The sequence below is a fragment of the Zingiber officinale genome, chromosome 1B (genome assembly GCF_018446385.1).
Source record: "Zingiber officinale cultivar Zhangliang chromosome 1B, Zo_v1.1, whole genome shotgun sequence".
In the NCBI taxonomy this organism is placed as follows: Eukaryota; Viridiplantae; Streptophyta; class Magnoliopsida; order Zingiberales; family Zingiberaceae; genus Zingiber; species Zingiber officinale.
Genome location: NC_055986.1, coordinates 16,407,371 through 16,479,459, shown reverse-complemented (window position 1 = coordinate 16,479,459; position 72,089 = coordinate 16,407,371). Strand labels below are relative to the sequence as shown.

Genomic DNA, 72,089 nt, shown 5'->3' with positions numbered 1-72,089 from the left:
AGAATATGATCGAATTAACTCTATTAACCTGGAGCATGAACGAGTCAATGGAAAACAACCGACAGGAAGAGAAATGGCGGAAGCAAGCAGCGGCCTAAATGCGAGGCTTGAGAACTAATTATATAAACGGCGTGGGTTGTCAACAAAGCGTCGAATCTAGCTCGTCCTCTCTGTTCCACCTCCACGCCGTCCCAAGTTTCCTGCAGGTGATGAGAGGAGGTGGCAGCGGCGTCGGCAGCGGCGGAGGCAGTCCTCTGCTCCCCTCCTCCGGTGTCGGCGGCCGGAGAGCGCCACTCAAGTTCCGTCAGACAAAGTTCCGGGCGTTCCCTTCATGGACCCTCTCCTTCTTCCTCTTCGTCCTCCTGTTGCTCTTTGTCGTCGCTGGCCAGAGGCGCCGACTCCCCCGCTACGAAACGTCGCCGCCGCCTTCCGGGTGCGTTCTAATCTCCGAAACTTCAATCGCTATTAAATTTATTTATTTTTCAAGTTGAAGCTGTTAAACTTAAATTTGATACTTCTAATCGTTTCTGATTCTTATTTAATCTTTAAATACAAATATTATCATTATTTTTCAATGTATTCGATCTATGGGTGATCACAAATGCTTTTCCTTCCTTCTCACATGATTCGTTGAACAAAAGAAAGCAAAGCGTTAATTAATTCTATACGTAAAAAAAAACAGAGCTTTTTTTTCAAACCATGTGCTCTTGTTCAATAAGTATATTTAAAACCTTCCAAGACACATCCAAAGTTGTGGAATAATCCAAAGATCGTACCATTTGAAATTAAAGCGCATACCTAATTCTCAATATTTTCTAAATTTTTTTTGTCCAACATGCTTGATTATATCTGTTACTACCTAGACGTTGGTCGGATCATTTATTGAATGTAAATGAACAAAGATTATTTGACAAAAAATTTAATCTTTGTTCATGTCGCTCGCAGTTTCTCTTCCTAATCAAGGCTAAAAAACCAGAGACGGAAGAATTTCTCAAAATTTTAAACTACATACTCTGTTTTATAAATGCAAAATTACATACGGTGTTCCAGAGCAGGGCAAGAAAATTTTTTCCCAAAAAAAAACTTAAAAGAGAGATAGAACTCATCCCTATTAAATTGCTAAAAAAAAAACCATTTCTTTTTACAGGAGTGGCTACACTGTTTTGATCAACACCTGGAAAAGAAATGACCTCCTCAAGCAATCTGTGAGTCACTATTCCTCCTGCGACGGCGTGGAATCCATCCACATCGTGTGGAGCGAGCCCGATCGGCCTTCGGATTCTCTGCGCGAGTCGCTGCGCCAAGCGGCGCAGCAGAATTCCAAGAACTGCGATGGGACCGTCGATCTCAAGTTCGATCTGAACGAGGCAGATAGCTTGAACAACAGGTTCAGGGACATCAAGGACTTGAAGACTGACGCTGTCTTTTCCATCGACGACGACGTCCTCTTTCCTTGCGCTTCCATGGACTTGGCTTTCAGCGTCTGGCAGAGCGCCCCCACCGCCATGGTTGGCTTCGTTCCCCGGATGCATTGGCTGGACAATGAGATGGTACCACTTCTTTAACTCACCCATGCCTATTCGTTTTCTGATCCACCAGACTCATCTGTTTATCGGCGCAGAGGAACCGCGACAGAGAGTATTACAAGTACGGAGGGTGGTGGTCAGTGTGGTGGACCGGCACTTACAGCATGGTGCTCTCCAAGGCTGCATTCTTCCACAAGAAGTACCTTGATCTTTACACAAACCACATGCCTGAATCCATCAGACAGTATGTCACCAAATACAGGTCAGAAACATAAAATTGCTACTTGTTCTTATGGTACCCAAGGTCTGTGTTAAATATTTTGACTGGTAAAATTGCAGAAACTGTGAAGACATTGCAATGTCATTTCTATCTGCAAACGCAACAGGTGCTCCGCCAATATGGGTGAAAGGTGAGGAGCAAGGTTGACGATGAAGTTATTTCTTTATATAATTTACAGTATTTGATGGATAAGTCTATGCTTTTGCAGGGAGAATATTTGAGATTGGATCGAGTGGCATTAGCAGTTTGGGAGGACATAGCCAGAGAAGAAGTCATTGTCTCAATTTGTTTGCTAAAATTTACGGGGAGATGCCTTTGGTGGCTACAAATATGAAGGTTGTAGATAGTAGGCATAGTTGGTTTTGGTGATGAGGTAGGCATACTTGGCTTTGCTGATGTATATCGTTTAGGACTTTATTTATTTATTTTTCCTTCTTATTCCATGATATTTGTATAGAAAAAAATGGGATATTTTGAGTAAAGTTTAGGTAAGAGTATTGAGGGAAATTTCTTCCATTATTTTTGTTTGATAAGTTAAACCTATTTAAACTTGTGTAACTTGTATAATATACTAAAACAAATTTAAGTGATTGTGTTTGGTAGTGTGAAATAAAATGGCATGGAGATTATTTAATTTCATTTTTTTTAATGAAAATGACTCATTTCTCGAAATAAGTAGTTTTAAGAAATGGCATTTTGTTTAGTCGCGATAGATTTCATATTACTTCTATCAAATATAATATTACGGTTAGAAATGTGAATAGAAATGTAGAAAGGGAGAACGGGACTTTATTGTATATAATTTATCAAAACGCGTACTCAGATTTATAAATTGATCAAAAGATGTACTACATTTTGATATTTATCGAATGATGCACTTATTTTTCCATTCTTTCCATTCTACCCCTTAATCATTTGTCTCTTCTCTTTCCTCTTTCTCATGCATACAATTTCTTTTCTCTTTCCTCTCTACCATGCACGCATCCTTTCTTTTCTTTCCTCTCTCTCTTTACGAACATGCATGCAAGCATAATATGAGCCTGATATGATTCCATATCAGGCCCATGGGGTTAGAGTTTAACGTATGTCTTTCGATAACATTTTAGAATTTTCGGAGAAATTGAAATATGCAATGGACGACATGATTGAACTCTATGCAGTCTCAAAAATCCATAGAATCTGAAATGGTACAATCTGAGGTCTCTAGGTCTATCAATGAATTTTGACTAAAATCTATTGATGGACCTAAAGACCTCAGATTGAACTCATTTCAGAGTCCATTGCATATTTTAGCTACTTCAGAAGTGTTAAAATATTATTAAAAGAATCATCTAAAATAGCCCAATGTGGGTCTGATATGAATCATAGGCCTGATATGGTTCATATATGGTTCATATTAGACCCACGTTGGGCATGATTTATCTCATGGTGGAGGTTATCTTTTAGATAATTCTTGTTTTCTTTTGAGTTTAGTTAAGATTGTTGTATCATATTTTGTCAACTTTAGTAGATATGATGTAACAGAGGTTTAACGGGGAACAATAAAACAAGCAAGAGAGTCGAAAGGACAAGAAACAAGATCAGAGCAGGCTCATTATGCCCTTCTACAAATTGTTCTCCTTCATAGACTCCACAAATTACGTCTTGATGTTGTTGGGTTCGCTTGGTGTAGCAGGGAATGGAGTTTCTCTATCACTTATGATGGTGCTCTTCAGAAATTTGATCCAGTCCTTTGGAGGAGTTTCAAATGGACATGATGTGCTTCATCAAGTCTCCAAGGTATGTACATTATGATCACCTTTTTAGCATTTTATTCCACGATTGGTTCCTCAAAAATATTTAATAGTTAAAGAATGAAGTTTGTTGGAAAAAGAATATTGATAGCCATGGATCTGATTGCATACAGGTAGCACTGGAATCTTTCTACCTAACAATTAGAGCAGACATTAGATCTTTTCTTGGTATGAATATTTACTTGACTCCCCATTAAACCTCTGTTACATCATATCCACTAAAGTTGATAAAATATGGTATAACATCCTCAACCAAACTCAAAAGAAAACAAGAATTATCTAAAAGACAACTTCCACAATGAGATAAATTAAGCCCAACGTGGGACTGATATGTACCATATCAGGCTCATGATTCATATTAGGCTTACGTTGGGCTATTTTAGCTAATTCTTTCAACAATATTATAGCACATTTAGAGAAATCAAAAAATACAATGGATGATACTGTTAGACTCCTTGAAGCCTCATAAATCCACAAGACCTGAAATGAGTTCAATCTTAGGTCTCTAGGTCCATCAGTGGATTTTGACCAAAATGTACTGATAGACCTAGAGACCTCAGATTAGACTCATTTAAGGTCCTGAGACGATAAGAAGTTCAACGGTGCTATCCATTGTATTTTTTGATTTATCTAAAGATGCTAAAATGTTATCAAAGAAATAAGTTAAACACTGACCTCGTGGGGCTGATTTGATTCCATATCAGAACCATATTATGCTCGCATGCATGCATGCATGTATCCTAAGGAGAGAGGAAAGAGAAGAGAGGGGAGGAAAGAAAAAAGAGGATGTGTGAATTGTAGAGAAGAAAGAGAAGAAAAATTACATGCATGAGAAAGAGGAAAGAAAAGAGACAAATAATTGAGGGGTAGAATGGGAAAAGTAGAAAATTAAGTGCGCCATTTGATAAATATCAAAGTAAAGTGCGCCTTTTGGTCAATTCACAAATCTAAATGCGTCTTTTGGTAGATTGTCGTAGACTTTTAGTTTCATATTAGGAGTCTTATAACCTTATGCTTGGTCTATATTGTTGCACATGCATTTATAATGTGAACAAATATATGGAAAGATGCTATCTCTCATAAAAAAAATTATAGAACCACCATATCAACGACCCCTAGAGCCGGTCTCATGAATATGGAGGAAGGTAAATTTAGGTACGTAGGTGGAAAGCACATAAGAGGCTCTCTCTCTCATGAGTGGGTGCATAAGAGGTGCAAATCTATAGCCTGAATTGTATTGAACCAAGTTGATTTGTGTGCGAACATGACCTGTGTGTGCCCAATGTCGAATTGATCGGGACAAAATTTACGTAAGTGGAACAACCAACATTTTTCTACATGAATTCGTTTTTCTTGCTGCTTAAGGGGGTAACAAAAATATTAACTATTGTTAATGGCGATTTCATAATCTCTCATATAGTAATGGTCAACCATTGATGATCGCAACTATTATTAAGCCTTGTGCATTGAATGACCTTTACTTGACGTTCAATGCAGATGAGGGAAAGTGCTCCTATATAAAGAGACAATGGTCTTGAGCAGAACATAAACACAAAAGTAAAAGCTATAGCAAATAAGAGAATCTTCATCCACCTTTGTTCCCCAAGTCTTCTCTCCACCGTGCATTTTCGCTTGGTGGTTTGCCTGTGATAGTAATTGAGTGTTGGTCCCTTGCGGTCGACAAGAGAGGGGTAAATTGCCCTATCGAAGAAATAACAACAACCGTTCTCGACTTTTCAAATTAAATTAAGATACACTTGTTAATAGTAAACTAATTAAAAATAGAGTAGAAGTAGATCTTTTACTTGGTTTGTAATCAAAAGATTACTAGTTCAAGACTTTGAAAGCTCACTATCAAATCTCCTTCTGACGGAGAAGCCTCTTACAATAGTTAAGCACTAGATCACAAATTAGAACCGAATGGAAGATTGTTTACAAGTGTTGTTCTGGCTACTAAGATTAGGGTTGTATTTATAGCGCTGATCTGGGTGCCTGGAAGGGTTCATAGCACTTGGGTGTGGATAAAATTTTATCCATGACGCAACGGATCGTAACAGCTGGCGTTTTGATAAGTTTTTTGGTCCAGACCCCTGGACTAGGTCCAGGTGCCCGGACCAGGCTGAACTAGCCCTCGACTAGGGCGTAAGCCCAGGGCACCCTGGCTACCTTAGGGGTTCGGGCGCTTGGACCAAGTCCAAGTGATCAGAGTCTGGGCGCTTAGAATAGCTTCGGGCTCCCAAACCAGAGTCAACTTCGTGTTGACTTTCAGTTCGGGTCTTCCGCTTATGCGCTACTCTGTTGGGTGATTTCTGCCATCCAAAATAGAGCTCACCTGAACCCATTTTCTGACCTTCTCCTCAAGCAAGATTCTACTCCGACTTCTTGTTCTTCGGAAATACTGTCCGCCTCCTTCTCGTCCGTCAGCGTACTCTTCCACAGTGTCTCATTCCTCGGATGCACCGAGCTAATCGACTCTCTCCCATGCTATCCTTCTTGCTAGTTGCATCTTTCGCTCGATTTTCTATGCTCCTAAGTTCTTGCATACTTAGACACAAGACATCAAAAGACAATAGGACCTAACTCTGACTTGGTTGATCACATCAAAACTACCACGGGTACTTACAATCTCTCCCTTTTTGATATGAGCAACCCAAGTTAAGTTAGGGTAACACAAAAACAAATAAGGTAAGAAGTATAAATTTTGTAATAAAAAATGTGTAAAAATCAAAATGTACCCTCTCCTTAGATTTAACTGTTAATTCTCCCCCTTTGATTACATTAAAATAGGGGATAATATAAAAATAACTTGAAGTAAATTCAAAACATAATCTAAGGGATAAAAATACAATAACTATCATCCAGAAAAAGAAACCATTAAATTTCAAAAATCCAAATTTTCATAATTTAAAAACCATTTTTTTAAAAAATAATTTGAAATATATTTTTAATCATGAAAAAAATATTGAAATTTTTTATAATTATTAAATAGACATATTCAAAGTTGAAATAAAATTTTCACTAAAAATTAAAATTACTCTAAGCAATAATATTTTTTTCTTCTACATAAACATATATTTTTATAAAAAAATTCTTAAAAATAATTTTTAAGCTCGAAAAATCTTGAAAATTTTTTTGAGTATGTATTATAACATGTAGCTTTACAATTTTTTTTTTTAAATTTTCAAGAAATTTTAATACGATTTTGTAGCACCTACGGATCAACACGGAGCCAAGAAAGAAGAATACACATGGACGAAGAAGGAACAAGCCGACTTTGTGGCTAATGGAAAGGTAGAGTTCCATCTACTCAGCATTCTTCCGCCCCAGGAGGTCAGCCGGATCGAAAGCTACAACTTTGTCAAAGATCTCTGGAAGAAATTCCTAGAGCTTCACAAAGGTATTGCAAAATCCAAATTGGCTAAGCAGGACATCCTTCTAAGTCAACTGACGAACCCCTAGATGAACAAGGGAGAGAAGGTAGCCCAACTCCACGCAAGAATCAAAGACCTGATCACCCAGCTTAACAATCTCAAAGAAAAGGTAACAAATCGTGACTCCTTAAGCTACACACTTAACTCCTTTCCGAAAATTCAAGAATGGTCAGCCTTGGAAGATACTTACTATATCTCTAAGGACCTTAAGATATGTACTCTTGAAAGTTTATTCTCAACTTTTTAAACTTCATGAGTCTCGCTATATAGATTCTCAGGAAATAGAGAAATCAAATAACATTGCTTTAAAAGCCAAGAAGGATGAATTAGATGTCGACAACTCCTTCGACAATGATGAAACGACATACATGGTAAGGAAATTCAAGAATTTTTTTAAAACAAATAAGTTTAATCAAGTGTAGGCAAAGAAGAGAAGAGAAACGAAGGTAAGATGCTATAAATGCAATGAAGAGGGGCACATTAAGGATGACTGCCCAAAGATGAAGAAGGAAAACAAGAAGGGACCAACCACAATAAAGCACAAAACCCTAAAAGCAACGTGGGACGAGTCATCATTAGAGTCAGATCTAGAGGAGTACGCTGGACTTGCACTGATGGAAAGCCACCAGTAGGAGAGCATAAATGAAGGGGGAGGCTCCTCATAGGAAAATAGTAGAGAGGAGGAAGAAACAAACTTCAGAACAGATCTGCTAAGTGAGGTATGCTTACTACCCCCTAACCAGTTATATTTAGATATTATGTTAGGGACCGATGGTGGCCGACTATCGGAGGGTTTACTAACACTGCACAAATTAAAACAAAATACCCTTCTCGATCTTCTAAAAGAACACTTGCATATAATTAAATAAAGAAAGAAACTAAAAGAAGAGGCTCACGGATTTGACTTAGTTAAAACCGGGGAGGTTGTTAATCCAAGGAATGAATCACACACTAAAGATCTCCTTCAGGCAGAGAAGCCTCTTATAGCAATGACGTAAAAAAAATGAGAAACTAAACTAGACAAGAGAAGCGCACAAGTGTAGAATATGAAATTGCTTGTTCTTTATAATTTCTGGACTAAGGCTGTATTTATAGCCTTGGTGGGGGCGCTTAGAAGCATTCCAGGCGCTTAGAAGGGGATAAGACTTTATCTCTTTCGCATAGAATGCGTTTGACCGCGCTCTGGATAAAATCCAAGTGCAGGCGCTCAGAAGGGTTCCGAGCGCCCTGGACTGGTCCGGGCGCCCGGAAGGGTTCCAGGCGCACCGGACTGGTCCGGGCCCTCTATTCCTGCTAAGCTCGCCTCGGTCCGGGTCTTTCACTCTGACTCAACTTGCTTGGATGATTTCGGCCAACCGAAATAAGGATCACCCGAATCCAATATCGGCCTTCTCAAGCAACCTTCCACTCTGAATTCTTGTCCCTCGGAAACGCCGCACACTTCCTTCTTGTTCACCCGCGTACTCTTCCGCAGCACCTCGTCCCTAGGATGCATCGAGCCCGTCGGCTCTCTCCTATGCCATCCTTCTCGCTAGCTGCGTCTTTTGCTCGACTTCCTATACTCCTAAGCTCCTAAGGTCCTGCACACTTAGACACAAGGTTAAAACACCACAGGGCTTAACCTAACTTGTTTGATCACATCAAAATAACCTTGGGATTCCAACAATCTCTCCCTTTTTATGTGAGCAACCCAAGTTAAGTTAGGGTAAAAAGACATAAAATTATAACAATAAATTCGGCAATAAAGTGTAAAAAATAAAAAAAATTGAATCTACCTCCCCCTAGACTTAATCTTTTCCTTCTTCTCCTTTGATCACGTAAAAATGAGATACCAAGAAAAATCTAAGGGTAGAAAATTTTGAAATACCTTTATCAGATTTTGATAATACTGAAAAAATTTCTAAGTAAAAAATTTCAAGCAAAAAAATATTTTTGACTAACTATTTTAAAAAAAAATTGAGAAATTTTGTTAAGTTTTTGCAAGTAAAATATTTTTAAGAAAAAAAAAAATCTAAGTTAGACATTTCCAAGTAGAAAATATTTGAAATTTTTTTTTAAAGCATTAACTGATCCTAATTTAATGCTTTATTAGTTAGTTAATTAAACATTTTATTTCAATATTTTGGCTTCCAGGCTATGGCGAGACACTAGGTTATCTTGGTTATTGGATCATCAACCACTTCTAGACAAAATCTCATAAAGAAATTAAACATTTAAAGAACTCTCTGAAAGCCCTAAATTTAAATTAAGGTTTAAGTTAAACACGACTTTGGAACCCAATATAGGTTCCATCTAACTAGGTTAATTAGGTATTTCTTAGGGACATATTACTTTGAAATATTTCTAATTTGTCCCTTGTGATATCTAAAATACAAATTTAAATTATTGAATTTTCTAAAACTTCTATTCGATAAGCATGCAAGATTTTTTAAATTATTTATTTCTTTTTTCAAATTATCATTTTCCAATTTTACTTTGTCAAACTCTTCTAACGGGCAAGATTTAGCTAAATTTAATTTCAAATTTTTAATCTCTTTTTCTAATTTGTAGCAATCTTTAGTTAATATTTTAACAAACTTAAATAATTTATCGAGAGGAAGAGATCGTACCTGACTTACCTTGTCGATCTCGTTATCCATGGCTCCCCCTAAACTGCTGCTTTCTTCTGACGTAGCTCCCTTTTCATCAATGCTCTCGATGCTCATTTCGGAGAAGCTTGAATCGTATTCCTTGTCTTGATGACTTGCCATTAATGCAAGTCTGGAGAAGGCCTCGATTTCTAATTCGGACGACGTATTGTCCCATGTCGCTTTTAGTGTCTTGAACCTTTTTGTTTGGACATGCTTCTTTACTTTGTCCTTGTCCTTGTTCCTTAGCTTGGGGCAGTTATCTTTGACGTGCTCTTCTTCGTTGCAGTGGTAGTATCTGATCGTCCTTTTCTTTCTACCCTACGGGTGATTAGTTTTACTTGAATTAAACAACTTTTTAAAGCGCCTTACCATCATTATCATTTCCTCGTCGCCGAGAGAAGATTCTGACTCATGTTCATCTCTCGCTACCTTGAGGGAGATGTTGTGTTTCGGCTCCTTCGTACCTGCACATCTCAATTCATGCACTTCAAATGTAGAAAATAATTCTTCTAAGGTAATATTTTCTAAGTCCTTAGAGATATAAAAAGCATCTACTAGTGAAGTTCATTTCGTATTCCTAGGGAATGCATTTAACACGTACCTTAGCAAATCTTGATTACTTACCTTTTCTACGAGATTCGATAGTCCGGTGATGAGCTCCTTAATCCTTGAGTGGAGATGCGCAATTGTTTCATCTTCTTCAAGTCGTAGGTTGGTCAGCTGGTTGCGAAGTAAGTCCCGTCTCGCGAGCTTGGCTTCGGACGCCCCTTTGTGTAGCTCAAGGAACTTCTCCCAAAGCTCCTTTGTTGAATCGTAGTTGCCAATTCAGTTGACTTCTTGTGGCAGAAGGACACTCAGCAGATGGAACTCTGCTTTGCCGTTTGCCACGTAGTCAGCCTGTTCCTTTTTCGTCCACTGGTATTTTTCCTTACATTCTGGTGCTATAAAACCGAATTCCATTATTAGAAGTAAATCAAAATTAGTTTTAAAAAATACCTACATTCGCTTTTTCTAGCTAGCGAACTCCCCCTCGAACTTCGGCGGGTATATGCTTGGTCCGACCATCATCTTTGTTTTGATTGGCAGTTAGTCCTCTTGAAGCGTCCTGGCTTTGATACCACTTGTTGGGGACCGATGGTGGTCGACTATTGGAGGGTTTACTAGCACTACACAAATTAAAACAAAATGTCTTTCTCAAACTTTTAAAAGAACACTTGTATATGATTAAATAAAGAAAAAAACTAAAAGAAGAGGCTCACGGATTTGACTTGGTTACAGCCGGGGAGGTTGTTAATCCAAGGAATGAATCATACACTAAAGATCTCCTTCAGGCGGAGAAGCCTCTTATAGCAATGATGCACAAAAAATGAGAAGTTAAACTAGACAAGAGAAGCGCACAAGTGTAGAATATGCAATTGCTTGGTCTTTATAGCTTCTGGGCCAAGGCTGTATTTATAGCCTTGGTTGGGGCGCCTGAAAGTGTTCCAGGTGCCTAGAAGGGGATAAAACTTTATCCCATTCGCATAGAACGCGTTTGACCGCGTTTTGGATAAAATCCAGGCTCGGGTACCCGGACCAAAAAAGTCAACAATGTTGACTTTTTTTTGTCTGGGCCCTCTGCTGTCGCCTCAGTCTAGGTCTTCCGCTCCGGCTCCGCTCGCTTGGGTGATTTCGGCCAACCGAAATAAGGTTTACTTGAACCCAATATTGGCCTTCTCGAGCAACCTTCCGCTTTGGCTTCTCGTCCCTCGGAAACGTCGCACGCTTCCTTCTCATCCGCCCACGTACTCTTCTGTAGCACCTCGTCCCTCGGATGCACCGAGCCCATCGGCTCTCTCTTGTGTCATCATTTTCGCTAGCTACATCTTTTGCTTGACTTCCTATGCTCCTAAGCTCTTGCACACTTAGACACAAGGTTAAAACACCACATGACCTAACCTAACTTGGTTTATCACATCAAAACAACCTTGGTTCCAACATATTAAATCCATGACCAAATCCCTATGTAAACTAAAAATAAAAAATATTAATTTGAAAAAGGAAGTTTTGGAATTAAGAACAATCCTAGCAAAGACATGCTCCCTAGAAATGTATGATAAATTAAAAGATGAAAATGAAAAATTGAAGGACCAAATTAAAAAATCAAGAAACTTTGCAAAAGATAATCAAAATACCTGAAAAAATTACAGAAACCTAAATTGATATCTTAAATATCATAAGGGTCAAATTAGAAAAATATCATAGAAGTATGTTCTTAGAAAGTTTTTGATAAATCTGGTTAGAAGGAATCTGTTTTGGGTTCCAAAATTATACTTAAATTAAAATTATCTTTTGATGCATGACCTATTAGACCTAGGGCTTGCAAAAATAAAATTAAATATTTAAATTCTTTAAGAGGCTTTACTTAGAAGTGGTTGATGCTCCAATAATCAAAAAGGCCTAGTGCCTTGCCATAGCCTGAAAGTCAATTACTGAATTAAATGTTGAATTGACTTACTGTGAAGCATGTAACCAATGCATTAAATTTCTTATCAAAATTTCTCTTAGAAAATTTTCTATGAATTATCTATCAAAATGCAAGTTTGTTTTGTGTGAAATTTTTTCCCAAAATTCAAATTTTTACCCTTGTTAAATCTTTTTAACATTTAAAGTTTTTTAAAAAACTTGTTAATAAAACTAGAGTTTTTGAAGCTTAACCATTAATTTTTTTTCCTTAGACTCTATGTTTACCCTTTTCCAAAGTCATTTTTAAAAGTACCCCATTTTTAATGTGATCAAAAGGGGGAGTAATGAAGATTAAAGTCTAGGGGGAGGATAGTTAGTACATATTGTCAATTTTTTTTTTACTTACATTGCAAAATTTTTTCTTTCAAAAATTATAACTGTTATTTTTAAGGTTTACCCTAACTTAACTTATATTTGCTCACATAAAAAAGGAGAAGATTGTTAGTACCTCAAGATAGTTTTGATGTGATCAACCAAGTCAGGTTAGGTCCTATTGGTATTTAACCCCTGTGTCTAAGTGTGCAGGGACATAGGAGCACAAGAATTGAGTGAAATATGAAGCTAGCGATAAGGACGACACGGAAGAGAGCCGACGGACTCAGTGTGTCTGAGGGATGAGGTCTGCAGAAGAGTACGCAGGTGAACGAGAAGGAGGTGCGCGAAGTTTTCGAGGGATGAGAAGTTAGAGCGGAAGATTGCTCGAAGGCCAGAAGTTGAGTTCGGGTGAGCCCTATTCCGGATGGCCGAGATTACCCAAGTGAGCAAAGTTAAAGCGGAAGACTCGAACCCAAGTGAGCAGAATTAGACCAGAAGACCCAGACCAAAAAGTCAACAGAGGCTGACTTTTTTGTTTGGGGGTACCCGGACCTGGTCCAGGCGCTCGGAGTTGAAAACTTAGCCAAACTCTATGTGGTGCAAGACATCATGATGGGGATAAAATCTTATCCCCTCCAAGCACCTGGAACCCTTCCAGGCACCCTGAACAGGGTTATAAATATAACTCTGATCCTAGTAGTCTAAAATAACTTGTATACGAGTTTCTTTAAGTGTTCTACGACTGTGTGCGCTTCTAACGCTTATAAGAAGCTTCTCCGCCTACGACAAAAGGAGAATTTGAGTAATGCTTTAGAGTCTTGGATTAACAACCTTCTCGGTTGTAACCAAGTAAAAAATCGGTAGTCTCTTTCTTTTTAGTTTATCAATTCTTTTTATACAAGTATCTTATTATTTCAAAAGATCGAGAAAGGTTTTTTTTCGTTATTATTGTGCAGGCAATTAACCCTCTTGTCGGCTGCACCGATCCTAACAAAGATTCTTCTTTTGTACCTCATCCATGATGCTTTTGCCATCATCATCAACCTTGTCATTGGAGGTAGAATTAGGGCTCTAGAGTTGGGCGGAGCTCATCTAGTGTGTCTTATCCTTGCAATCTGCTTCAAGCTTCATCCCATTTCCACCCTCCACTTCGTGATCTCTCTGAATGGATATGAATTCCTTGAAGCTATGCCTGAGTCGCTCTCCTAAGTAGCATTCAAGCTCCTTCCGGAGGAGTGGCGGAGGAGGCTAGTGCGGGCGGCGGAGGAGGGTTTTGGTGAAGATGTGTTTTTCATGGACTTTTGGTGGAGATAGCTTTGGAGGCTAGGTTTTCGTGTAATTTCGAGGGAGGGGTATTGTTGTTACATATATTAAAAATATGATCATAGACAACATTTATTTTGAAAAGTGTTGTCTTTAACCTAAAAAAACACCAATAAACAATGGTTAGATAAAAAAGCGTTGTCTTTAATAAGAAATATAAAACATAGACAATGCTTTTAACTAAAAGTGTTATAAAAAATCAAGATAATGCTTTTTAAAAAAATGTTGTCTTTTACGTGTTGTTAAATCCCAATTTTCTTATAGTGTTATATGTTTGATTGTCTTAAACTCATTTACTGAATATCCATAATACAATTTATAGCATGAGAGAAATTGTGATTTGATCACAACTATTGATTATCTCTACATGTGTAATTATGAACGTATTAAAATTTTCCTAGTCGTCAAATTGATGCATTCGGACATCATCAATTCTGTAAGACAAACATGAGTTATACTCCTTGGTTCGCCAAGTAGTTGTTTTCTCACTAGCTGGAAACATTGGGATGTCGAGAGTTAAACGTGAATGATATTTATGGTAACTAGTTCATTGGAGTGACTCGTTGTAAGACTTCATATGATTATCTATATATGTGGATATATATCTGTGAAGCTCTTACTATAGTTCGAGTGTAAGTTTCCTTCAACTTAAGGTATACAAGTCATCTTGGTTATAGAGATTTATACTTTGACATCTTAAGAAAGCACCTCATTGAGGTGTGGACCATGGATGATTGGGTATAAGTCAAAATGTCTGAAGATGTTTAGATAGCCCACATAAGATTCACCGCTCCTTGCGAGAAGATGCATACCTTATGGCCACTCGTTAGGATTATTACTCAAAGTCTTTTGCCAAAACATCACATGTTAAGAGTGTGAGACTCTTAGACATTTGTATGAGTATTTTGAATCCGTAGAATGAGGAAGTATTATTTGGGTTAGGTGTGACGTAGTCAGTCTAATGGGGACAGACACATAGACCATGTCCTGAACCAAATGGGTATAAGATGAGTGAAAGGAACTGTTGGCCCAGTGGGGGCTGGAAAGAGGGGAGTGAATTGCCTTCCAAATTAAAGATACCCTCCTCAAGACTTTCAACTCAAAATAAATAGCAATAATAATAAAGTAATAAGACAAAAAGAATCAGATAAGACCAGAAGTTGACTTGGTTACAACCAAGATGGTTGTTAATCCAAGACGATGATAAGCGCACTAACGATCTCCTTCTCTAAAGGTGGAGAAGCCTTTTACACACTAAAAGCTCAGAATTATTGCTAGAAATGAATACAGAGTTGATAGCTTGATTTGATGAAAAGATCTGGACTAAGGCTTTATTTATAGCCTTGGTCGGGGCGCCCTGAAGGGTTTCGGGCACCATGGGGGGATAAAATTTTATCCCCCAACGTTCAGATCGAATTTTGACTCGATCTGGTCAAAATCCAACTCCGGGCGCCCCGGGCTGCTCCGGGAGCCCAGAGGTACAGGCGCCCGGGATTAATCCGGGCACTCGGACATGAAAGTCAACTTAGGCTTGACTTTTGGTCCGGGCCTTCTGCTCCGTTTTCAGCTTGCCTCGGTCCGGGTCTTTTCCGCTCGAGCTCCGTTTGCTTGGGTGATCTCCGCTATCCGGAATAGGGCTCACCCGAACTCATCTTTCGATTTTTTCCTCGAGCAGGCTTCCATCCCGGCTTCTCGTCCCTCGAACGCCGCACACGTTCTTCTCATCCACTGGAGTACTCTTTCACAGCTCTCTCATCCTTCGGACGCACCGAGCCCGTTGGCTCCCTTCCTGTGTCGTCCTTCTCGCTAGCTACGTCTTTCGCTCGACTTCCTGCGCTCCTAAGTTCCTGCACACTTAGACACAAGGATCAAATAACAAGCAGGACCTAACCTAACTTGGTTGATCACATCAAAACAACCACGGGGTTCAACAATCTCCCACTTTTTGATGTGCATCAACCCAAGTTCAAGTTAGGGTATAAAAACAAAATAGTAATTACTGAAAGAAATTACTAACTAACAGTTTAAGCATAAAAATTAACAAAAAAAAATTTGCAATATAAAAAAAAATTAATTTGTCAATTTTTCTAACTCCCCCTTAACTTGTATACCTACCTCTCCCCCTTTGATCACAACAAAAAGAATGGGGTAACAAAGTATAAGGTAAGGGCTTTTTGAAAAATTTCAAGTAAAGTGTAAAACTTATACAAATCAGTTATTTGAAATTTTTTTCAGAGATGATTTTGAAAATATAGATATGTTTGAGAAAATTTTTTTAAAAAAATCTGAGTACAAAATCAGTTATTTTCAAAAAGATTTCTACGAATTTCCTTAAGATTTCGCAAAAAATCTAAGTTAATCCAAGATTTTAAGTAAAAAAAATTCTAACTTTTAGAGGACTTTTTAACTTAGGCAAAAAATAGTTTTAAATATTTTCTAAAAAATTTTAAGTTAAAAAATTTTCGCAAGAGAATTTCTCTAAGTATAGAAATTTTTTTTTAACTAAAACAAAAATATTTTCTCAAAAAATATTTTTGAAAAAAATGTTTGAAGAACTTTTACAAGCATTAATTTAATTCTAATGTTAATGCTTTTCAAGAAAATTAATTAAACATTTCATTTCTATATTTGGCTTCCAGACAGTGGCGAGGCACTAGACCTTCTTGGTTATTGGGGCAATAACCACTTTCTAGTCAAAGCCTCATAAGGGAATTCACTGTTTAATTTTCTCATTGAAAGCCTTTAACTTTTTAAATTTAATCTAGCAATGGTTTTGAAACCCAGTAAAGGTTCCTTCCTACTGATTAATCAGAAACTTAGGGGGTATATAGTTTCTTGGAACTTTCCTAAGTTGTCACTTATGTTTTCTAATATACCGATTTAATTTTCCAAAAGTTCTTAGTTTTGATTTTGGAAATTTATTTAAGCATGCATGATTATTTTTCAACTTCTCAATTTCAATTTTTAATCTTTCATTTTCTAATTTTAAATTATCATACATTTCTAGTGGGCATGCTTTTGTTAAGTTCAATTTCAATTCAGGATTTTGTTTTTTCTAATTTTGCTAGATCTTTCACAAGCACTTTGATAAATTTAAAGGACTGAGTAGGGGTGAGATCACGTATCTTACTTACCTCTCTTGGTGATGCTCCCCCTTCGTCGTAGCTTTCTTCTTCTTCTGAGGATCCTCCCCCTTCATCTATGCTCATCTCTGAGTCAGAGTTATCTTCAAAGAGATGGTTGGCCATCAGTGCTACTCTAGAGAAGGCTTCGACTTCTGATTCGGATGATGAAGAATCATTCCAAGTGGCCTTCAGACTTTTACGTTTAGTGGATATCGGTCTCTGAGACTTGTCCTTTTTCTTTAATTTGGGGCAGTCATCTTTGATGTGTCATTCCTCGTTGCAATTGTAGCATCGAACTGTCTTTTTATAGCGTTGATGCTTTTTCGACTGCGATCTAAATTTGTTAGTTTTAATAAATTTATTTAATTTTCTTACTAGAAGAGCCGCTTTAGTTTCGTCGATCGATGCTTCAGCATCGGGATCGTCCTTTTCGGCTTGTAGGGCAATATTGAGGTTCGTCTTCTCCGTTTGTTTAGGCTTTGCGATTCGAGACTCGTGAAGTTCAAATGTAGAGAATAAATTTTCTAAACTACTTACCTCAAGGTCCTTAGAGATGTAGTAAGCATCTACTAAGGACGCCCACTCTGGAGTTCTTGGGAAGGCGTTGAGCACATACCGAATAGAGTTTCGGTTCATTACCGGTTCTCCGAGGTTGGTCAGTTGAGTTATCAACTCCTTAATTCTTGCCTAGAGTTGCGCTACCTTCTCGCCGTTGTTCATCCTGAGATTCGTTAACTGGGTCTGATAGATGTCGCGTCTCGCTAGCTTTACTTCTGAGGTGCCTTCGTGGAGCTCCAGGAATTTGTCCTAGAGGTCTTTGGCGGAGTCATAGCTTCCAATCTGACTTACCTCCTGGGGCGGCAGAACACTAAGCAGGTGAAATTTCACTTTTCCATTGGCCACGAAATCGGCCTGCTCCTTCTTCGTCCAGTTGTATTATTCTTTGTCTTTTGGCACTGTATATCCATATTTCATTATTAAAAGGATATCAAATTCGGTCTTAAAAAATACTTCCATTTTTCGCTTCCAAGTAGCGAAGTCTCCGTCGAATTTCAGGGGATGAATGTTCGCGCCGGCCATCGTCCTGATATTTGTGCTTCAGTCGGCGGTTAGTTCTTCTGAGGTTGTCGGGCTCTGATACCACTTGTTGGCATAGCGGGGGCCGGCAAGAGGGGGTGAATTGCCTACCGAATTAAAGATACCCTCCTCAAGACTTTCAACTCAAAATAAATAGCAATAATAATAAAGTAATAAGACAAAAAGAATCAGAGAAGACTAGAAGTTGACTTGGTTACAACCAATATGGTTGTTAATCCAAGACAATGAAAAGCACACTAACGATCTCCTTCTCTGAAGGCGGGGAAGCCTTTTACACAATAAAAGCTTAGAACTATTGCTAGAAATGAATACATAGTTGATTGCTTGATTTGATGAAAAGATCTGGACCAAGGCTTTATTTATAGCCTTGGTCGGGGTGTCCTGAAGGGTTTCGGGTGCCCTGGGGGGATAAAATTTTATCCCCCCAATGTTCAGATTGAGTTTTGACTCGATCTGGTCAAAATCCAACTCCGGGCGCCCCGGGCTGTTCTGGGCGCCTAGAGGTCTGGGCGCCCGGACATGAAAGTCAACTCAAGTTTGACTTTTGGTCTGAGCCTTCTACTCTATTTTCAGCTCGCCTCGGTCCGGGTCTTTTCTGCTCCGGCTCCATTTGCTTGGGTGATCTCCGCTATCTGGAATAGGGCTCACCCGAACCCATCTTCCGGTCTTTTCCTCGAGCAGGCTTCCATCCCGGCTTCTCGTCCCTTGAACGCTGCGCACGTTCTTCTGGTCCACTGGAGTACTCTTCCGCGGCTCTCTCGTCCTTCGGACGCACCGAGCCCGTCGGCTCCCTTCTTGTGCCGTCCTTTTCGCTAGCTGCGTCTTCCGCTCGACTTTCTGCGCTCCTAAGTTCCTGCACACTTAGACACAGAGATCAAATAACAAGCAGGACCTAACCTAACTTGGTTGATCACATCAAAACAACCACAAGGTTCAACAGGAACAAGGCACGACTCATTGTAGCTGTTGAAGGATTTAGAATTAGTTCTAAGATCAACAATGATTTTTCGACTAATTGGGGATCATGATGTACTACTAGGTGCCACTCATAATCGTTTCAATAATTAAGTAGTTAATTATGGACGACCAAGATAAACCGAGAACCTGTTGGGTCACACGCACTAACGAGTCTCTAAACGACGTAAAATAAGTTAAAGAATTGGATTCTTAGATCAAGAGATAAATGCTTGGTTGAACCATACATAAGACAAATATAGAAATATTTATCATTAGGGTAGCACGGATGGGCTACATCTTTTATGGTAGAGTTGAATCATATTTGGTTTAATCATGAATTAGTCATGAACCAACTTGGTTTAATCATGAATTAGTCATGAACCAACTTGGTTTAGTTGTGAACCAAACCAAGGAGTGAATGGACTAATTTTTTGTTAAGGAATAATGAGTTTGATTTGGGCTTTCTAATCCAACTTATTAAAGAGAATTATATATAGATGTAATTAGGAGAGAATTAGACACAAGTTTTATTATTTGGTTGATTGGCTTTTGAAAACCCAATCCTCCTCTCCCTGTCCTCTCTCTCCCGCCGCCAACAAGAGGGAGTAGGTTCTCTCTCTTATTGTCGTGACCACCACAAGGGAGAAAAACTCTTCCTTGTATGCTTCTTTTCTTCTTACTCTTGATCTCTCTTCTTCGCTCGTGGCTAGTAACTTCTAAATGAGAGGCTTGTACTCATGGAGTTGTCTTAAGGAGCTCGGCGTGTATATGAATAGAGGCAAGATCCGACAACGTCGCTAATGTTGATACCCTTCTCGTTACATGTCAGTAAGGTATACCTAACGTAAATTTACTTCCCGTAAAATTTTAATTATGCGATCATGTTTGACATGTTGTATCCTTGTATGCATGTGGTGTGTGAGATGTAATAATTAGGAATTATTATTATTTTATTTTTTGCTACGTATGTTTACAAAATGTGTTCTAGAACGCACCTACATTGGGCATATTCCAACAGTGGTATCAGAGCCCAATCGTGCTATGACATGACCGTAAAATTATTTTACGGTTCATAATTAGTGTTGTAATTAATTTTAGATTTTTTTTAGAATTATTAAGACTTTTCTATTTTTAGAAGTTTCCTAAATTGTTAGAAAATTCTATTTTTGAAAAGTTTCTGATATAATTTTAGAAAATTAAATTTAGAAATATTCTGTTAATTCAAGAAATTAATATTTCTAGAATTTTTTGAAATTTTAAGAAATATTCTATTTTTATAAAATTTCATAATTTGTTAGGTAATATTAAATATAGAAAGATTCTGAAATATCAGATATGAGATATTCTAAATTAAATTATAGAATTAATTTTTTCTGAAAATTTTGGATTTATTAAAATATTTCATTTTTGGAAAGTTTCCTAAATTATTAGGAAATATCAAATTTGGAAAGATTTGAAAAATCATTAAAAATCCATATTTGAGATATTATAAATTAAATTATAGAATTATTTTTTTTTAGAATTTTTAAATTGATTAAAATATTTTATTTTTGAAAAGTTTCCTAAATTGTTAAGAAATACCAAATTTGGAAAGATAAGAAAAATCATAAAAAATCTAGATTTGAATTATTCTGTAATACATTAATAAATAGTAATTATTTATTTCCTAAATTGTTAGAAAATTAATGTAGAAATTTATTTCTAAAATAATTTAAGATTTTTTTATTGATAGAAAGATTCTAGATGAAATATGTTAATCAAATTTGGAAATTGATTTCCTAATTTGATTAGATAAATATTAATTTATTAAAATTAGATTTATAGCATATTTTTATTTCCAAAATAGAATTATAACATATGTAAATTTATGTCATGTTTATATCATATTGTATGTCATATAGATGTATTAATTATGACATGGTTAGATTTTGATATGCGTATAATGTGATTAGATCTTATCATATGTGTGATGTGTCATGTTATGTCATCCGCGCGATGTGTCATATTATCATTTATGTCATGCGTGTGACGTGTCATGTCATCATTTAGGTCATGTGTGTAATGTCATATAGATAGAATATTTGCATGATGTAGACTAAATCTCTTACTCAATATTAAAACCTACACATTTCGTTAATATGATAAAAACCAGAGTTTAAATTCTTGTTTGAGTTGTTGGCCAAAGTCAAGCTCAAACTTAAAATTAAATATGTTCAAACCATAGAAATACAATTTCATAATTAATGGGTCAGTTTTAAACTTGAAGCATTGATTTGTTGTGTCAAAGCCATGATCAATGTGGATAGAGGTGAAGTTGGGTGATATGCATTTGATATATACTTGTTAATGTGCTAACAACTCGATGTTTATGTGAAGATCAATCAGTTACTAGTATAATATGATAATTGCATATAAATGATATGTAATCGGTAAACTTGTTACATACCGCTATAGCTGAGAATGACTTGTTGGCCAAAGTCAAGATTATTCTTATCTGTAGTGGATATCAATCCACTTGGAGAAAACCCACCATCTCCCGAATTCAAAAATAAGGGTATTTAAATTTGATAAATAAGCGGACTTTTATGTAAATTGTTTACATAAATAATATCATATCTCTCATACATTTTTTTAATATATTTCTAAGTTAATCATTTAATTATGACTTCTGTTAATCTGCGTTCGATTTTGGACTTGAATAAACTAACTAGCTGAACTTCTTGGGCTGGTTTCAAAATTTGAGAATTGTTCTCAAAGTTAAGAAACTACATTATATCCTTGATCAACCTCTTCTCACAAGTTTTGATGTCGATGCAACTGTGGACCAATTGTTAGCCCATTAGAAACATAAGGATAATTCTATACTTGCAAGTTATATCATGCTAGTTGCTATGATTCCTGAACTACAGAAACAACATGAGCATTTGGATACTTATGATATTGTCTATCATCTTCGTGAGCTATTTGATGAGCAAGCTAGATCCAAAAGGTTCTAGGTCTCTAAGCTTCTCTTTTGCTCAAAGATGCAGGAGGGTTCGTCCGCAATACAATATGTACTAAAGATGAACGGCTACATAGAGCGTTTAGCATTACTTGATTTTACAATGGATCATGAGTTAAGTATTGACTTAATTCTATATAATTTATCAAAAGGATATTCACAATTTGTAATGAACTATTGGATGAATAATTTAGAATCGACCATTCCTGAGATGATTAATATGCTCAAGACTGTAGAGCCTTTTATTAAAGGTGAACAAAAAACTATGATGTTAGTAGACTCCTCCAAGAAAGGTTCTAAGAGGAAACTAAAACATCAGGTTAAGGGGAAGAGCAAAAAGGACAAGACAATAGAACCGGCATAAAAGGGCTTATGTCATCATTGTGGCAAGATGAGATGCTAACAAAGAAACTACAAGATCTATCTTGAGTCCGTGAAGAAGAATAAGTCATCCGATGTCCCATCCTCTTCAGGTATTTTCGTTACTGATTGTCATGCTATTTTCTCAAACACTTGGATATTAGATACTGGGTGTGACTCACATATATGTAATAACATGCAGGAGCTAAGGAATAGCAGAATACTTGTTAAGGAAGAAACAAGTCTACGAGTTGAGAATCGAGTAAAGGTTGCTGCAGTCACCATCGGAACATACTGTAATGACCCAATTTTCTTCATTTGGAGCCTTAAAAGTGCTTAAAAATATTTAGAAATGCTTTAGAAATATTCTAGAGATTTTTAGAAATTTTTAGAGTATTTTTATGCAATTTTTTGAGTTCGTTTGGTATTTTTACTAAACGAAAGAAGTTTTGACAAAAATAATGTCCAAGTCGAGATTCAAACCGGACACCTCGGATTAAGCAGAACCCTAAGTGAATTCGGCTGACCAGAAGCCCAAGCAGGCGTTGCTAATTAAAAGAAGAATGAAATGTATTTATGTAGTAGAAGTTAATAACAGGAAATAATAGGAAGGAAAAGGGTTGCAGTCGAGATTTGAACCCACGAGCCAAGCCTTAACCCATGCGCGGCTGACCAAGTGTTGGCATCATGACCTAGCTTTTCCCTTCTCCTTCCTCGCGTGCGACGGCGGCGTTTCTGCTCGGGCGGAAACGAAGCCGAGCTAGGGCTTTGTTTTGCGGCGGCCGGCCAAGGTTTTTCGAGGGATTTTCTCCACGCCATCATGATTCCTCATCAAGAAGGAGCTGTTGGCACGAAAAAGGGTCGGAGATTTCAAGTTATCCGAACCCTAAAAGCACTAGAAGGTTTCTCCTTCGGCTGTGAGTCAAGGAAACAAAGGTAAGTTGCTACTCACCTGTGATAAGAGTAGTTTCGAATTTTCTTTGGTGTTTCCTTGTTTTTCGAGTTTTGCCGTGAAGATTCTTGGTTTTGCTTGCTGCCATGAACCCTAAAGAAAGAAGAGAAGGATTAGTTCAGTTTAAGCATGAAGAACATATTCGAATTTAGGTTTTCAAGTGATAATTTTCCTTTGCTGGTTAATTTTCCTTTGCTGTTGCGAGCATGAGCAGTCCCTCTTTGCGTTGCTGTTTGTGAGCATGAGTAGTTCCCCTCTGCTATTAGTTAAGCATGTGTAAATTGTAGCTACGAATTCAAAGGTCTGTTGTAAGGGCAGTGCTCTTGATGTCTGCTATCGAGAATTTCAAAGTAAGGAGATGAGTTGTTTAGGTTAGGCATAGGGTTGTTTCCTTTCTTCAGGCCTTATAATTGGTAATTCCGATTTTGAGTTAGATTTTTCTGTGGTGATCTTAATGAACATGATCAATTCATATGGAGTTTATGGGTTTCGGATTTTCACTGCTAGACAATGAAAATAAGTGTTATATGGGTTTTAGATTCATTGATTTCGCAGTATAGTATTTTAGTTACAGATTTCTTAGTAAATCACATTTAGCAGTAGCAAATTCTTTCCTTATGCTTTGTTATGTTGGAAGTGATTCATATCACGTTTCAACTTGTGATAGCAGTAGCAATTCTGTCCTTTATGATTTGCTTGGTTGGAATAAATTGAGAATAAGTAGATCTCCCAAGTTCTGTTCTAGTAAATCACGTTTAATAGCAACAACTTCTCTTTATGCTTTACTTAGTTGGAAAGAATTTAGAATGTGTAGATCCATTAAGTTCTGGTTCTAGTATATCATGTATCAACTCTTTGATAGCAGTATCATCCTTTTCTTGAGGTGTTTGATTGGTTTGTACAGAACTAGAATAGCTAGGGATTTTAGTCCTTTCCTTGCTTTCGGAACATGCTGTATAGATTAATGGGGTTGCTAGAGGTTTAAGATTAGTTCCTAGATTTGTTTGCTGCTTTTAGTTTTGTTGTAGCATGCTTAAAGAGGATTTGATGGCCCCTTTGTTATTATTTTAGTTTATTTCCATGAAGCCCATATGTAGCAAATATTATACATGTGAAAGAACTGACGTGGTTACAAGATTGAGTATCATGGAAGAACTGTGCTTCTCTGTAGAAATTAAAAAGCAAATTATGTTTTCATCATTAAGGAAGCAAGATAAGGCATCTAAAGTTTAAAATGTCACTGAGAGGGATAGTGAATTTGTGAATGTTGCCGATGACAATAACTGATAAAGGTGAGATGTCTATGAAGTTCATTACGCATTGAAGGATTCATTTAGAGAGATTGCTAGTTTGAGATTTGAGAGGCTGACAAGATTCATGTTCTTAACTTATAGGGTATATTTAAAGCTATACCTGATCTCTAGCTTTTAGTTACTTGATTATTTATACTCAGAACTTAACTTGTTAGGAAATGACTAGTGAAAGTTTGAAGATCCCAGCAGGTTTTTAACTTGAGTTGGAGTTTGCTGTGCAATCCGGTCATTCTTGACCATTAGGCAATGAACATGAGATAGTATAGATTTTTGTTTAAGCATTTCAGTGTTAGAATTTATTTAAAAATTTCAGTTATGTAAGAAGCATTCTTTTATTAGAAGTATAAGAAAGATAAAGAAAAGAAAGAAAAAGGACAAGACCTTAAGTAGATCCCAAAGTCAAGACTTTAGGGATTTTGGCACACAAGGTGCTTATTAAAATGCCAAGGCATTTAAAGAAGAAGTAATTAAGATAATAAGATATTTTACTTTGAAGAGGCTAGTACCCGACTTCCGAGGTTGTCGTTAAACAAATTCAGGTGTCCAATTCCGAGGTCTTGGCCCTGGTAGACCAAGGTCTGCTCTTTTAGGATTGGTGGCTCACTACCCGAACCTATTAGGGAACGCGCATAAGATGGTACTATACTTGGGCCCAAGAGAAGTTGATTATTATTTTGAAGTATTATAAGTATAAGCTTTTGAACAAGTAAAATAAGCTTCACATAAGTATAAAAGTATTAAAGTATAAGTTTTAAACAAGTGGAATAAAAGAATAAGTTTAGAACAAATGAAATAAGTTTCACTTTGTTTTAAAATCAATAAGTTTAGTTTTCTTTTATGCTAGCATGTTATTTAGATTAGCTTACTGTTATTTGCATTTAGAAGAGCATGAGTAGCTTTACATGTTTAGCATTTCAGTTTGTTTGATTCTTTTACTAGTAGATGGGCATGAGTAGTTTTTTTGTTGAGTATTCAGTTTGTAGATTTCAGTATATTCACATGCATATTCGAGTTTTTGTGAGTTAGATAACGCTTACTAAGCAATTTTGTTTATAGTTTGCATTTCCTCTTACTGCAGATAAAGGAAGGCGACAAAGATGTGCGGATGATGTGTGATGTCAGGACTATGGAAGAGGCTTGGGCATTTTTAAGTTTCCGCATTTTATTGATTAATAAGTATTTGAGATTGTATCTTACATTTCTTGTCATTAGAGATTATTTTGTTTTAGATTGTATGCTGAGATGAGTTTGATACTTATTTAACTGCATGGTTGTTTGATATATGTTCCAGCCGCTTGTGGCTGACGTATACTATGTATGTGTCTCAGTTTATGGTCACCGGTACAGGGGAGATGCTGTCAAAATTTTTCGATAGAGACTCCTCATGGTTTTGATCATACCGGTTAAGTAGAGTTAGTAGTTAAGTAACGATCATCCTTAGAGAGTAGTATAGTAAGAAGGGTGGTCGTTACACATACTTATTATAGCTTCCTAGTGGACTTATCTTAGAACTAGATAATTGTTATTTTGTTCCCGCATTAATAAAGAACATTGTTTCTATTTCTTGCTTAAATAGAAAAAATTTTCATTTGACTTTTAGTAACAATTGTTGTTAAATAACGTTGAATGATGTTCTTTATGGCACTGAAACTTTATGCAATGACATCTACGCATTAGATACATCTAGTGACTCATTCAATATCGATATAAGCAATAAATGCACCCGATTAGATAATCAATTAACCTCTTACTCATGGCATTATCTCTTTGGCCATATAAGTAAGAAACACATGTTTGAATTGTAAAAGATTGCAATTCTTGAATCATTTGAATTGGATACATTTGATACATGTGATTCATGTTTAAAAGGCAAGATGATAAGGTTACCTTTATCTCGAAAGGGTGAACGAGTTGATGAGTTGCATGGGCTCGTACATACCAATGTATGTGGACCAATGTCAATTCATGCACTAGGAGGTTATAAATACTTCATTACTTTTATTGATGATCACTCTCGTTATAGGTATGTGTACAAATCTGAAGCCTTTGAAAAGTTTAGAAAATTTAGAAATAAAGTAGAGAAACAACTTGGTAAAAATATCAAGATATTTTGATTCGATCGAGGTAGTGAGTATTTAAGCCAAGAGTTTCAAGATTATCTAAGGGACTATGATATATTGTCTCAATGGACTCCGCCATATACGCCATAACGTAATGGTATATCCAAAAGACATAACCAAACCTTGTTGGACATAGTTAGGTGAATGATGGATCATGCAAATCTTCCCAAAATCTTTTGGGATTATACATTCATGACAGCTATTTACTTGCTAAACAGAGTCCTGACGAAAGTAATCTCAACTACTCCATATGAGGTATAGACTAGTAAGAAATTCTTCACATTTTATTTAAAAATATGAGGAAGTCCTGCTTATGTAAAGAGGACTATATCAGACAAGTTGGATGCTAAGTCTTATAAGTGTTTATTTATTGGATACCCTAAGGAAACTAAGGGTTACCAATTCTATTATCCCTTGTAACAAAAGGTGTTTGTTTCAAGGTATGCTACCTTCCTAGAGAAAGAATTTCTCTTATAGGAAGCAAGTGGGAGTATGGTTGAACTTGATGAAGTTCAAGAGACTCCAATAAACACTAACGAGATGCCTAGTCAAGAACCACAATCAATTATGACACAACCTCCTCGTAGATCAGGTAGGACAAATAATATTTTTTAGAAATATGGATCTCTTGTAAGAGAATCGAATGACGTGTTACTCATTGAGGATGGGGAACCTGCTGATTACAAAGAGACTCTGAATAGTTCAGAAAAGGACAAGTGACTTAAAACCATAAAGTCATAAATGAATTCCATGTACAAAAACCAAGTTTGATATTTGTTGGACTCACTTGAAGGCATTACGCTTATAGAGTGCAAGTGGGTTTTCAAGAAGAAAATCGACATGGATGGTAATGTAATTACCTACAAGATAAGTGTTGGGTGCTACTTGGAATTCCGTTCTGTTTCCCTTGTTAAAAAATTTGTATAAGAACAGAACTTTTCTTAGCAGCCCATGTGCTCTACAGAAGTTAAACTTGGATTACAAACGAAATTTAACATTTTTAATCCAAGTTGTTCTTCAAAAGTTAAACTTGGATTGGAAATGGAACTTAACATTTTTACTCTAAGTTCAACCCATGTGTCTTCAGAAGTTAAACCATATTACAGAAGTTGATTAAATATCTATTTTAAAGATTGGCTTCCAGGTTAAACATGGAGAGACACTCGGCCTTCTTGGATATGAGATCATCCACCACTTTCTAGACAAAGTCTTTCAAAGAAATTAAATATTTAAACTTCTTACAGTAACCTTAGGTTTAACTATAGAGACCACAATAGAAACACAAAATCGAAACACAAAATTGATAGCCTCTTGTGTTGGTATTCAAGATCCACACAAAGAACACAAACTAATTATGCAGCGAAAACAAATAATTAGTTATACCTTTCTTTGCAGCTAAAGATCTCTTGATCTTTTATTATATTCCTCTCCTCCTCTTAGACATCGTGTGGGCGATGATCTACCAAGATGAAATCCACCCGAACCTTCTTCTTTGCCTACAAGTTTCGACCACCCAAGGAATGTCAAATTAGGAAACTTCCTTCTCTTCTTCTTCCCTTCCAAGCAAACTGGCCACAAGAAGATGGAGCTTGATGTGCCTCCGGCCTTAAGAGAAGAAAACAAAGGGAGAAGAGGAAGAGAGAAGGGTCGACCACCAAGGAAAAGAGAAGAGGGAAAGCTTAGGTTTCAGCCCTAAGGGAACAAGAGAAATATGGAGATGTGTTATTCCCATAAGTCACCCTCTACCTCTCTTTTATAATCCTTGGTCATGGCATAAAAGGAAATTTTAATAATAATTAAAATCTCTCTTTTAAATTTACTATTGTGATGGCTACAAAAGGAAAGTTTAAAAAATTAAAATCTCTTTCTTTTAAACATTGTAGATGTCTAAAAAAGGAAAGATTTTAAAATTAAATTTCTCTTCTAAATCATGGTTACAAAAAAAGGAAAGTTTTATCAAAATTAAAATCTCTCTTTTTAAACCATTATAGATGGCAATAAAAAAGGAAAGATTTTAAAATTTAAAACTCTCTTTTAAAATCATGTGGATGGCTTCAAAAAAGGAAAGATTTTAAAATTAAAATATCTCTTTTAATCCTTTGTAGATTGCTATAAAAGGAAAGATTTTAAAAATTAAAATCTCTCTTTTTATTTCTTTAGTGGTCGACCCCTTGCTTGGTCACCAAGCAAGGCTTGGCCGGCCACATCTTGGACACCAAGATGGGCTTGGCCGACCCCTTGCTTGGGCACCAAGCAAGGATGTGGCCGGCCTCTAGCTTGGATAAGAAGCTGGGCTTTGGGTGGATAAAAAGGCTTTTAATAAGAGGCTACAACAGGGACCTAGAGGAGGAATTGGTTTTGGCCTCCTGATGAATTTGAGCTTCTTGTGTTCAACTCGAACACCCAACTTAAGTTCATCAATAATAACTCATACCACTAAAGAGTTATTATTGAACTACCACACCAATCCCATATTACATTATGAGCTCCTTCTTATCATGAGTGCATTGGTCTCCCTGTGTTTAAGATATCGAATGTCTATTAATTAAATGAGTTACTGACAACTCACTTAATTAATACCTAACTCCAAGAGTAGTACCACTCAACTTCATTATCATGTCGGACTAAGTCCACCTGCAGGGTTTACATGATAATCCTTATGAGCTCCTCAAGAGGACACCATCAACCTAGATAACTAGGACACATTTTCCTTCTATAATCAACAACACACCATATAAATAATATTATTTCCCAACTTATCGGCCCTATTGATTTAACGAATAAATCTCACCCATTGATAAATTAAAGAAATAAATACTAAGTATATATGCTTGTTATTATATCGGGATTAAGAGTATGCACATCCATAATAATAGATGTTCTGTTCTTTTATGCAGTCAGTATAAAAAGAAACAACCTCAAATGGTCCTGCTCAATACATACATAGTGTACTAGTGTAATTTTATAGTCAAGACAAACTAATACCAAATTACACTACAATCATTCCAATGGTTTGCCCCAATCCATCTTGGTTGTGAGTTACTATTTATAATTTATAAGGAACTGATAACATAATTTTCTGTGTGACACCACACACCATGTTATGTACAATATAAATTAAATGGACAACTACATTTAACTAAATGCAGACATTTGACCAATGTGATTCTCATTTCAAAATAAATGTTCATACAAAAAGCTAGGTTTTTAGTATACATCCTAACAATAAGGTTGGTGGTGAAAGGCTATTGTCAAAGACAAAACATTGACTATGATGAAACCTTCTCACCTGTAGCCATGCTAAAATCCATTTGAATACTCCTGACCATATAAGCTCATCATAATTATGAGATATAATAAATGGATATGAAACAACTTTCCTTAACAGAAATCTGCTCGAGGACTTGTACATGATACAACCCGAAGGTTTCACATCTGTTAACAAGAATAAAGTATGCAAGCTTTAACGATCCATTTATGGACTAAAGTAAGTATCCAGGAGTTGAAATATCCATTTTGATAAGATGATCAATGAATTTGATTTATCACAAAATCTAAATGAACCTTGTGTATATCAAAATGTTAGTGGGAGTGTGGTCGTATTTCTGATATTATATGTTGATATCATATTGCTTATAGGAAATGATGTGCTAGTTTTATAATCAAAAGTTTGGTTGCCCAAAATATTCTCCATGAAAGATATAGGAGAAGCAACTTACATTCTCTTGATGAAAATCTATAGAGATAAATCAAAAATATTGCTGGGTCTTTCACAGTTGACATATATAGACAGAATACTAAAATGGTTTAGCATTTCTGAATCCAAGAAAGGTTTCATACCTATGAGACATGGAATTCACCTTTCGAAGTCTATGTTCCCACACACATAAGACAAGAGGATTTGCATGGATAGAATATCTTATGTGTCCGTAATAGGATATATTATGTATGCTATGTTATGTACAAGGCTTGATGTATCATATGCTCTGAGTGTTACGAATAGATACCAATCTAATCTAGGAATGGATCACTGGATGACTGTCAAGACAATCCTTAAGTACTTGAGAAGAACTAAGGATATGTTCTTGGTATATAGAGATGATGATATAATCATATGCGAATATACAAATGCAAGTTTAGACGAACAAGGATGACTCCAAGTCCTAATCTGGATTCATATTCATATTAATGGAGGCATAGTTAATTAGAAAAGTTTCAAGCAAGACACTGTTGCAGATTCTACCTGTGAGGAGGAATGCATTGCAACTTTGGAAGCCGCAAAGAAGCAATTTAGATCAAGAAGTTTGTTGCCGAACTTGGAGTAGTTTCATCCACTATTGAGGCATTACCTGTTTACTGCGACAACACCAGAGCTATTGTGCAAGCAAAGGAACCTAGGTCTCATCAGCGATCAAAACACGTGTTTCGCCACTATCATCTGATTAGGGAGATCATTAGTAGGAAAGAAATACGACTCAAGAAAATTTCCACTAAAAGGAACATAGCAGATATTTTGACAAAGACTCTACCACAAGACAAGTTTGAGAGTCATGTTCATGCTTACAGTTTAGGACATCGTGGCGATTAGCATTAGGCCAAGTGGAAGTGTTAGATTTTGAGGGATGTCCTAAGGCAATCGCCTTACGATTTTTACTAAATATAGATTCACTATTTGATTGCATATTATATGTTTGATTATCTTAAACTCATTTACTGAATGCCCGTAATACAATTCATAACATGAGAAAAATTGTGATTGGATCATAACTAGTGATTATCTCTACATGTGTAATTATGAACGTATTAGAATTTTCCTAGTCGTCAAGTTGATGCATTTGGACATCATCAATTCTGTAAGACTAGCACGGGTTATACTCCTTGGTTCGCCAAGCAACAGTTTTCTCACTGGCTGGAGATATTGTGATGCCGAGAGTTAAACGTGAATGCTAGTTATGATAACTAGTTCATTGGAGTGACTCGCTGTAAGACTTCATATGATTATCTATATATATGGATATGTCTGTAAAACTCTTACTGCAACTCGAGTGCAAGTTTCCTTCAACTTGAGGTATACAAATTATCTTGGTCATGGAGACTTATACTTTGACATCTTAAGTAAGCACTTCATTGAGGTGTGGACTCGGGATGATTGGGTATAAGTCGAAATGCCTGAAGATATTTGGATAACCCACAGAGGATTCATCTCTCCTTGGGAGGAGATGTATACCCTATGACCACTCATTAGGATTATTACTCAAAGTCTTTGGCCAAATCATCACATGTTAAAAGTACGAGACTATTAGACATATGTATGAGTAATTTGAATCCGTAGAACAAGGAAGTATTACTTAGGCTAGGTGTGACGTAATCAGTCTAGTGAGGACAGACACATAGACCATGTCCTGAACTAAGTGGGTATAAGACGAGTGAAAGGAACAAGGCACGACTCACTATAGCTGTTGAAGGGTTTAAAATTAGTTCTAAGATCAACAATAATTTTCTGGCTAATTAGGGATATGATGTACTACTAGGTGTCACCCATGATCGTTCTATAATTAAGTAGTTAATTATAGATAGCCAAGATAAACGGGGAACCTATTGGGTCACACACACTAACGAGTCTCTAAAAGATGTAAAATAAGTTAAAGAATAGGATTCTTAGATCAAGAGATAAATATTTAGTTGGACCATATATAAGATAAATATTAAAATATTTGTCATGATGAAAGCGCAAATGAGCTACATCTCTTATGGTAGAGTTGAACCATATTTGATTTAATCATGAATTAGTCATGAACCAACTTGGTTTAGTTGTGAACCAAACCAAGGGGTTAATGGACTAAGTTTTGGTTAAGGGATAATGGGTTAGATTTGGACTTTCTAATCCAACTCATTAAAGAGGATTATATATAAATGTAATTAGGAGAGAATTAGACACAAGTTTCATTATTTGATTGATTGACTTTTGGAAACCCAATCCTCCTCTCCCTCTCCTCTCTCTCCCGCGCCCTCCCTCTTGTTGTCGTGACCACCACAAGGGAGAAAAACTCTCCCTTGTATGCTTCTCTTTTTCTTCCTCTTGATCTCTCTTCTTCGCTCGTGGCTAGTAACTTCCAAAGGAGAGGCTTGTACTCACAGAGTTATCTTGAGGAGCCCAATGTAGATACGAATAGAGGCAAGTTCGACAACGTCACTACGGTTGATGCCCTTCTCGTTACAGGTCATCCGTAAGGTATACCTAGCGTAAATTTACTTCCCGTAAAATTTTAATTATGCTATCATTTTTGGCATGTTGTAGTCTTATATTTGTGCGGTGTGTGTGATGTAATAATTAAAAATTATTATTGTTTAATTTTCTGCTGCGCATGTTTATGAAACGTGTTCTAGCACACACCTGCATCGGGCATATCCCAACACTCCTAAGTTCCTACACATTTAGACACAAGACATCAAAAGATAATGGGGTCTAACTCTGATTTGATTGATCACATTAAAACTATCACGAGGTATTTACATTAAGTACTTCCTTCCTTAGTTCGCTACGAACAACCAATGCTTGGTTGTGTACGTGATTTTGTCATTGTATCCTAGAAAACAAATGCCCATCATAACCTGAAAGCACAGCTGGAGAAGGATGAATCTGTTTTAAGGAAACTGTTTGAAAGCAGATCTCGATATCTTCTTTTTTGTAACTTGGACTCTGCAGTCAGGAGTCTGCACTCAGGACTCGAGACTCGAGAGTTTGTACTCGAGAGTCTACAATCAAGAGTCTGCAATTCAAACTCTACAATTGGGAGTCTACACTCAGGAGTCGGGAGTCTGCAACTTAAACTCTGTAGTCGTAAGTTTGCACTCGAGAGTCAGGAGTATGCATTTGGGAGTCAGGAATCTGCACTCGGACTTTGCACTCAGGAGTTTGCACTCGGACTCTGCACTCAGGAGTCTGCACTTGGACTTTGCACTCAGGAGTCTGCACTCTGACATACAAGGAAACCCAATTTTTCAGTCAACTTAGTCATCCCAAGCAACTCTTCCTTCCTTACTTGACAACCTGAGATTATCAACTCAGATCAACTCAACAGTCTGATTTGATCTATAATTTCAATTCAGACTACTTCCCTTCTCTCTCCGACAAGATTGTCCAACATATAATATCACTACTCCATGTCAATAGTGCAATGGTTAGGTTATTTAATGGATAACTAAACTATCTAAGGTTTAAGTTTCAATTGCGGCGCACTACAGGGGATGTTTCCTTCGAGTGAGAAGCCGACCTAAGAATGTTGGCCATCTAGTTGAGATTCCATGAGTGCTTCTACTTTGGTGGTCATTTGAAAATTTTCATAGACGGATCATTAGTCGGTTCGAAGATCAGTATATCTATATCACTAAAAAATAAAAAAATAATATCACTTACCAAATATATATTGTAAAAATCATAGAGTTAAACAAAATTGACAAACTCATACTTTTTTTTCTTGGTAGGCAAGAGGACCTATTTGATTTAAGTTTTTCTTTTCTTGGTAGGCAAGAGGACCTATTTGATTTAAGTTTTTCTATTTTTTTTTAGAAGTACTAGTCTTAAGAAATGCAACTCAATTTGATATATATATTTTTATTGTGAGTCGATGAGTTGCCCTAATTTGTGTTTCTTATTTCATTGAGTAAATTAAGTCTAATTTCGTGGAAGAATAAATTCGTACTACTAGATATGAGATGAATAATTTTCTTTATTTCTCCACACTTTTATTTCTTATTTAGAGTGAGAACAACAAAATTAAATATTTTTTAATAACTTTATAATAATATTCTTTAAAAAAATCTTTATCATTCTCATTCTTAAAAAAAAAAGCCTAAAATAATATATAGATTATTTAGTCGGTAAAGTACAGAAAAATTCCTGATCACAATCATAACTTTACATACAGTCCCTAATCACAAAAAACTTTATTTCCACTCCCTACATGTAAAGTATTACTTGTTTCAATTCCCTCATGCAAATATTGTTACCTAAATTGCCCCTCAATTTTTTAGGTATAAAAAGTCTAAAAACAAATATGCAGGGAGCTAAATTCAGTACTTTACACTAGAATCCAGTACTTTATACTAGAATCGAGTATATTTTCTATCAAAATTAACCCTCATATTTTTTTCCGTACAAATAGTATAAAAATAAGTATAATTCCTATTAAATTCAGCACATTAAACTAGAATTGAGTATATTTTCTATTAAATTGAGCACGATTTTTTTCTTGTTTAATATAATTTCTCATAAATTTAGCACCATTTATCATTTAAAAAAAATCTAGTATATTTTTCATCAAATTGAGTATCATTTAAAGAAAAATCTAGTATATTTTCTATCCAATTGAGGTGATAAAAGAATCGTAATAGAAAATATATTAGATTCTAATTTAATGTACTGAATTTAAAAGGAAATATACTAATTTTTAAATTTCTTATACCGAAATGTATAATAGACAATTAGGTAAATATATTTGACTAGGGAGTGGAAATAAAGATTTTTATGGATGAGGACTGTATGCAAAGATGAGTTTATGATTAGGGACTACATGTAAATTTACCCTTATTTATTTATGAATTTATGTGGATGACTTTATTATCATAGATATCTAAATTTTTTTTTTAAATTTAGATCTCGGAAGTTCACCAAAGAACTATGCATGAAAGCTTTAGGCGAACCAGCACTGGACATTTATGGCCGTCTTTGTAGAACTGCATCTCTTTCGTCGGAAGTGCGAACTCTCCCGCTCCCGCTCCCGCTCCCGCTCCGACAAGCCGTCGCTCGATATTTTCGACTCCGCAGGCGGCCAGCTTGTCTCTCATTTAATCGAGTTTCGGTAAAACTTTCTGTACGACAGCATGACATCATCCGCTACCGTTATTTTTGTTTTACGGCGACATCTACCGTTTATAATAGCGCATAGATTCGATAGGAGCATTAAATTACACGACAAGGTAGTTAAAACTACATGGAGTCCGTAGCTGGCATATGATCGCGGCATATTACAACGCGGAGATACAGGCTTATGTGAGTCATATGACCACTAACTTCAATAGCAGCTGCGGGACCCGCCACTTCCACCTCAGGCTGAGTAACTGACCACGAAGCACGGCAGCACCGCCCTCGGACTGAAGACAGCCAGCAGCTCGTCGCCGCCCCCTGCCGCCGCCGCTGCAGCCGAGTCGAACCCCGCGCCTTTCTCCAACTTATCTTCCTCCACGACGCCCCGACGTAGCACCCTCCCCGCCACCACGCGGCAAACCAGCATCGCTCGCCGCGCCCCCAGGAATGCGAACTCCCTTTCCAGCTCCTCCGGCAGCGCCGCATGCGCGCCCCAGCTTGTAGCGTGTGTCGCGATCCCATCCAAGTCGGCGCTCTTCCCGGCAAACCCGTGGCGCACCACGGCGCAGGCGCAGCAGAACGGGTTCCTGCACACGCCCCCTGCCGCCCGGGCGTCCCACGAACAGAGCGTCGTTGTGCAGTAGAACCGCAGCCGCTCATTCCCGTCGGCGATGCACCTCCCGTCGGCGGCGCACCCTTTCCTCCCCGCGCGATCTCGGACGGCGTCGCGGTACTCCTCGTAGCGCGCGAGGGCGCGCGTCGTGTGGTGTATCTTGAGGACCCGACGGACGATGACCGGCGATGTGCCTCGCCAGCCCGACTCGAAGATGATGCGGACGATATTATGGCCGGAATCGGAGGGCGAAAGCTCGGAGAGGGAGTGCATCGTGGCCTGGTGGAGGTCGAGGAGTTGCGCCTTGTTCATGACCTCGCCGCAGGACGCGCAGGGGTGGATGGCCACGTCGGCTGACACGGCAACGTAGGCATTAACTTTCCCATTTGGACTGCGATCCGGTGACAAAGCTATCAGTTGAATGGGAGTTGAATCGCTTGGTGGCGGAGCTTCTTGTTGTTGTTCATGATTGTCACGGAAGCAGAGGAAGCGGCGGAGATAGGATCGGAGGGAGAGAAATTTGGAGGGGTTCGGAGTGGAATGGGAGGGCGGACAGAAGTTCGGGAGCGAGGATGAAGCGGTGATCTTGTGCTTCCGAGTTCGATCGTCTCCGTCACGAGAACGGAGGAAGAAGCAGGCAAGGTGGAGGAGGAAGAGGAGGAGGAAAGAGGAGGAGGAAGCGTAGGATCGCGCAGCAGTCATCGATCTGTCATTGGAAGAAGAGAAAATGGCAGAGGGAATAGAAGAGGATGAAGCAATGAAAAAGAGCCAAGAGGACGTCTTTGTCCCATCGCTGTTAAAAGTTCGATTCCGTCGGGTTCACCGTGCACTTGAGCCATTGGTTGGTATAGAGTCGTCGAACAAAACGGAGAGAAATCATAGCGCAATTCCACAAAGGAATCATCCTTCCCTTTACATTGGTCGATTGGTTAATCATCCAGGTAAATGATAGGTTGTGAATCGTGGACACTCGGTAGCTGCAGAAGCCCCCATCTACTGAACAGCTAGCTAAAGGGCCAACGCCACTTTACCGATATAAAGGTTGAATCATATGGTTCTGCAAGGAAAAATATTATTTTGTCAGGGTGAGAAAATAATTGAAAAGCAACATGTTGCTGAGTAGTGAGCTTGTCGTTAGCTTTTTGGATAAACTCAGAACTACTTTTTATTGAATTTTTTAATTTCAAGACAAATTTTAACGTATTAAATAATTGAAGCCTAGGTTTATTTTTTTAAAAATAATTAGTTTGATCGGACACAGATGACAGATCACTGAGGCGGTTCATAATTAGTTTGATAGGCAATATTTTTCCTATCAAACTTTACAAGGAATAAAATAAATATTTCTATAAAACAAATTCAGAAGTTATGGACTTTGGTTCAGCGATCAGCCGGATTCGGTCCATGGCCCGGTTCTACGAAACTACGTGTTCCAACAGGCTACTCTACCATACACGCTACAAAACTACGATTTTGATGGCTCATGATGCCCTCAACGGAGATATTTATTCTAACGAAGTGCCCCGATGACGACGAAGAGCTCCTCTCCAGTCATCTTTACCGTCCAATTTGAATCTCTCGCCATCGCCCCACTTGGGGCGGTCAGGATGCGACCCACTTCCCAACATCTCTTCTCCACTCGTTCTATTCGCTCCTAGCGAAAGCTGAATCATGTCGATAAAGATCGCCCGAGAGCTTGCCCATTAGGTGTTCGTCGCCATGCCGTCGACGGGAGTCTGCTTGCTCCCACTCACTTCATCTATCCCGGAGAAGCTTCTGCCGCACCGAAAAAGCTCCTGCTCCAGATTCGCCAGACGGAAGAGGGAACCATCCCTACGAGGAAGTTTGTCCCCTTTGGGTTGCCCCCAACATTGCCGCTCTCGATTCATCTTCCGCCTGCGTGTTCGGGCCCTAGGTGGTGGATCTGAAGTAAAACCTGAGACTGTTAACGCCCCGGAGTCGATCTCGAAGTCGATCAGATTCCCAGATGTGGTCCAAAGAGAACTGGTTTCCATTGCTCTTCCTCTGGAGAGGGAGGATGAGGAGGAGGAGGAGGAGGAAGGGATGGGATGGTTGGGTTCTAAAGGTACTGGGTTGGAGTCGTTTCCTAAACGATGGGTGATTGTGATTCTTTGCTTCTCGGCGTTCTTGCTCTGCAACATGGACCGTGTGAGTCCATTTCTTCTCCGTAAATGTCCTTTCTTATTTTTTATGCTTTCTATTCTAGTGCTTACTTGGTGTAGCTATATTATCATGTGGTTACAGTCGTGGAATCAATGTCATTGTGTAGTAGTTGCAACGTCAGAAGGCATATCTGAACAAGCTATCCGATTAAGAAAAAGCTTGAATTGGAGCTGAGGTAGTAATTGATATGTCTATAATGGAAATGTGCTGAGTGGTGACAAAGGTTGTGTGCATTAGCTAGTGAGAATTATATACATACATATTATATATATAGTATGTATAAGTTATCTTATTTATACAATTTCTCTATTCACCTACAATTTTCCATGTGGATGATTCAGATATCAACTTCCCCCATCTTGATGTCCTTTTCAAACCCAATTCTCCAAATTCATTCCTAGTCATACAATCTAAGGGCAAGTGGTGGCTCCACCTTCAGATGCAACAAATTTGGTCATTAACTTCATTATCTTAAGTCGCTTGCCAAATTTAAGTCCAAATCAATGTGGAGATATTTAAATGTTATAAAATGTCCCTATGGTCGTGTGATATATGATAAAGTTGTGCTAGCAACTTTCCAACTTTTGACAAGTGAAAATAAATCTCGATTATTGACATTATCAGAATTTTCTTTGGTATGCCATAGTATGTATGCTATCAACGATTAAGAAATCACATTATAGTAAACTTCACAGGGAGATGCTTGTTTGCTGTTTCTGGAACCCACTTTATGATAAGTAATTTATTAGATGAACTGGCCTTAGATGAATAGAATCAAGAAATAGGAGTTTTAAGCAACATTTTCCCTCACTTTTGCTCTTCTCAAATTCAAGGACCAGCACCTATATTTTAATTGATTGCTTAGAGCTTTAACAAAAAAAAAAGACCTTTGTAGTTGACTATAGAATTACTGAAAATTAATGATTTGCTACCATTCAACAGGTAAATATGAGCATTGCGATCCTGCCCATGTCTGCAGAATTCAACTGGAATCCTTCAACTGTGGGGTTGATTCAGTCATCATTTTTCTGGGGCTACTTGCTGACCCAGGTTTGTCAATTCCATATGCATTGTCTTAATAGTCATGTGCAGCTACAAATTTGAGAGCATCATCTTAGCACATTATTTTGTTGCAGTTTTAAGTTTCTTATATAATGTAATGGTTTGCTTGATCTATATTGCTCTTGCAACATAAGGAATAGAAGCTGTTATTTTTTCTGTTTTCATGTTTAATATTTTAGTTGGATGGATAGCAAAAACTAGAGTATAAACAATAATAGGTAAAAATTGACTTAGATAAATATAGTATCAACCATAAAATAGATATAGGTCTATTTGTGTTAGCTTAAGGTGAAACACAGTTATAGTGCCTTTGAGCTCCATTGTTCTTGACATAAAAAGGCAGGAAGATCTTGATGTTTCCATTTCTTACTTATAGTTACACTTTGTAAAGCAATTTTTAATGCTATTTGATGTACCGGAGATGCTACTTGAAATTGCATAGAATGGCCGCCATATGGCTCAAAGGATTATTGAGTTTCAAGCTATGCACTGCATGAGTACAATTTGTAATCTCATACTTAATACATTCAGTATTTAGTTGATACTTTCTACAAATAAATGAGCATGAGTATCATTTATGATGTATTGTTGTTGAATTTGAATACTTTCCATTCTTCTAGTAGGTTAGTTTGTTAGTGAAAGATTTATATTTGTTTTTATTATGTGATTTGGTCCATGTAGATTGCAGGAGGTATATGGGCCGACATGGTTGGTGGTAAACTTGTATTAGGATTTGGAGTTGTTTGGTGGTCTATTGCTACAGCTCTTACACCAGTCGCAGCAAAGGTTGGGTTGCCTTTCCTTCTCATCGTACGTGTTTTAATGGGGATTGGTGAGGTAAGATTCAAACACCACTAAATAGGACAGCTCCATAATTCCCATTTGTGGTTTCCTCAAGGAAAAAGATCATTTTTACTGCTGTGTATCTCTCCTAACCGATTGGTAACTTGTTTAACTTCCTACTGCCTAAGTTGGGACAATATGTCTTTGTCAGGGGGTTGCCATGCCTGCTATGAATAATATTCTTTCGAAGTGGATACCGGTAGCAGAGAGAAGCAGGTCTTTAGCTCTGGTATATAGTGGCATGTACCTTGGTTCAGTAACTGGCTTGGCCTTCTCACCTTTGTTGATACATAACTTTGGCTGGCCTTCTGTCTTCTACTCATTCGGTTCTCTTGGCAGTGTTTGGCTTACAGTATGGCTAACTAAGGTGCATCATGCAACATTTCTATATATGATTTTTTTTTCCTTTTAGATTTGCACCTTTTGTGCAATATGTTTATCTGTCAAAGTACAATCAGCGTGTTCATTGAAAGTTTATTAACTTCTGTTGTCATGTGTATAACAGGCATATAGTTCTCCTGTTGAAGATCCTGAAATCAGGCATGATGAAAAGAAGCTTATCATTAGTGGCAGTGTGCTTAAAGAACCTGTAAAAACTATACCATGGAGATTAATCTTGTCAAAGCCACCTGTTTGGGCTCTTATAGTGTCCCACTTCTGCCACAACTGGGGAACATTTATTCTTCTTACATGGATGCCAACATACTACAATCAGGTTGAATGCATATGTTTGCCCTTAACTTTCTGATGTTTTAGTTGTAACTTGAATACTATGTTTCCAATTACCTATTACCTTATGAAGTTTCACAGTAATTTTATTTTTTTAAGTTTCCTTTCACATTCAAAATTTCCATAATTTAGAAAGATATTGATGAAATTGTTTTCAATCTTCCTTGATTAGGTTTTGAAGTTCAACCTCACAGATTCTGGTCTATTTTGCATTCTTCCATGGCTTACAATGGCAGTTTCTGCAAATTTTGGTGGATGGATTGCAGATACGCTTGTCAGTAGAGGCATGTCAGTGACTACTGTTCGCAAAGTAAGTATCATTCCTCTGCATCTATATACTGTGAAATCTTCCAGGAAAGTAGCACCATTTTCTCATGACAGAAAGATCTGTTCTGTGTTATTTATCAATATCTTATCTGATAATTTTTTAAGAAAGAAGTAAATTTATGTACCTTCTCGACTTGTATTTGATCATGGTCATCTTTTGGTGACGAAATTATTCTGTCTGTTCTATTAAGCAATTGTGGATGTTTATGTTCATGTTTCATTCCAACCAGATCATGCAGTCAATTGGGTTCCTTGGTCCGGCTTTCTTCTTGACTCAATTAAGTCATGTACATTCTCCTGAAATGGCAGTATTATGCATGGTGTGCAGTCAGGTATAATTCTGACAAATGATAATATTCTGAAGTTTGGTCAGTATGAGTCTATCACTCAAACAAGCTTATTTGGTTCTATTGCAAGAATCTCCTCAGCATGATATTTTGCTTTGTTTGTCCGTATGCTTGTAATTTATTTCTTGATTGAATCAGTCTATCCATTTAAGATGGGAAAAGAGAATATAATTTTTGCATATCTAGTTGATGTAAATTTTTAAGCCCATAAGAAAGGTTGTATATCATGTGCCCCATCTGTCCTGCTGGATTGAAAAGTGAAATTTAGTTGCATGTATGGTAAGGATTAAGCATTTGTCATTGTTGCATTTTATTAGCAACTTGTGATCTCAGTAGAAATAATGGTGTACGTGACAGTTTGTTTCACTTTATGGGGTGGTTGTGTTAGTGAGTTGGTCAAATTGTCATCAAGGAATACGAAAAACTGTTATATTTCATTAATTTTGAAATCATGTGGACTTTGAAAAAGATTCACGTAGGGTACTGAATGAAAACTTCCCTATCGTTTAATCAGGTCAAGTTTGTGGAGTTATGTGTCGTTAATTTATGGTAACGGAGATGTGGAGGGTTGAGTTCTAGTAACTGGCCGGAGTATTGTACTAATGGTGGAGCGGGGAGCCCATGTTCTGAGTAGAAAGGACTAGGAGTCCAGGTGTACTGTGGTGGAGTAAGTTTCAAGTTGTAGAATTAGGGATCCCGCAATAATATATTTCACAAATGAATACTATAATGAAAAATGTCTATAGCTCAAAACAACGCATCCTTTTGTTTCTCCTTCCCTTCCCTTCTTCCCACCCTTTGAATCGGTCTTATGCATTTATGTGTTATCAGAGGGTTGGGCTTTTGGTCACCCAATAGTCAAATCAATGAGCCTTGAGTGACCCTGTCATGTGCTCTGATTGCAGTCATCCAATAAGCCTGCAATGAGATCCCAACAACCATACCTTAACACGGCGTGCTTAGCAGGTCAATGTAATCCTCTCTCAATGGTGCTGGTTGACAAGTAGCTCAATAGGGAGGGGAGCAATGTCACACATCCCAACCAACCAAGATGCACTGTGCCAGTCTTGATCAGATTGAGTTTGTTGTGTGTTAACTAGTTAAGTCTTTATCCCATTTATTTGGGTGAAGTTTTGAAATTATGACAGAGTATTACAATCGACTGTGTTGGGAATCCATGTTTAGTTAGTACTGGGAATGCCAAGTTAAAAATCAGGGAAAGTAAACGAATGAACAAGCAGAAAAGTTTACAACTAAACCTCTCTCACACTTTACTTCTCTTATTTCCCTTGTCTCAATCTGGCCAACACCTATGTATCGATCTTGAGCTGTTCAAAGTTTTAAGTGATCAGCTGTATTGAGGTCTTTATATGTCTGAAACAGATGGCTGCATGCAATTCAGAAACCGAAGTTTCTCTTTTTCTGTCTCTCTTTTATGAAGATCATTGTTCTCGTCAGCAAATATTAGATTCTAGAAAATTCTATACACATTAAATGTTCTCATTAGGCAAAAAATTCACAACCTTTAATAGCTGTAGACAAACTTTGCATTAGTCTGATATTGACTTAAGGCATCAAAGTTCTTCCATCATGTTACTCTTACCTTGGTTTTAAGAAAAAGGAAATTATGTTCTCTTGTTTATTTGGAAGAAAGTAGAATCTAATAAGAAATTTAATTTCATTTAACTTCTTGATTTTATTTTCATTCAAATCGTGTAAAGTGGAAATAAAAAGGATTTGAGCCTTTAATAAGCACAATATGACAACCCAATATTACTTCTCATGATAAGGTTATCTAAGCCCGAATTTTGCATTTTACTATTTGTATTAGGGTTGAAACATGAGCGGTTTTGGAGAATTTCTTTTATATTTAAATGGTAGTATAAATCTTATAACTAAATGGGTTTGAGAATGAGAAAATAGAATGATAGTAAAAGATATTATTTGGATTTTGAGTTTGGAAATGATAATTTTAGAATAATTTCTAGATTTATGAAAAACAACCCAACTCATATAACTAGATGGATTTCATTTCCATTCTCATTTCACCTTACTATCAAATACATATTCATAATTATTCCAGACATTTAACCAAACGTCACCAATGACATATTGGCATTTCTCTCTTGTACATTTAAGTGATACATTATGTCATCAAATCAAGAATGACAATTTTTTAATACCACTCTCTATCAATTAGGGAACTGATGCATTTTCACAGTCTGGCTTGTATTCCAACCATCAAGATATTGGCCCTCGCTATGCTGTAAGTAACATGAACATTTTCAGATGCATTCCTTTTGAAGGCGTTATGGTAGTCCTAAAAAATTCTCGTGTATTCTTCTACGAATCACCCTGGCTTCTAAAGAATCATTTTGGTGTTTTTTTTGCAGGGTGTTCTTCTTGGTCTTTCAAACACTGCTGGGGTTTTAGCTGGAGTCTTCGGGACAGCAGCAACAGGCTACATCTTGCAACATGGTTTGTCTTACTAATTTATGCAATTTGAAGAATAACGTTGATTTAACAGTCTAGTCGTAGAAATTGGATATGATAACTTTTCTGCGGCTGACATGTCAACTAATGGCAGGATCCTGGGATGATGTTTTTGAGGTCTCAGTAGCACTCTACATTGCTGGAACTGTGGTCTGGAACATATTCTCAACAGGGGAGAAGATTATTGACTAAAACTTATTTCTGGATAACCCGACACTTAAAATAAAGTTGGCGAGTTAAGCAAGCCTGATTCTTTTGATCTTTGGTCAAACAACGTAACTGCATCTAAATTTGTAGCACAGAAAACATCTTGCTCTTGCAGACGCCAGTTTTTCTCCATGGGCTCCCAAATAAAAGCAAAGAAAAAGGGTATAGCCTACAGGGCTCGGGCAGTACTGTCTACCTAAGCTAATATCACCTTGAAATATGTACAAAGAACGTATACCGATTTTGTAATGTGCATTTTCATGAATACTTCAATTGAATTGTATATGTAACGCAATTAAATTGGCCAAGGAGTTTCATTCTCATGCTGTGAATACAAAGTATGTTGAGCAGAAAAGAACCGAACAAGCTTGCTTTTGATTGGGCATGCCAATAACAAGCACAGGCTTTTCTACAAAATGGAGATGGCGCCGGACAGATCGGAACTCTCCCATACCTCTACTCCCTCCACTCCTATCCTGCTCACAAACAGCCGATTGCCGCAGGCTTCCATTGCCCCTATCCGCCCTCGTTTAACATCCTCCTCCTTGTCGACGAAGTTCCTTCGATACGTCGCGCCAGCACTAACGTCGTCCTCGTTCCGCTGCCTGCCTTCTTCGCCCTCCGTTATCTGCGACCACACCTCCAATCCCCCCTCCTTGCCCACGAACACTTGCTGCTTATAGCAACGGATCACACTCTTGACCCCTTCGCCGACGCTCCTCACCCCCGCGGTGGCGCTCTTATCTTTCAGGTACACCCAAGGATCCTCCCCCAGCCGCCGCATGTCGGCAACTGCCACGTCCCCCGATCGCCAACATACCTTGTAGATGGCTGAACCCTCTCGGTCCACGTCCACGTCGGAGAACGCGTCGCCGTACCGCTGCGTGTTGCTGCCACCGCCGGGCTCGCTCGTTTCCCACACCGCCTTCCCCGACCGCGGGTCCCACAACCGCATGTAGCCGGCATAGCCAAACGCCCCCGCGCTCACGGCCGCCGCGAAGACCAGCCCTCGCTCGCGCACGTGCACCAGTCGCCCCGGCGACGCCGTCTTCGCCGCGCCTCCGTTCTGCCGCCCGATCGTCTCTGCCGGTCCCAGCGTCGCCGGGTCGACTGCCAGGATGCAGTTCTCCCGGTGGGGGCATTCGAACGCGGCGTAGAGAGGGTCGTTGCTGGACCACCCAGCAGCAATCGCGGTCACCCGCGCCTTGTAGATGCGTGGATCGCCCGGATCCGACCAATGGACTGATCCGACATGTTTGCCGCCGGAGACGTCATAGAAATGTAGGCCAGGGGATTCCAAGGAGCCGGTCGCGGCAACCTCTGGCCACACGCGTCCGATTGCAGTGATCTCGTCAAGATGGGTTCGAATGGTACCGGCGTGGGCAAGGCTCCAGTCGTAGGCGGAGATCTGACCGCCATGGGCGACCCAGACGGAGCCGTCCTCGAATCCGGCGGACAAAGCGGTGGGAATGGCGTCCGACGCGGGGCGGATGGTGGAGGCGAGCACGGCGTCGAACCCAACGAGTGGCGGCGGGGACAAGGCGGAGCGAAGCCGGCCGTCGACTCCGTAAAAGAGAGCCTCGTCGATGAGGTCCTGCTTGGAGAAGCTGCGGAGGGCGGCGGAGGGTAGACAACCGGAGCGGAGGAGGGAGAGGAGGGCGGAGAAAATCTCAGGGTCGCGGTCGATGAAGATGGGTGGGGGGTCGTCTCGGGGAGCGGAGGCGGCGCGGAGGGAGAGGGCTGCGAGGAGGGAATCCGTGCCGCCGGATCGGAGAGTGAGGACCGTGGTCTCGAAGAGCTTTCCGCCGACGTTGAGCTTGACGCGATCGTTAGGGTTCCGAGGAAGGGAGGCGCCACCGGAATTGCTTGTTTCCATCGCTTCCCCTCTCTCTATCTTGGTAGAGCAGCAGCAGGGTCTGACAATTAGGGCAGGACTTGCTCGCGGCAAACGTTGGAGTTGGTGTTTGCTGGTTGATAATATTCGTCGAAACAACAAATGGACCAAGTGCATTAACGTTGACCCAGGTCAATTAAGCACCGTCCGCTGAAACATCATCAAAAATATCCCATTTTAAAAAATATTAAAAAGACATTAATCCTACTTTCTATTTTCAAATCACCTTTATTCTAATAACATTTTAACAAGTTTAGCAAAACTGAAATTGTTTCAATATAGAATAGCAACATTTATAAGAACTGTTTTTAACAATTTTAATTAACATAATTTTGATCAAAACGCTTTAACAATGTATCCGTCTTAAATAAAATTATTCCAAGTTATATTAATTTTGGGCAAAACTTTAATTGTAAGAGTTTTAATCAAAGATACTTAAATAAAATTTAATTAACTTAAATTTATTTTAATCAAAATAGAACACTTCTAACTAATTTTTAAATAATTTTAACATTTATTAACATACTATTTAAGTATTTTTGTGTAATTTAAATAAACTTACTACAATGATAGAATAAAATTATTTTAAGAAAAAATAAGGTAAGCATATTTTTATATTTTTTTAAATATAAAACATCATTTTGATAATAAAAAAAGTAAAAGGATTTTTTTATATTTTTAAAAGATAAGGAAAAAATAAATATTAAAATTTTACATAAATAATTCGATGATGTCTGAAAGCGATGGAGATGATGCATTAGGTAGGTGGCGCTGTTGTTGACCGGGAGATGACTTTGTTAGGGAGAAATGATGACGTCTGACATTCCTTCTAGTTCCTCTTTGCGCATACTCGAAAGAGCAAACAGAACGTTAAGGTAAAAACCAAGGAGAGGGTCTCTGGCGTAGGCTTTTCGACACTCAAATCAGTACGATGACAAGTGAAAAATAGAGAAGATGAACAGTAATATTACATATTCAAGCATACAACATACCTCGCTAATGGAGAGAACTCCCTTTTTTATATCATCTCTCATAACTTTTATAATAATGAGACGATAAAATATATTCAGTGTTAGAAGATGTCTGGTAATGAAAGGCATACCATCTTCCTCCGAGGAATCTTACATTACATGTGTATGACCAGAGTTTTTTTAACCCCCATAATAATGATATAAGTTGAATAGCTACTCCCATAAGAAGGTTTTGTTGCCTATATGTGTCAGATATTAGAATATTCTCTAGTGAATAGTTGTTATTTTCAGACGGGTTCTTGTAATTCCCTAACAATGTTGTCCCTTAAAAGTAATCCGACCAGCCACATATCTGACCGACTATATGTAATAAGATACTAATAAGAATGGGGAACTGAGTTCCTCTAGTCCAACCGGCAATTAGGCCGACCGACTATGATGCTGAAGATATGATAAGTAATGAGTTAAGTCGGTTGGCCAGTCTCATAGGTCCGGCTAGTGCTGGGACTAACCGACTGTATAATAAGAGACTGACTTTCGAGAGAAAAATGGAGCTCAACCACATAAATCCAACCGGCATTGGGCCAGTCGGCCTTGTACTGAAGGTTGTATTGTAAGGCTGACAAGTGAGGAGTTGGCTCCCATAGATTTGACCGGTGCATGAAGACCGATCGACAATATGATGAATGTTACTTTATCATATTGAAAATTGTCTGGCAGTAACAAAGAGTTGAAAAATAGGAGACGATGCCCTATAAGATCGAATGACCCTTGTGGTGGCCAGCTATACGCCAAGAGATGACTGCATGTTGAGCGCCTTAACTACTATAAGTCCAACCAGATCTTTGTCCATCTGGTTGTATGTTGAGAGACTGCCTTAAAGGGTGAGTTGTCCGGTATACCTGGACAATGAGTTGAGCGACAAGTCTCTTTAGCTCGACCGACTTTAGGGTCGACCCATCATATACTAAGACTTATACTACTTATGCTTAACAATGGGACGCTAGGCCCCTTGAATTCGACCGACCTCATACTACAAGCCTTAGCATTAAGGGGCTTAACCCGGACTTCAACTGTATATGCTTTGACTAGAATTGCCACCTCATTATGACTTTGACTGCTATCTTGCCTTGACTTTGACCGCCAGATCACCTCTAGGCTCGTTTATGACATATCGCCCCCAGGGCATGCTTGAGTTGGCTAGTGCAAAGCAGAGTTGCTACCATAGGGCAAAGGTTTGAATCTCGGCAAAGTCAAGGGAAAAAAAAGCCCTCCTCTGCACTGGCCAACTACAACTTCCCGATTTACCTCCTCACAGATGGTCGTGGGGCCGACCATGTGGGGCCGCTGGCGTGGCGGATTCCACCTTTTGCTACCATCATTTATGACATATCATATCACTAGCCTTCCCTTTAAATCTAGTTAAAGTAGGTTTATAGTTGACTGACTAAACTCAAGTGTCTTATCCATCCTATCGTCCAATTTACTTGTACGACCGGCTGACCGCACTTATGCTCATCCCTTAATGCTACAGTCAACATTGCTTTCCTTGAAAAATTCTTGTCAGACACTTGGTACACTTAGTATGCTTAAGCGATGCACTGGTGATGCGTGAGAACATACTTTTTAGCAAAATAATTTGGATTGTTTCATCCATCATAAATGTTCATTTATGGGTAAGCGTCATATGTCTCACTAACTCACTCTTTGAAACGACAGTTGACACGCGCTTCTTCGTATGAACCAATGACGCTTCCTGCTTTCCAATCCAACGGTCGTCAATGATCAAGTTGTTTTGGTCAAATGGTTAAGATTAGAAAATTTCTCTTGTCTTTACGCTTAAAAACCTCAAGTGTTGCAGAAACCAATTACTTGCACTTCATCTTATTCAACCTTTTCTCCCAATGATTCCCATCAATGAACATCCTCTTCTTGTGACTTGTATTCTCATTACGACCTGTATTAGTAAGTCCCACCTCCGATCTTCCTTTATTCTTCTTTCATCTCCCTTCATCTATCCATGGCACAAAAGACATTCACTCATTGATATACCTTCATTTGATCGGACTTTGACGGTCATGACTTAGAAATGCTATATTTATCCCTAGAAATCCCCAAAAATTATCACATCCACATTCCTACCTTCCAAAATCATCTTCATCCTCCTCCTCTTGGTTTTGTCACTTTCTTTTAAGATCAACTTTTAGTGGGTTTGTTATTTCTGATCTCCTCTTTTCTTTCTGAAATAAGTCTTTATTTCAACATTCCACTCCAACAATTTGCACCAAATGTCTTTCACACTATGTACGGAATGTATATTCTATGCCATAAAAATGACATTCCTCTATCTCCTCGTAACTTCCACTATTTTTCATACCTAAGAAATTAGAAGCGAGGTTTTTTTTTTATTCTAGTCTCACCCCAAGGCATTGTTCTTTAAAGACTTGCCTTCTTCGAATAAGGGATGGAAGTCCCACTTCTATTTTATTCAAATGCCTATGTCTGTTTCATGGCTAACTGCCTAGAGATCTGACCTTCCTCCTATTCCTGACCTTGGGAATTATAAACACGATTTAGCCTTTGTGCTTTTCTTAAGGAAATTAGACGACATACAATTCAAGGGCCCCAAATTACTGCATGAAGACCTGCTATATTTGTTCGGCCTAAGCCCTATCCGAGCATTCCTTCCCTACTCTTTTGGTAAGCATTAACTGTTAGTGTAATCGACCTCTAGGCAAAGTGGAAGTCCTGGTGAGTGAAGTCAGGACCTAGTGAGTGAAGCTAGGTGGTGGAAGTCCTAGTGAATGAAGCTGGACCCTAGTGAGTGAAACTAGGTAGTAGAAGTCCTAGTGAGTGAAGTCGGGCCCTAGTGAGTGAAGCTGGGTAGTGGAGGTCCTGGTGAGTGATGTTAGACAATGAAAGTCCTAGTGAGTGAAGCTGGACAACCCTAGGGTTGGTAATCCTAGGTTATATGCGACCGACTGGTTTCCAGTCAACCGCGTGCGGTTGATCGGACCAGCGAATCTTAAAATCTATTAACACTGTCTTACTTTACTATTTTATCTATTGTGTTAACTCAGTATTGCAGGGAAATTCAGCTAGATCGACGGGCCGACCGGATAGCTAGCATGAAGTCCAAACAGGTCGAAGGGCTGATCGGATGCCTGGCAAGACGGTAAGTTAAGGCAGGCGCCCGGAACTGCCTATATAAGCAGTCTTCCACCAAGAGCCAAAGACACAACTTGAATTTGCGATTGTTTTCTTGCGACTCCACGACGTGACTCTGACGGCCAAGTAGCACTACTCCGACGATCGAGCAACACAATTCCAATGATAGAGTGATGTGACTCCAACAATTGAAAGCGTAGCCTTCCAAGACTCTAGAAGTTGTTGGTATATTGTTATTATTGCACTTAATTTATAAATCCGTTGTATCTGTCCTTGTAAATATTTACGAATTGATAGTAAATTACCCATCGAAAGCACTCTCACGTGCGGGCTTTGGAGTAGGAGTCGACGAAGGCTCTGAACCAAGTAAAACTTGGTGTGTTAGCATTAATTTCCATTTTCACTTCCGCTGCATATTTTAATTCGGTTTCGATTTTTGACTAACACTATTCACCCCCCTTCTAGCATTTTTCACAATCCAATATTAACAACTTAACCGTCATGTTATCAATAACTAAGGTCTTCGTTATTAACGCGACTTTAGCGACCGAGTGTCTTCAATTGGAAAATGCTAAGCTAACTCGGCAAGAGTAAATTCTCCGGAATGAGCGAGAACAACAATCGGCCAATCCTTTTGGCATGACTTCTAGTGACCATGCAGTTGATTCCCGCATAGCGCCCATAACAGAGGAGGAGTTGCCTTCTGACCCTCTCCCGACATCAGAAGACTCTTCATCATCTAATCCCGAGGCACCCCTGAGGAGGAGGCGTAAAAGGTGAAACTCATCGCCGCGACTTAAGTTCCTGAGGTACGAGCATCTCTAATCAGCATGCCTTCCCCTCATCTTACACCTATCTGGCCAGAGACCTTGGAACCTTTCGAGCTGACAATTTCTGCTCTTCCCTCTGTCAGTCCAGCACAAGAGGAGGTCATGTCTCTTCCGGGTGACTCTCCAATTGTACCAGCTCCACACTCACCCTCCCCCTTTCAATAGCTCCCCTTGTCGAAGCTCCACCCGCTGAAGCTTCCTCCAGCCATCCGAAAAGCTTCTATCAATTTTTGACTGTATATAACCTATCATCCACCCAGGCAACAACTTTTCCATCGACTCTCAAATCGAACTGAGGTTGAATATTACTACAAGGCCCATTAACTGAGGCTTGGGACTTAACCATGAGTTGAGCGGACGAACATACTTTAGCGGAGATGGCGGATGACTATTCTTATGATTTGACTATGGTAGGTTTTAACTTTTTCACCTTCCTTTATTCAGAACATCTCTAATGATGTTTTCTCTGTAGCTTTGGGGAGTTGGGCTGAACCTATCCTGGTCTGTGACGGAATTGCCCCCGAAAAATGAGGCCCTAAAGAGGTGGCTATCAAAGGTAGGCTCTATTTATGCACCCGATTCTCCCAGGAAGCCAATTTCAACGTGACCACTTGAGAGAGTTAAAATAGCAACTTCAAGAGGCTCAGGAATCGACGTAAGCTGTAGCAGAGAGAGTGTAAACATCATAGGCCACCCTGAAAGCCATTGAGAATAAACTAAGGTCTGAAACAGTCAGGTGGACTAAGGTGATGGCCGATTTGGATGAGAAAATTATTGAAGTCCAGAACCTCTCTGCTCAGCTAGAGGAGATGAAGGCTGCCCATGCCTCGGAGATGGGTACAAAAGGAGTCAAGATGACTGTCTAAGCCCATTTGTTATCCGAGCGACAGTAAAGGGTGGATGCGTAAGGAATTGAGCTAGAGTCCCTGTCATGCCCCGAGGGTATACTTGTCCACCAAACCGGACGGTACCCCCTACTGTCTGTTGGATAGTATCATATGTAAGGGAAGGGGGTGAATCATGTGGTTTTTAAAAAACTTATTTTTTTCATTTTACAAAATAAGTACACAACGAAAAACTAAACATAAAAATAAAACAAGTAATAACTCGATTGGTTACTTGGTTCGGAGCCTTCGACGACTCTTACTCCAAGATCCATGATCTCGTGGATCGTATTGATGGGAAATTCACTATAATCCTCTCTCGAAACTACCGAAAGAGGAAAATAAGTACAATAGAAAAAATAGGATAAGAAAAATAGGATAAGGGTAACAAGCTATACTTTCCTTTTAAGCAATAATTAAGTACACAAAGAAAACTTTGTTACCCAACACTTGTAGATGATCGGATCAAGCTCGGTGTTGGACAACTCCTCAGCAGTAGTTAGGCACAACAGTGTCGTAGCAGAGTAGCAACATGCAGTTAGAGTGATTGGAGCATCGAAAAAATACGCAAAGGCTTATAGAAGAGTTGTCTTGAAAGCTGGCCGAAACACTCTTTTATTGAGCATTGGAGGCGCCTTCCATAAAATTGATGGCGCCTTCAATGCGCAATGTTTTATCCCAAAAAATTAGTGCATTATCATCATCGAGGTCTTCTGCATTATTCGATCAAAGGTGCCTTCCAAGCTCTTGAAAGGCGTCTTCCAATGCCCAGCTCAAGGCGCCTTCCTTCGCATGGAATGTGCCTCGGGTACTGTTCACCTGAATTTTGTACTCTTTTCATTCTGTAAAATGTGTTAGTTCAAAACTAAATATCTAATCTACAAAACAAAGTTAGCATAATAAAAATAAGCAGTTTAGTAATTAGACAATGTCTCCCTACGATAAGGATCAAGTCAGAGTCTCAATTTAGATTTTCGAAATGGGCCTAAATTGGACCTGCGCCTAAAGTTCCTTATTGGGACTCACCCTCACTAAAACACTCTCCTCTAGTGCTTACCTCCACTTACCTGCCAAATATCTGGTCCTCCATACCTGTTTGGACTTTCTCTGGTCTTGCTTAGTATCTGACTAAGCTGATCTATTAAGACTTACCTGAAATACTGAGTTAGTATAATAGATATAAAATAGTAAAGGAAAATAGTGTTAGCATTATTAATAATTTGCTGGTCCGGTCGACAACACGTGGTCGATCGAAAACCAGTCGGTCACACATGTTTGGAGTTTACTCCTTCAAGACTTCTCATTATCTACGGTTACCTCTCCTTAAGGTTGCCCAGTTTCACTCGGTTACCTCTCCTTAAGGTTGCCTAGTTTCACTCACTAGGACATCCATTGCTTGACTCCATTTATCAGGACTTCTACCACCTAGCTTCACTCACTAGGGCTTATTTTTACTCACCAGGATTTCCACTACCTAGCTTTACTCACTAGGGTCCAACTTCACTCACCGGGACTTCCACCACCTAGTTTTACTCACTAGAGCCTGACTTCACTCACTAGGACTTCCATTAACTAGCTTCACTCACTAGGGTCTGACTTCACTCACCAGGACTTCAACTTTCTAGGTTTACTCACTAGGGACTAGCTTCACTCACCAGGACTTCCCCTTACCTAACCAAGTTAGGACTTTTCCTTGCTAATCATCTAGTCCTGACTAGACTTCTTTATTTCAAATATCAAGTCATGCTTAGATCAACCCTTGGTCAAATTGACCAGACTTAGGTACATTGTCAAATATCAAAACCTTGGAGGTCGATTGCACCAATAGTGACAATATGAGAAATAATCGATATGAAACCAATAAAAGGCAACACAAACATCGATGCAATATAAAATCGTAACTCATAACAACTAATGTGTATATGTTTACATGTACATATGAACATAAAATTTGATTAAGAAGTACAACCATAAATAAAGACAGTGGAAAATAAATCAAACAGCTCAAAAAGAAATCTGAACTCGAGTGGGATCGACAGCCAGTACTTCTTAGCGACATGATACATCCTCTACCTACTAACTTAGAAATAGAGGAAAAGTAAGGGGAAGTGAGTACAACAACTCAGTGAATATAAGAAGATAGTGCTTAAATAATATAATGAAAGGATTTCAAAGAATACAGTCTTAGGTAATAAATATTTACTATAAAAGTAAGAGCACTGACATAAAATCATCTACTAAATAAATCATAACCAACATATTAACCCTTCACCGACCTACTCCACTAGGTATAGCCAATAAATTAGGAGTAGATATAGTACATCAAAAACCACATTCATAAACTCAGCATATAATAAACATATAACAAATCCTGACTGCACGCGACAACATACTACCACGAATGAGTCTCATGGGCGATCAGGGTATCCACTGTCTACGAGCAACAATACATGCTACCACCATCTGATCTAGTGGCCAAATAGGGTGAGGTAGTTATCTATAGCTCCTCAGATACTGACTACGGGTGATAATACATGATACCACCAACTAGTTCAGTGGGCAATCAGAGCACATGAATGTCACTATATGTGGGCAACAAAACATGCTACCACTACCTGGTCTAGTGGGCAAACATGACCTATAGTTATCTAGCTAGGAACTGTGGGCAACAATACATGCTACCACTATCTGGTCTAGTCGGCAGTTTTATATATCATGATCGTTGACGATTCTCTCAACCACGAATAGGAGATAATGATCGACAAGATATACTAACGGTCACTAATGACTCTCTCAACCATGAATGGGAGACAATGGTCGTTAGGATATACCAACAGTCATTAACGACTCTCTCAATCAAGAATGAGAGATAATAGTTGTTAGGATATAACAACATAACGATAAGCAGAAAATGAATAGTCACATCTAATATAACATTTTATAACCATACCCCAATCTAACCTCACTAGCGTATAGGCATGAGCTTAAATAACAAACAAGGGTCTAGTAGAATACTCGATATCTTACACTACGGTATTGCTACATAATAGCACATGTATAAATAATGAAAAACATCATAGATAGCAACGAGACTACATGGATATCAAATAGATTAAATTAAGTACAAATAACTAAGTATCAACGCAAGAAGCAAATAGAGTGGAGTCAAGATAAGTAATAATTGATGTCTAATCAATAAATGACAATAAATAATCATACACTAATATTAAAGAAACTAAAGAGGTCAAACTAGGAACTACCCACTTCAAATGTAGAGTGTCTTATCCGTCTTCAAGTCCGAATGTCAAATCGAGCTTGAATCTTATAAATATAGGATACAAAGCCAATCTAAGTACTACAGTAATCTAGTAACTAACATAATCTAAGTAGATTAATGCTAATTTGTTTTCTTTATTCATTAACCATCTTAATTAATTAATCAATCAATTAATTTCCTCATCAATAAATCAACTAATAATTAATACTATCACCAACTAATGATCCAATTAATTCCTTATTAATTATTAATTATTAATTTTTTTTTTATTTTCTCAAATAAATTTATTTAGTTCTAATTTTAATCATTTTAAATCATTATTATAGATATAATATATATATTTTTAGATATCATACAATCCCTGCGGTCAGAAGTAGAGGCCACGAAATCTAAGTTAACTGCTTCTAAATCTATGTTGGTCAGAACTACATCCGAGTTGATGGCCTCCTGAGCGAAATGATCTTTCTACTAAGTGGGGGAGGATAAGCGCTTTGAGACAAAGACAACAATCTACCTTCAATCATGAGATCATAACATATCAATCGTCACCTTCATCAATAAGACTTTTCTTGTTGGAGCTGAAGGGGCGATTGTACAACTCCGCGAAGGTGACTACTTGGTGTCTAAACCCCTACTTGATTTTTAGATAGCCAAAGGTTCTTAAAAGAACTCCCACCCGGCGTCTTCCCAAAGTTTGCGTAGCATGTATTTTATGTGCTAACCCCTCTCATGGGCAAAAAAAAACTTTCCTTATGTAATATAACTTATTCTATTTTCTACTTAAACTTGTTTCATGTTTGTTTTTTGTTCAATCTGGTCCTATACTTGGTTGCTCCCTACTGCTAACTTAGTATTTATGAATATCCCACATACTTGAGTGGAGGTGTTTTAGTTTCATTTTATATACTGAGTGGCTTAGAAGCTAGGGTACTTAACCACTTAGGTAACAAAAACTCAAAGATCTGGCCGACCCTGGGATGCTCGGATATGTGGTAAGAACTGCGTTTGGGAGACGAGGGGGATGAAGCCCTAAACATCCAACCAGAGTAAAAGCCAACCGGATTTTAAATAACTTAATCACTAAACACAAGGAAAAGTTTGTTTGATGCACTCTCTAGAGTTTTGGAATAATGACTCACCTGTCACATCTATTATAAATATGCTTCTCGTATTGATGGCATGTGTCTAGCAATCTCATTCTCTTGACATGACAGCTAGTGCATAATTTTCTATCTTCCGAGTGGTTCACCTTTTTTTTGATCTAATGGTCACGAAAATTGACCCACTTTTCTACCATGATCCAACAGTCCCTCTTAAAAGGGACTCATAGGATTCTTCTTTAAAAACGCTAGTGACTATTGAGGATCGGTGGCCAGCTAGAAGGAGGGTTGAATAGCTTGGTCACTCCAAATCACTTGTCTTCCTATAATGTTAGTTACATAGAGGAATAGAACTAAAATAATGAAAGCAAATAAGAATACAAACACTAACAAAATCGATGTAATGTGGTTCAGAGATTGCTTGCTCCTACTCCATGGCTTGTCCTTGAGATCGACGTGTTGGTGCAGGAAGCACCAGACGATCAAACTTGTGTTTTGATAATGACAAAGGATTTAAAAGTTAAGATGTCTTGTTGTCTAATAAGGTTCATTGAGCTTGCAGGAAAAGTCCTAAGTTATCTTAGGCAAAAGTCCTAATGGATTTTAGGCAGGTGGAAAACCCTAGGGAGTGGTAACCCTAGGTTTTAGGGGGTGGTAACCCTAGGTGATGAAAAGTCCTAGCTGCGGTTAGGCATGTGGAAAACCCTAGGGGGCGGTAACCCTAGGTCCTAGGGGGTGGTAACCCTAGGCGGACAGTCTTAGCGAGTCGAACACTTCGGGCAAAATCCTAGAGTCAGGGACTCTAGGTTGAAATCCTGATAGTCGCGGACCGGGTGGAAGTTTGGATGGGTAGCAGAGCGGATGTCCAGCATGAAGATCGAAAGCCTCGGATGTTGAGCAAAAGTCCAATCGGTCTAGAAGACTGGTCTGACAATATGTAAACTCTCTTGAGAGGAGTAGGTGAGGGCGCGCTCCCCGGTGAGGGAACAGTAAGCGTCAGTTCGAACTAGGGTTTCCGGAGGCGAAATCCGTAGTTAGAACCAGACAGTCTAGAGACTGTCAAAATAACTTATTATTTCATATTTTATTGTGCTAACTCTATTTTACAGGGTATGTTTTGTATTTTGGACTAACACATCTTACAGGAAGAGAAAATGACTTTAAAGCCTCGGATGAACAGTTCCCAAGGCACCCTCCGTGGAACTTGGAGGCGCCTCGGTAGAAAGCCTCGCACATCAAGGCACGAAGGCACCTTCCAAGGAGATGGAAGACGCCTTGAACGCTGGATGGAGGGCGCCCTTCATGGAGCTTGGAGGCGCCTTCGGGTGGATAAGCAGCGGACGCCGCGGAGCTTATCGATGCTACGAAATCAGGAAAAGTATCCTCGCTGAAGGCGCCTCCTATGGAGGTTGGAGGCGCCCTCAATGGCTTACTTAAGCTTAGTGTTGGAACCCCAAGGTTGTTTTGGTGTGATCAACATGTTAAGTTAGGTCCTGTGTGTTTCTAACCTTGTGTCTAAGTGTGCAGGAGCTTAGGAACACAGGTAGTCGAGAGGAAGACGCAGCTAGCGAGAAGGACGGCAGTCTGAGGGACGAGGTGCTGCGGAAGAGTACACCGGCGGACGAGAAGGAAGCGCGCGGTGGTTCCGAGGGACGAAAGCCGGAGCGGAAGATTGCTCGGAGAGCAAGAGACGCAGCTAGCGAGAAGGTCAACGACCGAGGAACGAAGACTGCGGATGAGTACGCTGGCGGACGAGAAGGAAACACGCGGCAATTCCGAGGGACGAGAAGCCGGAGGGAAGCCCGCTCGAGAAGATCGGAAGTTGGGTTCGGGTGAGCCCTTTTCCGGATGGCAGAGATCACCCAAGTGAGCGGATCCGGAGGAGAAGAACCGGACCGAGGCGGGACTGAACCAGAGAAGAGGTCCATGACGAAAAAGTCAACGGCTGTTGACTTTGGGCTCCGGGGCGCCTAGAACAGTCCGGGGCGCCCGGACCCAGTATTTTCACCAAATCGAGTCAAAACTCGATCTGAACGTTGGGGGATAAAATTTATCCCCCCCAGGGCGCCCGAAACCCTTCCAGGCGCCCCGACCAAGGCTATAAATATAGCCTTGGTCCAGAAGCTTTTCATCAATTCAGAACTCACGCTTTTCTTTCAAACACTTGTACGCTTTCTGTAGTTAGCTTCTATTGTGCGCTTCAACTTTGTAAGAGGCTTCTCCGCCTGAAGGAGAAATTCTAGTGCGATCATCTTTCTTGGATTAACAACCTTCCCGGTTGTAACCAAGTCAAAACCTGGTGCCTCGTTTTCTGTTCTGATCTTAGTTTATTGCTTTGATTATTTTACAAGTGTCAGTTTAAGAGTTCGAGAAGGGTTGGTTTGTGTTTTGATTTCTGCAGGGCTATTCAACCCCCCCTTCTAGCCGGCCCAACGGTCCTACACTTAGTTCGAGCAGAGGTAAAAAATCAGAAATTTGCAAGTCTTCTTCTGTGTGCTGCTCAAAAGACATTTTGACAAAGTCATAACACTGTTCCGACAACCTAATGCTCTAATTCTAGATTTCTTAGTTGTTGGTATATTTTTACTACACTTAATTAACTGTACTTTAATTTGTAATATTTTGGATTGATAGTGAATTGTTCAAAGTAAACACTCAATGAGTGTAGGCCTTGGAGTAGGAGCCGTCACAGACTCCGAATCAAGTAAAACCAACTTGTGTCATTGTTTTCTATTAATTGTTCTTATTCTACTACAATTTACTCGATTCTTTTAAAATGAATGAAATAGCCATGAGCGTTATTCACCCCCCCCCCTCTAGCGCTTTTCAATCCTACAATTGATATCAGAGCTGGGTCGCTTCGAATCGGTGAAACCACCATTCAAGTAATTTTTTTCATGGTATTAATTCTTTTGTTTTATTTAATCGGAGTTGGTATAATTGCCTTATTCTGATCATTTTATCATAATTAAAAATTCAATTTTCTCGAAGCTAGTGCAACACCACTCGAGCTCGCTTATTTAAAATTATTATCCCGCACTACTAATCCAAGACCAAGCCTTGGAATAAGTTTTCTCATTTTTTTTTTGTCGTGCTAGATTTTTAAATGGCCTACCAAGAGGGATATAGCACTGCACGCCCTCCCCTCTTCACTAGCGAAGACTTTGGTTACTGGAAGAGCCGAATGGAATATCACCTCAAGACGCAAGTCGAGATGTGGATAATCATCCAAACGAGATTTGCTGATCCCACCGAAGATGGAGTTCTCATCCTGTGCGATAAATGGGATGCACCAACGAGGAAAAGGATCAAGGTCGACGCAAAGGCTACCCAGACTCTACAATGCAGGCTAACAAAAGAAGAGCTGAACCAAGTCGGCCTGTTCTCAAGCGCTAAAGAATTATGGGAAAAGTTGATCAAGCTGCACGAGAGAACTTCCGACACGAAGGTAAGCAAATGTGATTTAATTTTAAATAAACTGTATAACATAAAAATGCAGGAAGGTGAGTCAGCAAGCCAACATCACGCACAGATTCAGGACCTACTAAATGACCTTCATGCAATAGGTCAGAAGGTGAAAAACTGCGATATAATCAGGTATGCACTTAATGCATTTCTGATGAATATTTTGTGAGTATCTATGGTAGATTCTTATAAATATCCAAGGACCTCTCCTTAATAAAATAAGATGAATTATTTTCTAAATTTGAGATTCACAAACAAACTAATACTACTCAGGTCGAGAAAGTATTACTTTGATTGCAGGAACGAGCAGCACGCGGGAATCAAAAGCAAAGCGCAGAACTGAACCCTAGTCCAAAAATGAACCAGACTCAGAAGAAGTCTACGATGAGATTACAACCGAACTCATTAACCTTGTACTAAAACTCTATAAAAAGAAGAAAGGATTCACTAAGAAAGACATCAAGAAAGTGATTTAATCCAAGACGGTGCAATCAAGACCAAAAGTAAAGTCTGAAGTAACTTTCTACGGCTGCAACAAAAAGGGACACTTCAAAGCCAACTGTCCGAACCAAAAGGAAACAAAGAAGCAAAGGAAGAAGAAAGCACTGCAAGCAATATGGGATGAGTCTTCTTCATAAGATTCTGACGAAGAGCTTGAACAGACGAGCTTCCTTGCGTTTACAGCCTGGGAACAAGTCAACGAATCTAAAACCGAGAGTGAATCAAAAATAGAATCCGAGAGAAGCCACGGATTTGTATATGTTTTTGCAGGGCCTAACCCCACTGTAAGAACTTCTTAGATAGATAAATTGCATAACTTAGTTAACTATCTCATGCGTAAGTTAGCCAAATCTAACCTCTGAGTCAAGTCACTCTAAAAGGAGGTAACAATCCTTAAGTAGGAGACTAACCTAAGTCCTTTGATTGAGTCAGTTCAAAATGGAAGTTCAACCCAAGTCCAACAACTTGAGGAAGAAATTTTCAATTTGAAAACTCAAGTTAAATGACTTAAGGACACATTGGAATGATTCATCTTGGGTTCGAAGAATCTTGATCTGATTCTTGAAAAATAAAGAGTCATTTACAACCGATCCAGACTTGGATTTAAGGCTAAACAAAAATACAGATCTACTTGTAAATAGAACAAATAGAAAATTAGTCCAAGCATGAGTCCTCAAGTCAAATTTGATTAATCATGTTGGACTTGGTCAACATTGGGTCCCCAAGGATCAAATCTACTACCTTGATAAACCCTATCGAGGCTATGATCTAGGGGGAGCCGATAGAAAGACCATTTTTATCGATATATAGATTTGTTTGATGCTTGCTTTACTGCTTTCATTGTACATGCTTAGACTAGGATAGATAAGGACCTAGCCTTGATTCACACTTGACTAGTTAGACCGAGGAGTTCAGAAAGGAAATTAAATATCTAATTTCTTTGAAAAGCTTTGTCTAGAAGTGGTGAATGATCTCATACCCAAGAAGGCCTAGTGCCTCGCCATAGCCTGGAAGCCAATCATTGAAATAAATATTTAATTGACTAATTGTAAAATCTTAGTCTAACTCAATTGTAAATCAATCCTTAGATTGTAATTTAAATTGAAGATAACATTAACCATCTCACAAAATCCTATAAGGTTCCCTGATTGATAATTTTAAAAAAGAGTGTGATAGATCTAAGTTTAAAATATAAAGTAGTTAACTAAACCCAAATTAATTAAAATTAATTCAATTAAGTTAACTTAATTAATTTTGAAATCTTAATTTCAAATTCTAATTAATTTCAAAATCTTAATTATATCTTAATTTCAAAATATTATAAAATCATAATTAATTTCAAAATCTTACTTAATCTTAAAATTAATTTCAAAATCATAATTAATTTCAAAATCGTAATTAATCTCAAAATTAATTTTAAAATCATAATGAATTTCAAAAATCTTAATTATTTGATTATTAATTTTTAAATCATAATTAAAATTTAAATTATTAATTCTTAGATTTTCAAAATCTTAATTATTTTTAAAAGATAATTAATTTTCAAATCATAATTAATATGTAAGTTTATAATTTCAAACTTAAGTAATTTTAAATATATTTTCAAAATCTTCACAATTTTAATTATTGTCAAATGTTTAAATCTAATTAAACTCATATTTTAAAATTTGAAATTCAAACTCATTCAAAATTCAAACTTATATTTTAAAATTTCAATTTCAATATTTTTAAACATTGGTAAAATAAACTTAACTCCATCTCACACAAACTCATAAGTTTTACATGTTTGATAAATTATAAAGGGTGAGATGGAAAATTAGGAAAATAGAAAACTAGCTTGAAAAATTAGAAAAATAGATAATTTCTTTTATCTTATACATGCTTGGACTCTAGGATCCTCAAAATATTTTAAAGGCATTAATCAAGAGGGAGTAAAGGGAGTCAAGTTAAGTTAATTTTTTGTTTTGAAAAGTTAAAATATTCTTTTTCAAAATTTCAAAGTTAAACTTCTCTTTTTGCTCTTTGAAAAGCTAAATTTTTTTTTTTTTTAAAAAAAAGAAATTCAGTTTTCTTGTTTAACTATTTTTTAAAATAATCCTTAAATATTTTATTTGAAAAAGTAAGCAAATTTTTTTTTAATAAAAAGGGGTACTTAACTAAGCTTCTTATCAAAATCATTTTTAAGCTAAGTACTTAACTAAGTTTTTCATCAATTTTTTTTAACTAAGTACTTAACTAAGCTTTTTATGAAAATCCTTTTTAGTCTAAGTACTTAATTGAGCTTTTATCAACATCCTTTTAAAGCAAAGTACTTAACTAAGTTTTGATCAAAATTTTTTTTTTAACTAAGTACTTAACTAAGCTTGTCACGCCCCGGAGGAGTCCCTGTCCGAAGAAATTTCGGCAGCATCTCCCCTGTACAGCGGACAATCTGAAACTTTTCTACATCCTCATATACCTCAGCCACATGCGGCTGGAATAAAAACAATAATAAAATACAACCACACAAACATCCACGCAGTTCAATAATAAGTAAACAAAACAGTAATACCATGACTCGAAAATAACCCTACTCCACTACACCCATAAAGCACAAATCCGACGAACTCACCTCTTGTGCCGTCCAGGCAGGCATGTAGTAGAACAAAACCAAATCATATAAAAAATCCATCGACATCACAAAATCCATACAATGTCCAAGTATCAAAATAAACCAATTCTAAATATAGTCAAATAAGAAGAAAAACTAAAAGGTCAATAAATCCTCGTGGTCTGCAGGGACCAGCAACTGGAACTCTCTCCTGACAGCATCAACCTGAAAAATAACAACAATGGAGGCGGGGTGAGTCCAACACTCAGCAGGTACAACTGATATACAAAGTAGGGAAATAACACCTAACACTAATCATGCGTACAGTCTCCTGATATAAGAAAGATAAAAATGCATCTGAAGTAAACAGGAGAGAAACTGTACTAACCGGGACCTGGATATAAGGACAAACAGTCTGAGCGATATGGAAATCCTGTATGTATGTCAAACATGGGTATCCAAACAATATGCAGCATATAAATGCAGCAAACACAAGCAATAAATGCATCATGCACATGATGCCAATGATGCGTCCTGGTCACCCCTGACGCCAGTCAACCATCTCACACAAAAGTGAGGCCGAGTGGGTAGGGTTGTGACAACCGTGCACTCTGTCGTCACTACTCCTGATGAGTGACCGAGTGGACGGGATACTGTCGGAGTACACCTATCCTCCTACCCCAAATCATAAATGGGGGAGCGCAATGCTCTCAACTCCCGGTACACGATGACGGGGAGGAATCCCTGCCGGCTAACACGTTGCATCACGCTACCCATGAGCGGACCAACAGAGTCCTTGCAACACTCTGCCTGAATCGACCACTAACCCATGAGTGGTGGTGTGTGCAGATCCATGTAACTGGCGATGTGCTCAACAATAATGGAGCGGACTATCGCACAACATGCAATCATGCAAATGGTGCATGACACTAACCACAAAATATCCTGACCTAATCCATATATATATATATAAGTGCATCATAGGTCAACGAATCAAATCAAATCAAATCAAAGGTACACAGAAGGTATAAAACCTAGGTCCTGAACATGGTGAAGCATGGTATATCACTACCCCTATAAGCATGTATCAACAGGTAAGGAATACATGAGATGCAAAACAAGCAATCAATCAATCATGTAACAAGTATCGGGTAGTGATTAACCGGAACAAATAAGAAACATAATTAATGCAACTTGTTATATTCACTACTATGTATATCAAATGATATAAGACAAAAGTACCTGCCTCCGATAAAATGATCCAAATCTGACTCCGAGATACTCGTCTCACGTCAAAGTCCTGTAATAGCCACATTTAATTTAGCTACATATATATCACATAGCTAAAGAAATTCCTTATTTACCAAAATCCTAATTCGTTTCACTATACAATTTGATTTAGGTCTAAACCTAAATCAACTTGAACTCTTCCAAATATGAACCTAACACCAAAACAAATTTATACACCTTACCTCTACCGCTCCTTCAGCCGTCTGTGATGGCAACAAACCCGATCCACAATGGGAAGGCCGGAACCCAGCAACTTCAGACCAACTATTTACTGTCAATTTGAAAATAAATTCTAAATCTTTACAATAGTATACTTCAATCTACATCACTGTTAAGAGAATCCACCTGAGTACTCTTCAAACCTGGGCAGATGGGCTGAGGAAACCGAGAGAAAAACAAAAAGATGAACCGGGGCAGCACTAGGGCACAGGTTGGCCACGCACAGTGAAGTGTAGAGGCAGTAGCGCTAGGGGAGAAGAATCTCGCCACCAGACAGCTAGTGAACTGGTGCTAGGGCTGAGGAATGCAAAGCTGTGGCCACCGGAGAGAGATGGTGGCCGTCGGCTTCCATCTAGGGCACGCAGCTGTGGCCCAAATCTAGGGCAGAGGGCGTCGGGAAGAAGGAGTCTGCTAGGGCACTCGAGATGGAGGAAGAGGTGGTCTCGGTGTCAGCAGAGGAGAAGAAGGCCGACGCTACTCGGCGTCTGAACGGCGGTGGCGCGCGTGAGGAGATCGGAGAGGCGTCGGCGGCATCGGCACCTAGGCTCGGCGCTGCTCGGCGTCGAGATAAGGAGAGAATGTGGCGTCGCAGGAAGGGAAGGAGAAGAAAACCACCGCGGCCGACGGTTAGGGCAAGCCGGCGTTGCGAGAGCTCGGGAGGAAACCACGCGGGTGAGGGAAAAACAAAGGAAAAGAAAAAAAATAAATAAATAAAAGAAAAGGAAATAAATCTTTTCCTCGTTAAAATGGGGTAGCCTAAACAGGCTTTTTCGGGCCCCATTTTTGTCTCCGTTAACTCGTCCATATGAGCTCCGAAAAATTTCCGAAAATTTTTCAAAAATTTCAGAAAATTCCCTTATTAATATTCGTCTATTTTCGATATTTTACAAAGCTTTTTATCAAATTTTTTTAAAAAAACTAAGTACTTAACTAAGTTTTGATAAAGTTTAGTATTTGATAAAGTTTCTTTTTAAAAGAATTCATCTTCTTAGCTAAGTATTTTTTACAAGGAATTCTTTTTAAAGTTAAATGTTTTATCAATATCTTTTTCAAACCTAAGTGTTTATCAAAATCATGTTAAAGATAAGTTTTTCTCTAACTCTTTTTCAAAAACAATTATTTTCAAAACTAAGTTTAGCTAAGTTTTTTTTTTTAAAAAAAATGACTCACTTTCTACGCTAAAAAATTAGCTAAGTTTTTTTTAATTGCTACCCTTCTGGGGGAGCTTAAGTTAAACAGAGTAAAAACCTTTCCTCCCTAAATTGTTTTTGATATATGGCAAAGGGGAAGAGAATGGTCAAAAATTAAGGAGAGTGATAAATTAAGGGAGAGCTAATACTTAGTGAGAAAATACTATATTTTTCTTTAAATGTTTTTCATTAAACTACTATATATATTTACTTAACTTTTGAACCTGGTTGTCATAATTAAAAAGGGGGGAATTGTTGGTACAAGAAGCACCAGACGATCAAACCTGTGTTTTGATAATGGCAAAGGATTCAAAAGTTAAGATATCTTGTTGTCTAATAAGGTTCATTGAGCTTGCAGGAAAAGTCCTAAGTTGTCTTAGGCAAAAGTCCTAGTGGATTCTAGGCAGGTGAAAAACCCTAGGGGGTGGTAACCCTAGGTCCTAGGAGGTGGTAACCCTACATTGTAGAGGGTGGTAACCCTAAGTGATGAAAATTCCTAGCTGCGGTTAGGCAGGTGGAAAATCCTAGGGGGCGATAACCATAGGTCATAGGGGGTGGTAACCCTAGGTGGAAAGTCTTGACGGATCGAGCACTTCAGGCAAAATCCTAGAGTCGGGGACTCTAGGTTGAAATCCTAGTGGTCGCGGATCGGGTGGAAGTCTGGATGGGCCATGGAGTAGACGTCCAGCATGAAAATCGGAAGCCTTGGATGTTGAGCAAAAGTCCAGTCAGTCTAGAGGGTCGGTCTGACAACAGGTAAACTCTCCTGAGAGGAGTAGGTGAGGATGCGTTCCCCGGTGAGGCGTCAGTTCGAACTAGGATTTCCGGAGGTGAAATCCGAAGTAAAGAATCAGTCAGTCCAGAGACTGTCAAAATAACTTATTATTTCATATTTTATTGTGCTAACTCTATTTTGTAGGATATGTTTTGTATTTTGGACTAACACATCTTGCAGGGAGAGAAAAGGACTTTAAAGCCTCGGATGAACAGTTCCCGAAGCATCCTCCATGGAGCTTAGAGGTGCCTCGGGTGCCTCTGTTGAAAGCCTCGCGTAGCAAGGCGCGAAGGTGCCTTCCAAGGAGATGGAAGACGCCTTGAATGCTCGATGGAGGGCGCCCTTCATGGAGCTTGGAGGCGCCTTCGGGTGGATAAGCAGCGGACACCGCGGAGCTTATCGACGCTACGAAATCAAGAAATGTATCCTTGCTAAAGGTGCCTCCTATGAAGGTTGGAGGCGCCCTCAATGGCTTACTTAAGCCTGATTCGAGCAAAGGTAAAAAATCAGAAATTTGCAAGTCTTCTTATGTGTGATGCTTAAAAGACATTCCGTCAAAATCATAACACTGTTCCGACAACCTAATGCTCCAATTCTAAATTTCTTAGTTGTTGGTATATTTTTACTACACTTAATTAATTGTACTTTAATTTGTAATATTTTGGATTGATAGTGAATTGCCCAAAGTAAACACTCAACGAGTGTAGGCCTTGGAGTAGGAGTCGTCACAGGCTCCGAACCAAGTAAAATCAACTTGTGTCATTGTTTTCTATTAATTGTTCTTATTCCGCTGCAATTTACTCGATTTTTTTAAAATGAACAAATTAACCACGAGCGCTATCCCCCCTCTAGCGCTTTTCGATCCTATATGACGAACCCTCAATCCTTCGGTGGATTAGTCCTTGTCAATCTCCGCGCCCACCCAAAAGAAACTCTTCTTCTTTACATGCTTAGGAATTATTTGTAGGAAGAAGAGTGTAGACTTTTAAAACTTGGAGGTAAAGACTAAGAGTATATCAACAAGATCAGTAACCTCCTTCAATGCCCCATGCTCCCTATAAACAGAGTGGAAAAAGTTGATCATAAGTCAACTCATTTCCTGTGCACCAGTCGACTGACAAAACCATCAGTCGACTGGTGCTACCGTTGGATGTAGCCAACTGCTACTTTGCAGAATTTGGGATTTTGCCAACGGTCACTAACGACCAGTTACTAGTCGACTAGTAAAAGTATCAATCGACTGGTCGCTGCTAGATGAGTGAATAGAGCTCCTCTGTTTGCTCCTAATCAACTACTCAGTCGACTGGACCAGTCGACTGCAACTTTCATCAGTCAATTGGTGCTGGTTACACACTCACACTCATCCTCTCCAGAGTCACCCTTGAAGTTGTCTTTCTCAGCCTTCATCCCTCAGATGCACTCGAGCCCGCGGCTCCTCTCCATAAATCCGTCGTGTGGCCTTGAAGTCTTCTTCTCTCGGCTCCACTCTGTTACTTCTCGTCTGGCGATCCCTCGGATGAACCATCCTTCACCAATCTCAAGGACCTGAGCTATAGGATGAGCTTTTCCCAGCTTAGCCGCACCAAGCTTCTCATGTGTGTTTCACCAAGTTCTGCATGACTCAAACACGCAAATCAAATATATATGAAACCTAACTTAAACTCTTTGACACACACATCAAAATCATGATCCTACTCGATCAAATCTAGGCCAATTATATCCACAATCTCTCTCTTTTTGATATATGATAATATATTTAAGTTAGGCATAAATAACAACATGAAAATTATAATCATAGCATACACATGAAGTATAAAACCCAAGCTCCTCCTTAACATATGTTCTATCACTTAATTTCCAACCCGACAACCCAACCCGAGTCGACCCGAAAAAAATTAGATTTGGGTTGGGTATTTTCGGGTTCAGGTTGGAGCATTTCGAGCTAAAATTTTTTGGGTTGGGTCGGGTTTAGTTCGGATTGACCCGGGTTAACCCAAATATAGGGTTTAGTAGATTTTTTAGGGTTAAATCAAATTTTATTTTAAAAATTAAGATATTTTTATGTATATTAGTATCAATATTAGTATGATAATGATGGAGTATCGAGATAAAAGTCAAGAATTATAGGGAAAATAGCTAAAAAAATCATTTTCAATCGGGTTATCCGGGTTAGGTTTGAGTTTGTCGGATTCGGGTTCGAGTTTAGGGATTTTAGGTTGAATTTAGTTTGGGTCGGGTTCAAGTTGGGTCAAAAAAAAATTCAACCAGGCTCGAACCTCACCTGACCAACCCAAATTGATACCCTTAGTCTAGGAGAGTTGCCGCCCATCAAGGCTTTCCCTTTGCGCAAATCCCATGCAAGCGCATCTCCAGAGGATGATATTTGGAGCCTTTCTTCTCAACCTATCTCGTCGAGAGGAATGCGGAATAGTGCTTGATGATATAATATCGGGGATGGTGGTATAGGAGGTAGGTTGATTGGTTGGATGATTAGTTGTATGAAGCAAGCTGCTGGTGGGGGAAGAACTGGTTGAAACCCAGTTGAACTTTCTACTCGAGTTCCTCTTTTAGTGTGAGGACCCTTCCTTGATGCGGCCGGGTCATGTGGCAACGTACTGGTGGTAGTTGTTTGTTGTTGTTGCATTAACTTTTGTGCTCGAGCAGCTACCAACAACTCGAAATCCTCTTGAACAGGGTGACGGTGGTGAATCACCCAACTTCTTCCATCTCTACATTTCATATTCAAGTGAAAATTTCCACAGACGACATCAAATTTAATTCTGTTTGAAAGCGGTGGAGACGATGCGCTGAGCAGGTGCCGTTAGTATTGACCGAGCGATGACTCTACTAGAGAGAAACGATGATGCTTGGCACTCCTTCTAGTTCCTCTCTGCGCACACTCGAAAGAGCAAATAGAATGTTAGGGTGAAAATCAGGGAGGGGTCCCTGGCGTAGGCCCTCCAACGCTCGAGTCAGTACAGTTGTCGGGTGAAAAGTGGAGAAGATGAACAGTAATGTTGTGTATTCAAGCATAAAGCATAAAGTATCAAGCATACAACATACTTTGCTAATAGAGAAAATCCCTTTTTATATCATCTCTCATAATCTCAGCAATATTTGGTGTCAGAAGATGTCTAGTAATGGAAGTATATAGTCTTCCTCTGAGGAATCTTCCGTTATACGTGTATGACCAGTCTTTTGTAACCCCCGCAATAATGATAGAAGCTGAGTAATCACTCCCATAAGAAGGTTCCGTTACCTGTATGTGTCAAATATCATAATATTTCCTAGTGAATAGCTGTTATTCTTTGATGGGTTGTTGCAATTCTCTGACAATGTTGTCCCCTAGAGATAATCTGACTGGCCACATATCGGACTGACTATATGTAATAGGAGACTAATAAGAATGGGGAAGTAAGTTCCTGCAGTCCGACGGGTAATTAGGCCGAGAGCAGCTATATGACTGTAGACCATGATGCTGAAGATCTGATAAGTAATGAGCCAAGTCTTGTAGGTCTGGCTAGTGTTGGGACTGACTAGCTGTATAATGAGAGATTGACTTTCGAGAGAAAAAGAGAGCTCGACCACATAAGTCCGATCAACATTGGGCTGGTCTGCTTTGTACTGAAGATTGTATTGTAAGGCTGACAATTGAAGAGTTGCGTCCTATACATTTGACCAACACATGAAGACCGACCGACAATATGCCGAGTGTTACTTGATCATGCTGAAGATTGTCTGATAGTAATAGAGTGCTGAAAAATGGGAGACAATGCCCCATAAGATCGAATGACCCTCGTGGTGGCCGACTATACTCCTGGAGATGACTACATACTGAGCACTTTGACTACTATAATCCAACCAGATCTTAGTTCGTTTGGCTGTATGTTGAGAAACTTCTTTTGAAGGGTGAGTTGTCTAGTATACTCGACCAACACATTAAAGTCGCTCGGGTTTATTATGTATATCCGGGCAATAAGTGGAGCGACAAGTCTCTTTAGCTTAACCGACTCTAGGACCGATTGACTGTATACTGAGACTTATGCTTAACAATGGGACGTTATACTCTAGGACCAATCGACTTCATATTGTAGGCCTTAGCGTTAAAAGGCTTAACCCGAGCTTCAGCTATATATACTCTGACTTAAATTGTCACATCATTATGACTTTAACCGCTACTTTATCTTAATTTTAACCCTCATATTACCTCTCAACCTCCTTATGACATACCATATCAACAGTTTTTATAGAGCTCATGATTTTTCTTCCTCTACTTTTTATCTAAATTATTTACCTTAAATATGAAGAAATGAAGAAAATAATAATCTCTTATATATAATATATAAAACAAATGTGAAAATTATTTTAATAGAAAAAATAATCAATCAAGACAGCTAGTCCTATTATAAAACATACATATGATTCAGTTAACCCAACAGCTCGGTAAAAGTTAGAAATCCGTCATGGGCTTTTATGATGGTCTTATGCTATTGAGAGGAAGTAAATTAAAAAATTAAAATTAATTATCATATAAGAGAATAATTTCTTAATTCTTATCGAATAACTAACTTAACTATACCTGAAGATTTAAGTTAACTCAACACGTGGGTTAAATTGGCGGTATAATCTATTTTAATTTTGTTTGTTTTTTGCTTAAATATATGACATATCTAAATTTAAATTATTTAAATAAATATACACCTTTCACTAACACCCTCCTAGCTATTATCGTCAGTGTTACTAATAGCTAGGTTGAACCTTGAAGGTCTCACGCTGATCTTAAGTCTTAACACTAACTCGGACTAACTGTGATGCCATGTTTAATTTGCTATTCGTTTGCATCACCAGCGCATCGATCGATTGTTCGGACAGATGCCTTCGTCACCTTAAGTGAATGTCAAACACCAGCTATACACTCTCGACTCTACGTGTAAAACAAAGCAAAGTGGCTTTCGTACGCCGAGCATACACGTTAGATTTGCTGTTGTCCTATCCTCCTGCCACGGATCCTTCAATGATAATGCCAGTCTTCCTTCACACCATGGCAGCTGGTGATTAGGGCCTTTAGTTCTCCTTTGATCACTCTTGAACTTTCTCGTAGCCTCTACAGCCTTGCGAAGGTAGTCATGCTAGATAATTTCGTCAATAGTCTACTTTAAACGCATGCACTGACTGTGGTATGGCCGTATAATCCGTGGTATATTGTTCCCAGCGTAGATAGTTTATACTTATCATGGTTAATTCTGAGATCGATTTCCAATGGATCAATGCGGAAGTCCAATTGATTACCTCAGTACCTCCTTCATGCGCCACTGTTGCGTTGCTGGATGAAGTCCTTATAATCTATTTGTCTATATCTAACAGGGCGACAATACTAGACTGAGCGTTAAACCTTTTACCACGCAGTATAATCCGTGGTATAGATAAGTTTTTAGGTGTTTTGACCCGGATAAAATTTGATTGGTGTTGTTTGTTGTTGCCCTCTTGTGAAAATATGATCAGATCAATCAAGACGAAGTAAATTACCATGCTTGG

The 72,089-nt window shown here is 38.6% G+C and overlaps 4 protein-coding genes and 1 pseudogene across 4 annotated transcripts; 3 read left to right on the top strand and 2 right to left on the bottom strand.

The window, feature by feature from the left end:
- The first annotated feature begins 50 nt into the window (after nt 1-50).
- On the top strand, nt 51-2,408 carry LOC122051599 (annotated as a pseudogene).
- A 33,252-nt stretch (nt 2,409-35,660) lies between these two features.
- On the bottom strand, nt 35,661-37,167 carry LOC122051590. The gene has a single exon (XM_042612787.1). The coding sequence runs from the start codon at nt 36,908-36,910 to the stop codon at nt 35,837-35,839; it is 1,074 nt and encodes a 357-aa protein (XP_042468721.1). The 5' UTR covers nt 36,911-37,167; the 3' UTR covers nt 35,661-35,836.
- Nucleotides 37,168-37,797: 630 nt separating this feature from the next.
- Nucleotides 37,798-44,723, top strand: LOC122051571 (probable anion transporter 1, chloroplastic). The gene is made up of 10 exons (XM_042612768.1): nt 37,798-38,377; nt 39,335-39,442; nt 40,136-40,291; nt 40,449-40,664; nt 40,803-41,012; nt 41,199-41,336; nt 41,584-41,685; nt 43,901-43,966; nt 44,094-44,178; nt 44,288-44,723. Exons 1-10 carry the CDS (start codon nt 37,928-37,930, stop codon nt 44,383-44,385), a joined length of 1,629 nt encoding a protein of 542 aa, XP_042468702.1. The 5' UTR covers nt 37,798-37,927; the 3' UTR covers nt 44,386-44,723.
- Nucleotides 44,686-46,373, bottom strand: LOC122051579 (protein ENDOPLASMIC RETICULUM-ARRESTED PEN3-like). The gene has a single exon (XM_042612775.1). It carries the CDS (start codon nt 46,274-46,276, stop codon nt 44,810-44,812), a length of 1,467 nt encoding a protein of 488 aa, XP_042468709.1. The 5' UTR covers nt 46,277-46,373; the 3' UTR covers nt 44,686-44,809.
- Nucleotides 46,374-59,738: 13,365 nt separating this feature from the next.
- On the top strand, nt 59,739-60,332 carry LOC122030094. The gene is made up of 3 exons (XM_042589282.1): nt 59,739-59,972; nt 60,024-60,121; nt 60,290-60,332. Exons 1-3 carry the CDS (start codon nt 59,739-59,741, stop codon nt 60,330-60,332), a joined length of 375 nt encoding a protein of 124 aa, XP_042445216.1.
- The last annotated feature ends 11,757 nt before the right edge of the window (nt 60,333-72,089 follow it).

Bases quoted from the DNA above. Each gene is read 5' to 3' on its own strand.
- LOC122030094 (XM_042589282.1), top strand. From the start codon at position 59,739: ATGTGGATAATCATCCAAACGAGATTTGCTGATCCCACCGAAGATGGA. The intron at 59,973-60,023 runs GTAAGCAAATGT...ATAAAAATGCAG, and splicing joins AGAGAACTTCCGACACGAAG to GAAGGTGAGTCAGCAAGCCA. The intron at 60,122-60,289 runs GTATGCACTTAA...CTTTGATTGCAG, and splicing joins AAAAACTGCGATATAATCAG to GAACGAGCAGCACGCGGGAA.
- LOC122051571 (XM_042612768.1), top strand. From the start codon at position 37,928: ATGCCGTCGACGGGAGTCTGCTTGCTCCCACTCACTTCATCTATCCCG. The intron at 39,443-40,135 runs GTTTGTCAATTC...TGGTCCATGTAG, and splicing joins GGGGCTACTTGCTGACCCAG to ATTGCAGGAGGTATATGGGC. The intron at 40,292-40,448 runs GTAAGATTCAAA...TGTCTTTGTCAG, and splicing joins TTTTAATGGGGATTGGTGAG to GGGGTTGCCATGCCTGCTAT.
- LOC122051590 (XM_042612787.1), bottom strand. From the start codon at position 36,910: ATGACTGCTGCGCGATCCTACGCTTCCTCCTCCTCTTTCCTCCTCCTC.
- LOC122051579 (XM_042612775.1), bottom strand. From the start codon at position 46,276: ATGGAAACAAGCAATTCCGGTGGCGCCTCCCTTCCTCGGAACCCTAAC.